Raw genomic sequence first — 55,462 nt, forward strand, 5'->3', positions numbered from 1 at the left:
AAAAAAAAAAAAAAAAAAAAAGTAAGTACTGTTATTTACTACAACGTGGATGAACCTAAAGGACATTATGCTACGGAAATAAGCCAGACACAGAAAGACAAACACTGTGTGATCTTACTTTTCCGTGGAATCTAAAAACGTCTAGTTCATAGGAGCAGAGAGTAGAATAGTGGTTGCCAGAGGCCGAGGGTGGGAGAAATGGGGAGATGCTGGTCAAAGGGTACAACTCTGTCTCCTTGCATGGCCCTGGAGTAAACCTTTCTCTGCTCCAAACTCTGACATTTTGGTTTGTTAGGCCTCGCTGTGCATCCGTCACTAATAGTGAGTCACGGGGAGGTGTGTGTAGAGAAGCAAAGAAGGGCTGGGAAGCTAAGGGGATGAGGGCAGATTCAGCGTGGCAATTACAATGCTGCAGGATGACAGCTCAGCAGGCCTCGAGCAACTGGTGGACCGTGGGCAGGACACCTCGTGGACCGTGGGCACCTTGTGGACCGTGGGCACCTCGTGGACCGTGGGCATCTGGTGGACCATGGACAGGGCACCTCGTGGACCATGGGCATCTCGTGGACCGTGGGCAGGGCACCTTGTGGACTGTGGGCATCTGGTGGACCGTGGGCCGAACCCCTCGTGGACCGCGAGCCTCTGGTGGACCGCGGGCACCTGGCGAACCATGGGGAATTGGCAGGACTCTGGCAACTGGCACACCGTAGTTCAACAGCAGGCTGTGCTCTTTTTGCCCAAAGGGGTAGCTAATGATTTTTGGGTGAATCTGCAGGTGCCAGACCCCCCCCTCCCGCGACAGAGACCCCACACTCAATTCCTTAGAGCCCCAGGACTCAAAGAGGAGAAGGACACAGCCAGTCTCACAGGCAGCCCTGCCTCGGGCTGGAGAGCCCTGTGCAAAACAGTAAGAGGCATTTGAGCCTCGTTTGGAATTCAGCTGGCTTTTGAGTTTTTTCTTCTTAAAGAAACAGGGTGTCCCCAACAGGCTTTAAGGAGCTGCCCTAGGGATGAAGTTTACCAAGGCCATCTTGGAGAGGCTTTGCAGTTGTTACTACTCTTGCCCCTTTGCTCCAGGTGGGAAATGAAGAGCGTACCCAGACCTTTAGGTCCCTGAGACCCGGAGAGTAGTCACACGCCATTTCAAGCATCAGAGATCTGAGCAAATGCTGGGAAACCTGGGAAATCATGGTGAAATGTGGTCACAAATCATGGTCTGGCAGGGGCGGGGCAGGGAGGCCAGAGGAACCTCAGAGAACCTCAGCATCTGAGCAGGATTGCGGTTCTGGGTGCTGCCGGACCGCGGGCTACTGGCGAACCACCGCCCAAAGGAAGTTGCCTCTCAGAGTCTAGCAAATTCTGCAATCCCTATTTAGATCCAGCAGCATACAATTCCTCTTCACTTCCTAGCCACTGGCAGCCCAATTCTGTACTTGGGCTCAGGGCTCTTGGCGATCTTGGGGGAACCCTAAAGGGGCCATACTTTATCAGGAATCCCAAAGCTTAATTCTCTAGCCTCCAGGGCTGAAAAAAGGCGACTTGTGCTCTCTTTGACCAAGGAGTGAGTCCATTCTCATTCTTTGGGGGGCTATGTCCATCCTACTGCTCTGGGCTCTAGTGCTCTGGCCTAGACAGAGCCATCACGAAGCAGCAGGAGGGCAGTACGGTGAAAAAGGAATATGGTAATTCTTTTGGCTCTTTGGTCTTTTCCTACCCCGTGGGTCTTCTCTTAAAGGGGCAGAAGATCTCCAGCCAGGCTTAAAGGGCAGTTTAAGTTTGAAACACCGAGTTCAGCCTGGGAGCAGTGGAGGGCAGCGGGGGGGGGGGGGGGGGCCGTGGGGCGGCACGTATGTGAGTGTGTGTGAGTGCGTGCGCACACGCACGCACGCAGGTATTCAGTGTACTATCTCTCTGATGGGGACCCACCCAGTGGGAGCCACAGACTTTTGGAGTGACACTAAGGCATTCTGAAACTGAGCAGGACCCGTGGGGCCCTCCAGGGTACAAAAGCCTTTCCATGTCCCCCGTTCCCTGTTTGTAGAAAAAGGCTGTAGTCTCCTAGACTTTCCCTGATTTTCAAAGTGCAGATTCAAGAAGTTACTAATTAGGGAAGTGAAGGAATGCAAAAACAAAGGAAAAGCAGTCAAGAAACAAGTGTAGCAATAAAACAGAGTCCTAATTCCTCCTCGAGGGATAGACATAGCAATCTGACACTTATCTTTGAGTTGTTCTGCAGGAACTAAGCCCCCCACCCAGGTGGAGGATGGTTATTATATGCTGAGACCCCAGACTGGTTGGAACCAGAAGGCTGATGATTGACATTCCTGGAACACCACTGTTACCTCACCACCAACCAGTCAGTCATACACCCTGCAGCCATCACCCCAAATTTTGCCCTTAAAAGCTCTTCCCTGAAAACCATTGGAGAGTTCAGGTCTTTTTTTTTTTTTTTTTTTTTTTTTTCGGTACACGGGCCTCTCACTGCTGTGGCCTCTCCCGTTGCGGAGCACAGGCTCCGGATGCGCAGGCCCAGCGGCCATGGCTCACGGGCCCAGCCGCTCCGCGGCATGCGGGATCCCCCCAGACTGGGGCATGAACCCACGTCCCCTGCATCGGCAGGCGGACTCCCAACCACTGCGCCACCAGGGAAGCCCAAGAGTTTGGGTCTTTTGATCACGAGCTGCCTGTCTCTTTGCTTCACCCTGCAATAAACCATTGTCTGCTCAAAAAAAAAAAAAAGAAAAAAAAAAGATGAGTATGTTCTGAAGGTCTAAAGTACAACATGGTGACTATAGTTAATACTGTATTTTGTTCTTTTTTTAATTTATTTATTTAATTTAGTTATTTTTGGCTGCATTGGGTCTTCGTTGCTGCATGCAGGCTTTCTCTAGTTGCGGCGAATGGGGGCTGCTCTTCGTTGTGGTGCACAGGCTTCTCATTGCGGTGGCTTCTCTTTTTGCGGAGCACAGACTAGGCACACGGGCTTCAGTAGTTGTGGCACGCGGGCTCAGTAGTTGTGGCACATGGGCTCTAGAGCGCAGGCTCAGTAGTTGGTGGCGCACGGGTTTTTTGGCTCCGTGGCACGTGGGATCTTCCCAGACCAGGGATTGAACCGTGTCCCCTGCATTGGCAGGTGGATTCTTAACCTCTGTGCCACCAGGGAAGTCCCTGTATTTTGTTCTTGAAATTTACTAAAAGAGTAGATTGTAAGTGTTGTCAGCACACATAAACAAACACAAGTAACTATGCGAGGGGATGATCGTGTTAATTAGCTTGGTTGGGTAATTATTTCACAATGTATGTGTATATCAAATTATAGAGCTGTACACTTCAAGTATATTCAATTTCTATTTGTCAGTGATACCTGTACAAAGCTGGGGTCAGGGGTAAGTGTCTGGGACTCATTGCCCCGGGGAACTCTACATATGTGTCCTGGTTGGCAAGCACCCAGGGTCCAGGATAGAGCACCTGGGGGTATATAGGGAATTGAACTCATCAGTTTCTGGAAAAGGTCGTCTGAGGGGATGAGGAGTGACTACCGTCCTAGTGAGAGTTGAGTCTGATAGGCAATGGGGCCATCTGAGTCATTTAGATGAAAGTGCCTGTGTCCAGAACGTTCTGTGCTTCTGGGACACCCAGTAAACCATGTCCCATTTTTCTCTGCACTTCGCTGTGTCCACATCCGGCCTGTTTCACGGAGTATGGGGAGAGTGCACCACCGGACACCATCTCAAGGGTCTCAGACCATTCCTGGGGTCCAGGTGTGGGTCTCCTTCTCAGGAAATCATGGCCCACTGAACCTGGCTGTTCAGGTCTAAAACATCACCACTGTGGGAATTCCCTGGCGGTCCAGTGGTTAGGTTTTCACGCTTCCACTGCAGGGGGCACGGGTTCGATCCCTGGTCAGGGAACTAAGATCCCACGTGCTGCAAGCCTCGGCCAAAAGAAGAATAGAATAGAATAGAATAGATCGCCACTGTTGTCTGCCTTGCTACTATCGTGATTTGTCCCCCAAACCAGTGGGATTTAGGGGGTCACATCATTGGAGACCAACAGCTCAATGGTTAATGAAAAGGGGGGAAGGAGCAACTAGTTCCAGTTATCCCCAAAAGTCCCCAAGAGGTGGACCAATTCATAAAAGATTATATGAAAGAAGGACTATAATCTGTAAAAATACTAAATCACTATTCGATACACCTGAAACTGACATACAATAATATTGTAAATCCACCTATACTTCAATTTTTAAAAATACTGTTAAACAGTAACCATCTGTATTCAGTTGAACCAAATGGTAAATACTGAGGTGATGTATGGTATTCAAGAGAAATAGGACACCATTTTTTGGCAAAAAGAAAAATATGTGCATAAAATTGAATATTACATTCTATCAGTTCACGTTCTTTGCAGTCATCAATTGACCTTTTGTCAAAACTAATCAATTATGAACCAAAAAAAAATAATAAGAGAGAGATTACACAGCACCTAATCAATGTATGTGGGCTATCAAGTGCTGACACATTTTTTTTTTCTTTATTTGTCTGTGCTGCGAGGCTTGCAGGATCTTTGTTCCCCGACCAGAGATCGAACCCGGCCCACAGCAGTGAAAGCGCTGAGACCTAGCCACTGCACCACCAGGGAATTCCCAGTGCTGCCATTTATTAGCATGCAAAAGAATTGGAAAGATAAAACTGATGCTACTAGAGGAGTTCCCTGGTGACTTAGTGGTTGGGATTCTGGGATCTCACTACCATGGCCCAGGTTCAGTCCCTGCAAGGCTGCTGCTCAAAGCAGGCAGGGGGACTCACTGACTGTGTGTGTGGTGAACACCCGATGGAGGGAAACGGTGGGGGAGAGGAGGAGATAGAGACTGAGGAACTTCACTAGATTAGAGAGAATTCAAACTATCCTTAAGGATTTTATATCAAAGACAGAAAATAAGGGGCTGACAAATGCCATTTGCAGCAACATGGATGGACCTAGAGACTGTCATACTGAGTGAAGTAAGTCACACAGAGAAGGATAAGAATAAGGATAAGGATATTGCTTATATGTGGAATCTAAAAAAATGGTACAAATGAACTTATTTACAAAAAAGAAATAGACGCAGAAAACAATCTTATGGTTACTGGGGGGAAAAGAAGGGAGGGATAAATTGGGAGATTGGGACTGACATATACACACTACTATATATAAAATAGATAACTAATAATAAGGACCTACTGTATAGCACAGGGAACTCTACTCAATACTGTGTAATGACCTATATGGGAAAAGAATCTAAAAAATAGTGGATATACGTATATGTATAACATTCACTTTGCTGTACAGCAGAAGCTAACACAACATTATAAATCAGTTATAGTCCAATAAAATTTTTTTTAATTAATTTATTTATTTGGCTGTGTCAGGTCTCAGTTGCGGCACGCGGGATCTCTGTCACACGGGATCTTCGTTGGGGCACGCAGGATCTTTGTCACGTGGGATCTTTCCTTGCCTCACGCGGGATCTTCCTTGCGGCACGCTGGCTTCTCTCTAGTTGTGGCGCACGGGCTTAGTTGCCCCGTGGCATGTGGGATCTTAGTTCCCCGACCAGGGATCGAACCCGATCCCCAGCATTGGAAGGCGGATTCTTTACCACTGGACCACCAGGGAGGTCCCCAATAAAAATTTTTTTTAAGTAAAAGAAAAGAAAAGAGTGACTAATGTCAAGGGGTCTCTAACATGGTCTCCGAGCTACGGCTCACTGCCTGGGAGAAGCCGGCATGGCCCGCATCCTAAGGTTCAGGAGGTACTACGATCCTCAGACTCTCCACGATCAGGTTTCACACAGCTGGGAAACAACCCTAAAGCTGAAGAGCTATTCAAACTCTCCAGTGATAGGTTGTTTGTTGTTGTCGTTTTTATGAGAGCTGTCATCCTCCAATCATTCACTTTAGTTTGACTAATATCGTCTCCATTTGTTTTTACATTTTCCAGTGTATCTTTTCTTTACTTTTGAAATTGGTGTTTTCAATGCTCAGTTTGATGTTGCCATCCTCTGACACCAAGGATTACAGTAGAATATATAAAAATATATATATACACTTTATTCAGTGAATCTTTCCAGGTCCTAAAGACCGAAGGCACAGCCAGCAGGCACGACGCACGGGGCCGTGTGGAAAATCGCTGACCTCGTCAGAAGACAGAAGACAGGAGCGCAGGGGGAGTTTAGGTCCCAGCTTTTATTGGGGTTTTTGTTTTTGTTTTTTTTTTTGCAGCATGTTACCCTTGCTTACATTGTGTATGATCAGGCCTCATAAGATGGCTGCTCTCTTGCTCTCTGTACATCCCCTGCTGGACCTGGCCCTGCCTCACCCTTACCTAGGTGTATGATTGCCTCCCCACCCTAAGGTGAAAGGTTTTTTTTCCCCTGTTTTAAGGTGATTTTATTAAATTGATTTGGACATACTGAAGATCAAATAATATTTTCCGAAGATAAAAACTGTAGACTTTAGGGGCTTCCCTGGTGGCGCAGTGGTTAAGAATCTGCCTGCCAGTGCAGCGGGCCACGGATTCAAGCTCTGGCCCGGGAAGATCCCACATGCCGCGGAGCAGCTAAGACCGTGCGCCCAAACTGCTGAGCCTGCGCTCTAGAGCCCGCGAGCCACAACTACTGAAACCTGGGCGCCTAGAGCCCACGCTCTGCAACAAGAGAAGCCACGACAATGAGAAGCCCGCGCACCGCAGCGAAGAGTAGCCCCCGCTCGCCGCAACTGGAGAAAGCCTCCGCACAGCAGTGAAGACCCAACATAGCCAAAAATAAATAAATTTATTTATTTTTTTTTTAAAGAAACTATAGACTTTAAAGCTTGACGTAAAATTAGTAGCTTCTAAAGTGTTAGTCACAGCATGATAGTTAAGCAACAGCATGATAAAATAATTCAACTATGTAGAAACAGAACTCTGGGACTAGCTGGAAACTCGGAAATCATTTAGCCTATTAGCGTCATTTTGTAAGTGAGAAAACTAGGCTCAAAGATTAAATGATTTGCTCAAGCTCACCTAATAATATTAAAGCTAAAGTAATCAAGCTAGAAATCAAACCAATTTTTCCTAAAACTAAAATCCTATCATTGATATTCCAACTGGCTCTCTATCAACTAAAAGTCTAGATTTTCCTCTAATGTTCCACACTACTGTGGCATGAAAAAGCGTTAAGACACTACAGTAAATCTTAGTCAACGAATTCAGGCCCGAAAGGGGCTTTATCAAATAACTGAGCCAGCCCCCTCTTTGTGAAAAGGAGGAAATGTGTGGGAAATGACTTCCCAATGGCTTGTTAACAGAGATGTCTGGATTAAAATTCAGATAGTAGCAAATTTACCCCCAAATCCCACCTCTAGTTTCATGGCTCACCCACTAAGTTATGTGCTCCTTTTACTTCTCCTTTATACGTTGAGGTTTTAGTTATAACCTCACTCAGTATTATTCCTATTCTTAGTATTCTTATTATTCTTATTACTATTATTTTTGGCCGCACTGTGCGGCTTTCGGAATATTAGTTCCTGACCAGGGATCGAACCCATGTCCCCTGCAGTGGAAGTGGGGAATCCTAACCACTGGACCGCTAATATTATTATTGATTATAAACTGACATTTCCTTCCACGTGAACTGTGTAACTCATTAACACAGAACTTTCTTTTAGATCCTGAGCTGTCAACGTTTCAAGGGGCTCCCAAGGTGCAAACCTTTGCGTTTTTAAGCCTCTGGAATCTTCCTCTTGCAGAGTAATGTCGTACTTCTCACTTGTAAAAAGACGACTACACGGTGTAGCAGAGGGTGAGATACTGCATGATGGTCTCGGTCCCCTGGAGCCCCCCCTTGCTGAGTCACTATGACATTCTGTCTGCTGCACATAAGACAGGAGCCCCCCACAGGAAGCAAGCTCCTTGGGTCCAGTTATGGCAGTCCTTCCTTGTGAGGATTCCCTACACAGGTATTCCTCCAGTCTCTTTTTTTTATCTTGAGGATGGAGCTCTTATCTTCCAAAGAGATGTGTCTCTTGATTTGCAGATCTGGGTGAGAATCCAGCCCTTGTTATGGTCAAACAATGGAGGCGACCAGCAGCTCTGCGCTGGGTGTGTGAAGGGGTCCTCATGCTTGAGTAGGATGCTTGTCTGGCTCTGCTGGGACATTAGGTGCCTCCAGGTAAGGAGCTAAAGTGCCCCAGGCTGTGGACTCGCACACCCACCCTCCCTCCTCAAGGGACACCCTGTAGGTGCGCTTCCCAGCCTCGTGCCTCCAGGCACCTCTCTAAGCTAAAAGGTTGTTTGTTAGTTTTTTTTACCTTAATCAGCAGAACTTTATCCCCTCACAGTTCTGGAGGCTGGAAGTCCCAAATGAAGGTATTGAGAGTGTTCGTTTCTTCTGAGTCCTCCTTCCTTGGTTCGGAGACAGAAGCCTTCTCACCGTGTCCTCACATAGTCTTCCCTCTGTTTATGTTGACTGTTTCCCTGTTTCCTCTTTTTATAAGGACACCAGTCATATTGGGTTAAGGCCCATCCATATGCCTTCGTTTTAACCTAATTACCCCTTTAAAGGTCCTGTCTCCAAATGCAGTCACATTCTGATGAATTTGGGGGATTCAATTCAGTCCATAACAAGGACTAACTGAATTTGTTCCTTTACATTATCTTTGGGGAGTTTCTTTGTTTTACTGTGTTAATTTTTTTTATTGAAGTGTAATTGATTTACAATGTTGTGTTAGCTAAGCAGAAAATTTCATCAATAACTGCCCACGTGATTGGCCCAATCCCCAGCTAACGATTGTTCTAGCCCTCGGACCAGAATGGCTCCAATCTGTTCGGTCATCAGCAGGGCCCTCTCAACAGTTGCTAACCCAAAATGCTGTGGGGGAATGCGTTCCATCAGTCCCCTCGCAACCAAGGAGCCCCTCTGATGTCATGCCCCCCATAAGTGATCACCTCCTCCTCCCGTGTGTAGCAAAGCCTGCTGCGCTTTCCTACCTGCCGAACTCGGTGGAGCGTCCCTCCAGGACCTTTGCCTCTGACTTGTAAGATTCCCTGTCGGATAAATCATTGATGTCTCTGACTCTGACCCTGAGTTCTTTCTTCAATCTCAAGACTGGGAAGTTGCAAGTATTGCGGGACTGCGGGTCGAAGCTTCACACCTTGCTTTGCCCATTCTTTCCCAAGCAAAGCTCCATAAAGGCTCCGACCCACTCAATGTCCCCCTGCCTCTGCACCCGGTCCCTGCCTGCTGACCTTGCCTGCTACCTCCCCAGGTGGTCCTGCATGACCAGCTGTGGGAGACTATGGTGTCATAAATATATTCTTCCTTCATGGAAATCATTTTCATATCTGTGTGGCTTTCTACCTTGGTTCAAAATAAGTCCAGGGTAGGTTTTTGAACTATTGGTATTTCGTCTTACCACCAGGGCGCTGGACTCTAGCCTCCTTCAGAGTGATAAGAACGTCTCCAAGAAGGTGTCTTTCCCTCTGTTGTCCTGTGCACTGTAATGTACAAAATAACTTGTGGTGCTGATCAGGGGTCTTGGCCCCTTGACATATACACTGTAAAATGCGGTTGTATGTACACGTGTCTCACGTGAACCTATCAGCGAGTATAGCTGCCACTTTTGAATTCTAAGATTGTCCTGAATTTTGCCACTTTGAAATAATGTGCTGAATAATCTCAGCAACCAAAAATCATTATCTGGGAGTATCTCTTGTGACTGAGCTGATTTATTCTGATTCATTGTATCATTTTTAGTAGATCTTATACCCAGCTAGAAAATGAAATAGAAAGAGAAATAGCATTTCCTTTAAAACTGCTGGAGTGGGGCCATTCCTTGTAGAAGAGGCAGGATGATCAGACCTTGAGTATTTGAGGAAGTGTTGTACTATGCTTCATCTCTGATACATTTTGGTTTCCAGTTTTACATTGAGCTCCAGGTTTTCTACGTTTGGAAAGCAGAGCTTTGGACCCTCTGAGTGACAACTTTTTTCAAAAAAAAAATACTTATATTTATTTATTTTGGGGTCTTCATTGCTGCGCACAGGCTTTCTCTAGTTGTGGCAAGCGAGGGCTACTCTTTATTTTATTTTATTTTTTTTGCGGTACGCGGGCTTCTCACTGTTGTGGCCTCTCCTGCTGAGGAGAACAGGCTCCGGACGCACAAGCTCAGCGGCCGTGGCTCACGGGCCCAGCTGCTCCGTGGCATGTGGGATCTTCCCGGACCGGGGCACGAACCCACATCCCCTGCATCGGCAGGCAGACTCTCAACCACTGCGCCACCAGGGAAGCCCAGCGAGGGCTACTCTTCGTTGCGGTGCGTGGACTTCTCGTTGCGGTGGCTTCTCTTGTTGCAGAGCACGGGCTCTAGGCTTGCGGGCTTCAGTAGTTGTGGCACGCAGGCTTCAGTAGTTGTGGCACGCAGCTCAGTAGTTGTGGCTCACGGACTGTAGAGCACAGGCTCAGTAGTTGTGGCGCACGGGCTTAGGTGCTCCGCAGCATGTGGGATCTTGCCAGACCAGGGCTCAAACCCATGTCCCCTGCATTGGCAGGTGTATTCTTAACCAATGCGCCACCAGGGAAGCCCCTCTGAGTGACTCCTTTGTAAGTGAAGAGAAAGGCTGGTTTTGCTGTTCTTGTTAATTGTTCCTGGTTTTGCTGTTCTTTTTATTTATTCCTAGTTATGTTCTTGTTATTCCGAAAGCCCTGGTTTGGAGACTGTGTTCACATGCCGTGTTTATATGCAATACTCCGCCTGTTCAGACGCAGTGTTCTTGAGAGGTGGGGACCTAATTATTACCAAAGTAGCAGCCAAGAGAGGAAAAGGTGTCAATAAAACGGGAAACATGGTTTGTACCTAAAAAAAAAATTTAGGGAGCTCGAAAAGAAAGTTGAGCTCCCTCCTCTCGCTCTTCCTGAGAGTGCCGTGCAAAGTGCCGCGAAAGGAGCGGCTTGCAGTACCTATGGACTGGGCCAAGTCGTAGACACGTGCGATGCCATAGATGCCTGTTGCCAGCAATGCAGTTTACAGTGTGGTATGCGGTGTCACTCTAAAAAAAAAGTTCAATGACAATTGTTAAGGCGGTAAAACAGGCTTCATTCAGGACCATAGCCCTAGGGATAGGGACCTCTACGATTGGGAGTACACTGCAGTCAGCTCCGGATACAGCATGGGCAAGTGGGAACTTCCAGCCAAGAGCAGGGTCGGGGGCAGTGGATGTAAAATTATGAGGAGGAAACATCATGAAAAGGCGTGTTCTGACTAAACCAATCCAACCGAATTCTTCTAAACACTCAACAGGCTGGTCAGACTCATCCTGGGGGCTGGAGAATGACAAACCTGATCAGATATCTAATGTGATCGGTTATGGAGGGTGGAAAGTTCTAGTGAAACTGATTAGCAGGGTTCTTGCCAGAACAGGATTCTAGAGGAATTGCACAGATGAGTCGAAAAGCTTCAGGGATCTGACTAAAATTAGGCAAAGCAAAGACTCACCAAAGAGTGCCTGGGGAAGGCCCCTTGTACCGAGCAGAGGTACAGGGCGATCCAGTAGGGAGGAAGCATTCAGCAGGGAGAAGCGATAGGAAGTATCCCTTAGGGAGCCAAGGTGCAGAGTTCCATGAGGCTCCGAGATCTGCACTCGCTCCAGGTGCTGAGGTCCGTGCGACACTGCAGTTTGGCCACAAGGTGTCGCGGTGTCCCTTACGGTGCTGCCGTGAAGAAGAATATTCAGTGATGCTTTGTGAAATAAAATTCATATTTTATGGCAAGACAAGAAAAATTTAAACAAAAGAATTCTTGGGAGTTCCCTGATGGTCCAGGGGTTAGGACTCAGTGCTTTCACTGCCATGAGCCCGGGTTCAATCCCTCAGGTCAGGGAACTGAGATCCCGCATGTTGCGGGGAGTGGCAAAAAAAAAAAAAAAATTCTTCTTTGCCCTTTGGTCTCCTCTCTCCGCACTGTCCACCGTATAGACATCATACATCGACCAGACCTGCTCAACCAAAAAGAGCAACCTTTTCCTAGCATCGAGACAACTCCTCCAAAGATAACATTCCTCCTTGATCTTGTAAGGGGTCACATGACCCACCATTGATGACGCTTAGATCAGGATCATATAAACTGTCGATAAACGTCATTTGATGTACAGCCCTCTGTCTCAAAAGCTTATATAACTGTGCCTTGACTTCTAATGGACGGAATGGTTCTCAGAGATTTCTGAGCTGCTCTTCCCAGGTTATAATCCTCAAATTTGGCTTGAATACAATTTTCCACTTCTTTCTTAGATCGACTGATTAATTTGTCATTGACAGCTTGTTAAAATGGGAAGACAAGCATTATTCAGGGCCTTGGCAAAGGTATGGGGACTCTCCAGCTGGGACTTCACAGTGAAGGAGAGACTGCACTTAACTCTCAATACAGCGTGGATGAGGGGAAATTTACAGCTATGGAGCAGGAGAGGGGACAGTGAAGGGAAAATTACTAAGAGGAAACATCAGGAATAAGGAAGGTTATGGCAAAACCCACCTAACACGATTTGCTGAAGACAGGCCAGGGTGATGAATCACCTGAGGGTGAATTCAGAATGACGGTTCTGATCAGATATCCAGGGTGGTCAAATACGGAGGGCGGGAGGTTTTGGTGAAATTACTTAGCAGAATTCTTGCTAAAACTGGACTGTACAAAGAAGTGCACAGACGAGCCTAGGAGAATATTCAACAGCCTAATGAAAGTTATCAGGATCCTTTAATGAAGGTCAGTACCATGGCCCTCTAATGAGGGTCAGTACTAGGAGTGTCTCTGAGGATGATTAATCCTTTCAGTTCCTTTCTCTCTCACCAGTGGGTTCTCCCCCCAAACCAGGACCCCCTGATGAGGGTCAAAACCAGGAAGAGAAAACAGGATTCAGACTCATGTACAGAGATACTCACACACACACCCAAGGTAAAAGCCAAACCAATTCCAAAAGGCTCACTTTGATATTATAGCACAAAAAGCCTATGCATAAGGAATTTCATCCCATTTTCTTTCCCTTTTACAAGACAGTTCTAGTTGAAAGATGCTGTTATAATTTAGAGAGCCATTAGGGGCTGTTGTTCTCCACATCCCAAGGAGTACTGAAGCTAAGCAGTGTTATGATAAAATACCATTTTTTTTTATTTCATGGGAACCTAGCTGAAGATCTCCCAGCTTTGCAAAATACATGCTAGGGGACTACAAGATGGAATAGAACAATTGTTTCTATTCATGGCCGATATTACTAGAGGCAGAAAAACTGGCAGATCCGTATCCAGCAGCTTCTCAGGGTGGCAAGTTCCCTAGCACTAGAATGGAAATTTTCCTACCTGCCATTCCAGACAGAAGTGCAAACAAGCCTTGGTCTAACAGGGAGTTTCCCAGTTACCACTCAAGTGGTGCCCAATGGCCAACGGACTCCTCAACCTGGAAGGGAAAATCCAGTTAAATTGGTGAAACCATGCAACTCAGACTGGGAGTTGAACCCACAGTCTTTTAATTGAGATTACATACCTGGCCTGAGGACTTAATGAAGCTCAGGTTCTTGATGTCTCCTCACAGAAAGAATTCAGTGAGAAACGAAGTGATAGGTAAGAAGTGGATTTATTTAGAGAGAAACACACTCCACAGACAGAGTGTGGGCCATCTCAGAAGGTGAGAGTGGCCCCAGGTTATGGGGGTGTCAGTTTTTAATAGGGGTGGGTAATTTCATAGGCTAATGAGTGGGAGGAGTATTCCAACTACTTTGGGGAAGGGGTGGAGATTTCCAGGAATTGGGCCCCTGCCCACTTTTTGACCCTTATGGTCGGCCTTGGAACTGTCATGGCACCTGTGGGTGTGTCATTTAGCTTGCTGATGTGTTACAATGAGCGTATACTGAGGCTCAAGGTCTAGTGGAAGTCAACTGGTCCGCCATCTTGGACCTATATGGTTCTAATCAGTTTATGTCATGTTCTTGGGCTATGTCATTCTTTTAAAGATTGTGCCCTGCCCACTTCCCTCCTGTTTCAGAAGTAGTTACAGAAGAAGAGACCTCCTCCCCAATTCCCAACAAGTACCTTGAGAATGAAGTCTCTCAGGGGGGAATTGTTAGGGGAACCGCTGACTGTAACTGCTCGCCTGGCCAGGCACAATAGTAACCACTTGCATGAGTTATCTTAAAACAGGAGGTCTTGGTAAGGAACGAGGAACTAACAAGCTACCACCAACCGGAAGAATTCGGGAAAGGTCAAAAGGAGAGAGGAGATGCCAGTCCATATGTCCTACCAAACTCTCAGAATCCTTCTCACTGGAATCTATCTTGGCTGAGAGATGTGCATGCCACCAGGAAGGACCCTGAGTCAGAGTGATTAGCCAGAGACAACCTGGAAACTAACCCCATTACCATACAACTCAAGACTGCAAGCCACGTGGCAGAGCAGTTCTCCTGAGTTCCCTTACCTTCCTGCTTTCTGCCCGGGTGCCCCTTCTTAATAGAGTCTCTTGCTCTGTCACCATGTGTGTCTCCGCAGACAATTTATTTCCAAGTGTTAGACAAGAGCCCACTCTTGGTCCCCCTTCCTGCAACAGCGGCACTCCACTCAAAATCAGATGACCAAGTCTTTTGCCTGTCTTCCCCCCCCCACCCCCCAAAAAAGGAAAATCCAATCAAGGTCACCCAGTAGGGAATAATATGTTGGTGTCATCCCACATGAGCTTCCACCATGCATTAGAAATGTTTCCTTCATCATGGAATCAAAAGTGCCATGGGCCAGTGATGGTCTGCTGCAAGCACAATGGTGGTGTGCAGCAAGTGCTCAGGACTATCTGTGAGGCAAAGTTGTTGCGGCGGTGCTGGAGAGGATCTGAGTGACACCACCAGCCAGGAGCCTATGTGCCACGGGTAAGATACTCAGGATAGCTGTCCCTTAGTAATCACCAAAATTTTTTTGGAACTGAACTTGGGTCCTCTTGCGTGCTGCTCAGCAAAGCCAACCTACCTACACCAGACTGTGGCAAAGGAAAATACAGGTTTATTGCAAGGCCAAACAAGGAGAAAGGGCAGCTCTTTCTCAAAAGACCCAAATTCCTCAATAGCTTTCAGGGCATCATTTGGGGTGAGGGTTGCAGCTCGTGGAATTTCTTCTGATTGGTTGGTGGTGAGGTAACAAGGTGATGTTTAGGGAACTTTAAACATCAGGTTCCAACCAGTCTGGGTTCTACATGCTGTGGTCAGCATGCAGTCACCATCCTGCACCTGGTAGGGGTCTTAGTTCCCGCAGAACGACTCAAAGATATACATCAGATTGTTATGTAAATCCCTTGAGGTGGAGCTAGCACTCTGTTTTATCGCTGAACATTGTTTCAACTATCATTACTTTTCTTGTTTAACTGCTTTTCCTTTGTTTCTGCATTCCCTCATTTCTCAAATTAGTAACTGCTTGAGTCTGCTTTTTGGAACTGGGGAAAGGCCTAAGAGACTAACGCCTTTTTTCTATAAACAAGACGTGGGAGATGTGGAGGGGTTTTTGTACCTGAGAAGGCCCCGCACGGTTCTGCTTGGTTTCACAACCGCCCCCCACACACCCCGCCATTCCTTTGATACTTCTCAGTCCTGAGGGGAATACATGGGTGGGACAAGAAAGGGAACAAAGTTTTGGATAAAGTGATTAGTCATAGACTCAGCAGGGGGAATCAGTCTCACCCTCATAGCAGCTGCCTAATACCGCCTCACTGAAATAAACTTCTGCATCAGCAGTTCCACGGACACTCTCAGGGACAGAGCCTGCAGGGAGCTATAAAACAGGAAGAGCTGTTTTTCTATCCACTGGAAAATATTTCTAAGACAAAGCCTGGTCCTCTGAAGCATTAGCTAGGATTTTATGCCATGGGCAAATTAATAGCATTCCTGAACAGTGGGGCTCCGCAGAGGGAAAACTGGGAGAGCCAGTACTTTACCACCGCAGTTCCTGAATTATGACATCAAGATTAAGTCAGAGGGCTTCCCTGGTGGCACAGTGGTTGAGAATCTGCCTGCCAATGCAGGGGACACGGGTTCGAGCCCTGGTCTGGGAAGATCCCACATGCCGCAGAGCAACTAGGCCCGTGAGCCACAATTACTGAGCCTGCGCGTCTGGAGCCTGTGCTCCACAACAAGAGAGGCCGCGATAGTGAGAGGCCCGCGCACCGTGATGAAGAGTGGCCCCCACTTGCTGCAACTAGAGAAAGCCCTCGCACAGAAACAAAGACCCAACACAGCCATAAATAAATAAATAATTTTTTTTTTTTAAATGGTTAAGTCAGATAACAAATTCCAGATCCTGTATGAAGATGGGGAAGGAATTCCTAATATTCCATTATGATTGGTTCAGAGTTCCCAGGCCTGGACTGCGTCAAATTTCCCAACCATTTTATTTGCCTTAAACATGTTCTTTGGGACTTCCCTGGTGGTCCAGTGGTTAAGAATCCACCTTCCAATGCAGGGGATGCAGGTTCAATCCCTGGTCAGGGAACTAAGATCCCACCTGCCTTGGGGCAACTAAGCCTGCAGACCGCAACTGCTGAGCCCACTTACGGCAATGAAGATCTTGCATACCACAACTAAAGACCAGGTGCAGCCAAAAAAATAAATAATATATTTTAAAATGTTCTTTGTTTCTTGTTTTTGTTTTTTTAATTAATTTATTTATTTTTTGGCCACACCACATGGCATGCAGGATGCAGGATCTTAGTTCCCCAACCAGGGATCAAACCCATGCCCCCTGCAGTGGAAGTGCAGAGTCCTAACCACTGGACCTCCAGGGAATTCCCTTAAACATGTTCTTTGAATGCTTACCAAGTCCTCTATACACTTCCTAAAGTTTGGAGTGTCTCATCCTGCTTCCTGTGACAAGATATGTAAAAACCTTCTCTGTAAACACAGAAAAAATGTGTTTGTCTAATACATCCCACAATTTGTCCTTTCCATGTTGAGTCATGTGTATGTAAACCATATACAGTGAGTCAAGAGATAGACTTAGGAGCAACCAAACAACCATCTTGGTGTTTCCAAAGTCCATCTAAGTGGATCAAACATCCAGCTATCTCCCATCCAATTCTTTATGAGTCTGAAGTTGCTATTTGAGCCATGTAGATCTCTTTTATGATTTCCTTAGGAGTCACCCTAAAGAAGTACTCTTCCTCATGTGGTACATATATACAGTGGAATACTACTCAGCCATAAAAAGGATGAAATAATGCCATTTGCAGCAACATGGATGCAACTAGAGATTATCACACTAAGTGAAGTAAGTCAGAAAGAGACAGATACCATATGATATCACTTATATGTGGAATCTAAAATATGACACAAATGAACCTATCTATGAAACAAAAATAGACTCATGGACATAGAGAACAAAGTTGTGGTTGCCATGGGGGAGGGGGTTGGGGGAGGGATGGAGTGGGAGGTTGGGGTTAGCAGATGTAAGCTATTATATGTGGAATTGATAAACAAAAATCTCCTATTGTATAGCACAAAGCACTATATCAGTATGCTATGATAAACCATAATGGAAAAAAGTATTTTAAAAAATATGTATATCTATGTATAACTGGATCACTTTGCTGTAGAGCAGAGATTAACACAACATTGTTAGTCAACTATACTTCAATTAAAAAAAAAAATGTGAAAGAAGTTTTCTTCCTCAGGGAAGGGCGAAAATCCCACCAAAGGTCTAGAGCCTCAAAATGAAACCTAGGGGCATATTCCAGAAGCTTGGAAACTACTTAAATTTTGGGGGTGGTTGAGAAAGAGGCTGGTAATTTAGCATATGTATCAGGCATGCTGTGGGGAGTTCTCCTAAACTGACTTAGGATTCTTGCTAAAACTAGATTTTGCAAGAAAGAATCCTTGTTGAAGAGAGCGTTCAGGGGAGATGGAATAAAGTTTGGTCAAGCAAAGAATCTTTGTCAATGTATACATATAGATACACACATACACACATGTAGATACATACATACACATACACCCTATCTTACTGTATGGTCAGACCACTCAGTTTGGCTGTTCTCTTGCTCTCTGTACATCCTCTGCCCTACCAGTGTCTGCTTCATCTATACCTTACTCACATGACTGACATTCCTGTGCACTTGCCCCAGGCCCCAGCTAGAGATTGTTGTTGTTGTTGTTTTAATTGGGGTATAGTTGTTTTACATAGAGATTGTTCTTATCAAAGGGACAGTGAGGGGCATGCCCCTCTGCTGGTTTCCCTGGTAACTAATGAACCAACCTAATGTCAATTCCCCCCATAACTGGCAATCTTCCCTTCCCCTGGGTGTGAAAACCGCCACCATGTGCTGCCCACAAGCTGCAGCACACAGTGGGATGTCACTCCAGGACCTTGCTTCGGACATGTAAGATCCCCCATATATTAAACCATTGATGTCTCTGTTGCTGACTCCAGGCTCTTTCTTTGGTCTTGAAGCTGAGCAAGTGCAGGCCTTGTAGGCCTGCAGAGTATAGCCCAATACTTACTCAAAAAGTAGCATACTGTAATATAGTTCTGGACCCATCTTTTTTTTTTTTTTTTTTTTTTTTTAAATTATCTTGCTGAACACTCTACATCAGTATGTAGAGATATTCCTTTTTTTAAAAAAAATACATTTATTTATTTATTTTTGTCTGCACTGGGTCTTCGTTGCTGTGCGCGGGCTTTCTCTAGTTACGGCAAGCGGGGGCTACTCTTTGTTGCGGTGCATGGGCTTCTCATCGCGGTGGCTTCTCTTGTTGAGGAGCACGGGCTCTAGGTGCGCGGGCTTCAGTAGTTGTGGCTTGTGGGCTCTAGAGCACAGGCTCAGTAGTTGTGGCACACAGGCTTAGTTGCTTCCACAGCATGTGGGATCTTCCCAGACCAGGGCTCGAATCTGTGTCCCCTGCATTGGCAGGCAGATTCTTAAACACTGTGCCACCAGCGAAGCCCTAGAGATATTCTTTATTCCTTTCTCACCTGCAGAAGACTCCATTGTATGGAGGTGCCATAATCTCTTTGATTTAGGTGTGTCTCCTATATATACCATAGAATTGAGTTAGCTTGTTTTTTAATGTCATAAAACAATTTATAACATTAGAATGTGATTATCAATTCTGCACTATCTATGTATGAACTATCTATGAATGGCTGCCATAGAAAATGTTTCCTTCCACTTAAATTAGGCCATTGTTTGGATAAGCAGGACAAAATGCTAGGAAAGCAGTAGTCTTATGTGCTTTGCACATCATCTTGGACACTGTGGCTTCACAAAAGACGTCTCATGACATGGCCAACAATTTTCAGAGAGGCCCATCTCCTAAGTCCGGTGAGAATAAACTTAAGATGAGATAAATATACATTGACTGGGAGCTGTCTCTGACACTTTATTTCTCTTTTATAGCTTAAATGAAAACAGTATGATGCTAAAACAGACTGAGCCAATTTAAAAAATTCTCCTCAGCATGTGAATTGTGACTTCGCTGAGGGTTTTTGGCAATGACCATCTGTCTGAAAGTTTCAAAGTCACCCATTAATCACATTGACCACCACAGGTTAGGGAGACAATCTTTGTAGGTGTTTCCACTGTTCAGAAACACACAGAGCCACTGAGTTCATTCCTGTTCTGTGTTGTGATATGCTGGTTGTATGACCAGCAAATAGGAGTAAAGAGTCAGGCGATGATGAGCCAAGCTCTCTGGACCAGGCACAGCTCTGCTTTTCTGAATACACATCCTACCTAGACATTAAATGATGACATAATCAGTTCAGAGCTTAGATACAGGGTACAAGGATACGTTTTCTCTCATAGCCCAGAAACACATCAGGAGATTACAAATTGTTGCCTGGCATCATCTTTGACTAGAAAGTCACTCCTTTTGTGCTTCCAGACTCAGGAAGTCTATTGACCCTCCTTTATGACTTATCTTCTCAATCACTCTTGAACTGAAATCCTCTTGAATAATGAATTTATCAGACAAAAAAAAATAATGATACATACTGTCAACTGATGAGCTATTAAAATAATTGTCCCTGCTTTCTACTCCAAGGACAAGGCAAAGTTTTCTCAAGCTTGATTCCCTTTGGGATAGCCCTATAATGTTAGCCACTACAAACCAAATAATCACTACATGCCAGGGACTGTATTAGGCAAGTCAATTCATGTGCTTTCTTTCTTTTTATTCCATCTTTACAACAACACTGTGAGGTATATTCCCAAAAAGTTTTTTGTTCGTTTCAAGACAAACTTACCCGGGTTACCTCACACAATGAGACTTTAATATAATTATAATGATTCCTTTTTTTTTTTTTTTTTGGCTGCACCACATGGCTTGTGGGATTTTAGTACCTCCACCAGAGATCGAACCCAGGCCCTTGGCAGTGAGAGCGTGGAGTCCTAACCACCGGACTGCCAAGGAATTCCCTATAATGATATCTCAAATGATGAAGTTATCATTATTTTTTAAGGATTTTAGCATGGTGTTGTGTATGTGAGTTACAATTTGGTTTGGCAAAATATAATAAAATATAATAACAACAAACTCAAAGTAGTAGTGACCCAAACACATAAAGGCTTATATTTCTAATGAACAATAAGTTTGGAGGTGGGAGATTGTAACACAGCCTCAAGAATTTCCAGGCTGAGGTCTCGAGGAGTCTAGGCTTTTTGTAACATCTCTCCTGCACTTTTCCTTCCCTTGTAGTTCCTAAAGAGCTGCTGAATCTTCAGTCATCCAAGCTTCCAAAGCATACCTCCAAAGCAGAGCCAGCTTTCCTTCAAGCCCCAGCCCATGTTTTCTACATAAATCCTAGTGGTCATTCTCAGCATCCGTGGAAGATGGGAAATGTAGCATTTTATCTGGATACAACAACAATATTTATTTCCTAAATAAAATTGTGGTTCTGAAGGTAAGAAAGAAGAAAGGAATGGATTTTGAGGAGGCAGTTATGGTCCCTGCCACAAAGTGGATAGGTAATAATAGCCCTTCACCAACAGATTGTATAAGTGAAAAGCACTTTGGGCAATTCATAGCAAGTAATAATAATAATATAAACGTTTATTGAGCCCTTACTCTTTATGTGCTTTACTATACTGTCTTATAGAAATCTCACAACATTCTGATGTAGATAATATCATGATCCCCATTCTCCAGATAAGCCCGTGGCACACAGGCTTAGTTGCTTCCACAGCATGTGGGGTCCTCCTGGACCAGAGCTTGAACCTGTGTCCCCTGCACTGGCAGGTGGATTCTTAACCACTGCACCACCAGGGAAGTCCCAAAAAATAAAATTTACTTAATTATGTACATGTAATTAAAAGTCAGAATAATCGTTGCAGGAAGGGGGACCAATTCCAGGGCCTGAGATTGGCCTCTTGTCTAACACTTGGAAATAAATTGTACAAGGAGACACACTTGGTGACAAAGCAAGAGACTTCATTAGGAAGGGGCACCTGGGCAGAGAGCAGGAGGGTAAGGGAACGCAGGAAAACTGCTCTGCCATGTGGCCTGCAGTCTCAAGTTGTATGGTAATGGGGTCAGTTTCCAGGTTGTCTCTGGCCAGTCATTCTGACTCAGGGTCCATCCTGATGGTACATGCATTGCTCAGCTAAGATGGATTCCAGCGAGAAGGATTCTAGGAGGTTGGTAGGACATATGGACTGGCATTTCCTCTGTCCTTTTGACCTTTCCCGAATTCTTCTGGTGGGTGGTAGCTTGTTAGTTCCTCGTTCCTTACCAGGAACTCCTGTTGTAGGATAACTCATTCAAGTGGTTACTATCATGCCTGGCCATGCAGGCAGTTTCAGTCAGTGGTTCCCCTAACATAATCACAGCAATATTTTTTAGAACTTAAAGATTTTAAAGAACTTAAAGTTTTTTTTCACTTGTTTAGAATTGCTGGCACGCAGTGATCACAAAAAGCAGAAGGGCTTTAGTTGGTTTTATTACTGGTTTAAAATTCACTAAAGACAGAGCTCTCTATTATTGTCTGCACGGGGCAGATCTCTTCCATTGCTCTTCCTTTTCACCCACCACTGTTCCATAGTTAAGCTAGTTAAAGACAGTTTTGTTGATTTAATCAGTTAATTTAATGTTAATTTAATGAGTCAGGTTTTAGAAGGGAAGCACTGGGAATTCATATTTTTTAAATGACCAAACCTAAAATTCCTTATGCAATAAAAATGATTGCCCAATGACTTACCTTTCTGTGTATGCAATTGTCCTAAACTGAAGAAACTCAAGAGGAAAAGAATTGGAAAGGGACATGAGGGTTGCAAGTGCAAACTCCCAGAAGATCCAGATGAATGTGGTCCATGAGTGAGTGAGTGAGGCAGGGGAGAAAAGTGTCGACATGGAAAGAAATGCCTTGCCGGAAGTGGCCAGGTGGCATGAGGCGCAGCCCCTACTCAGCCTCATCCAAAGGTATCCTTGTGGGATGCAGGCCCATGGTTACCCTGATCTGGCAATTTTTTCATGAGGAGCCAACAATCTGATGTCTGTGTAAGATCCCTTGATTTTTTTTTTTTTTTTTGCGGTACGCGGACCTCTCACTGTTGTGGCCTCTTCCGTTGCGGAGCACAGGCTCCGGACGCGCAGGCTCAGTGGCCATGGCTCACGGGCCCAGGCGCTCCGCGGCATGTGGGATCCTCTCGGACCGGGGCACGAACCCGTGTTCCCTGCATTGGCAGGCGGACTCCCAACCACTGCGCCACCAGGGAAGCCCAGATCCCTTGATTTTTAAATGATGGAAATTAATTCAAACTCTAGAAAACACTGTGTACTGCAAACAAAACACATCTGCAGCTGCAGTACGCCCGCAGGCTACCAATTTCCTAATGAAAAATGCAAGCAGTGATTGAACCAGTTACAGAAGCCAAGAAAATATGCTTTATTCTTCGATCCTTTCCCTTTCCCCAAATGTGACATTTTAGAAAAATTCGGATACACTTACATCATATCCATAATCTGCAGCTTAACAAGAAAAGCAGCATAATTAGAGTAAATAGTTGGAGTGGCCTGAACGCCCAGAGCCCTCCTTTCTCTTGAGTCAGAGCCAAGGATGGTGTCACACAGATGCCTGTTAACTAAGTGACATACACCAGATTTATTTAACCACTGGCAAACCGCATTTTTTCCCCCCTAGGGCAATAAGTTAAAAGATTATTTACCTCCCTTGGTTACAAAAAGAGGAAATACTTCTTCCAAGACTCAGGGTAGCTGCGGCCAGTTCTCCCGGAGAAATTATTTTACCACAAAGATTCAGAGCCGGGAAGCCTTTGCCCACCAGCCTCCCTGCCACTGCACTGCATGGGCACCTTCTGAGAGGTGAGTGTTTTATTAGCCTCCAAAAGTTTCAGGCCCTGAGCATCTGAGATTGATAGTTAAGAACATCATTCTAAATCCCTCTATGTAGATTTCATTTGATTTGGCATTTGGCATATTAAAAGAGAAGGTTTTTTTCAAATAAAAGACAACAATAGAAGCTGTCCCCCCCCCACCCCCAGTTTCCACAGGGAATTAAAGCTTTGTGTATCTTAATTAAAAAGCTATTTGCTCAATCCTTTAACAGAATTTCTAAGTATCCTCAAGGTTGGGTTCCTGCAGGGGCCAAACAGAATTTAAAGCAAGAATTTGAAGAAGCCTTTGTCCTCTGTGCCCATTAAGAATTCTCTGGTTTAAGTTGCGTGGAAGCTGCCCCGTATGGCCAGGTGGGCATGGCTCCTCTATGTGACCTCCCAGAGACACGGAGTCTGCAGCTGTGAGTCCCGAGGAAAAGCTTTGCATGGTCCCAAGCCTTACTGTTAACCCAGTAAAGACCCCAAAGTCTAATCTCTGACTCTGTCTACCACAAAGAAACAGGCCTAAGAAGGGCATTTACACATGAAGACAGTCATCTCCCTGTATAAGAGGAAAATAACTCAAAAGAAGTGAAGTCTTTCCCTTTTTCACAAATTAGTTTCTTTTAAAAGAAAATGTCCATCTGTATCATATTATCTCTTTTCTAGTGGTTATGTTCTGGGTCAATTTTTTTTTTCTTTTTTTCCTTTTTTTGCAAACAACAACAAAAAGGTTAGAAATGACCATTAACAAAAACCAATATGACCTGATTATATTCTCCCAAATGTCTATTCCTGAAATTTCTATCATCAGAGTATTCAGGTGTTTGGGGCAAGTGTGCTATTTTAATATCAAACAAGAAAAGAAAAGAATAAAGATATTCTTGATCATATCATAAGATGGGAGGCCAAGTTGCTGACCCCAATTTTTTCTGGAGGGGTTGGGGTAGGGAGAGGGGATGATCATCTTAAAATTACCCAGTCCATTCTAACTACTAGAGCTTCACCTGATTAATAGAAAGCCTGTCTTTTAAAATGGAACCTCAGGACTTCCCTGGTGGTGCAGTGGTTAAGAATCCACCTGCCAATGCAGGGGACATGGGTTTGATCCCTGGTCCAGGAAGATCCCACATGTAGCGAAGCAACTAAGCCCATGTGCCACAACTACTGAGCCTGCGCTCTAGAGCCCGTGAGCCACAACTACTGAATCCTGCATGCCTGGAGCCTGTGCTCTGCAACAAGAGAAACCACCGCCATGAGAATCCCATGCACCGCAGCGAAGAGTAGTCCCCACTTGCCACAACTAGAGAAAACCTACATGCAGCAACGAAGACCCAACGCAGCCAAAATTAAATAAATAATAAAATAAAATAAAATGGAATTTCGTCAAAAGAACAATTTTCTAACAGTGAAATTTCTAGCATCAGTGGAGAAAAGCTATTTTTAGAGAAAGATCCCATTCCCCAAAACAATATGATAGAGGCACTGTGTATCTTCCCCTCTGAGCCCAGCTGGCCCTATAGACCTGCTTATACACATGTGCCCCTCTGGAAAGACCCCTTGAAACCCTGACCACACGAGGCTTCAGAGAACTTGCAGTGATTTAGAACGTGCTGGAACCGTCCTGAAAGCCTTTCATTTGGCAGAAGTCATTCCTGCCCCTTCCTCCTAGTCTCTCAATTCTGGAAACATCTCCTCTCATGGAGAGCTGCATAGTCTAATAGTTAAGTGTCTTAAGAGCATGGTGTTTGGAGTCAGAATGCTTAGGACTGAACTCCAACTCTGCAATTTACAGGAGAGGTTCTCTTAACAGACCTCCAATGAACGGACTCACCAGCTTAACCAATGCAAGTAAGTTATGTCCAGCACACCTGAGCACTTCAGCGTTAACTGCTTTTGAATAAAGGATCAACTATAAGGCAAGCCTTAGGATGTCAGAGGGAGCTCCTCAGACACATAGCAGACTATAGACTATAGGGCTGATTAGGAGACAGATATTATTTAATGTCCTTGATTTGGGGGGACCAATTTCAAAGCTAAGTAAACTTCTGTTACAACTCGGTTGTTTTAGGTGGTAGGTAAAACGTAAAAATAAAAAGGCTGGGTTTCAGTGTGGGCTGTGTTTAAACTATGCTTGGCACACAGTAAATGCTTGTGAAATGTCATTTCTTTTGTCTTCTTTCTCTGTCCTTTGCTGCTCAATGCTTCTCACTCCACTACCAGAAAATAAACCCAAAACCATATAAAGTAACCAAAACTTCCTGAAATTCTCCTCAAAAATGTCTTTTATGGATGAATTGTGCTTTTGTGTGATTACAGAAGACAGCATATAACTCAGTAAATACTAATATAGCTGATGCCAAGGGGTGGGAACTGGTGACTGGATATCACCTCCAGCAGATGGTTTACTATGACCTCCTTCACCAACTCAGATAACACTGACAAAAGATATGCCCTGTTTATTAATAGTGATTATTTCTGTGGAATCAAGGGACTAGGGGAAAACGTGGGAGAGTGTACATCCTTATGGTGCTGAGGGATATTTGTAATTTGAGTACCCACTCCCCCCCCCCCAGGGTTATTCCGATCTGTTCCCACCCCACCCTCAGTGGGGATTTTCGATTTTCTAGACTTTGTCTTTTAGAGGAGGAAAAATCATTTTCCTTCTACCTTTCATTGTTCCTGGCTAAGTACCCCACTCCCACCCCGTAAAACAGACAGAATAATAGAGGAAAAAAAATTTTTTTTAATTAATTAATTTATTCCTGGCTGTGTTGGGTCTTCGTTGCTGTGCGGGGGCTTTCTTTAGTTGTGGCAAGCAAGGGCTACTCTTCGTTTTGTTGCATGGGCTTCTCATTGCAGTGGCTTCTCTTGTTGCAGAGCACATGCTCTAGGCATGCGGGCTTCAGTAGCTGTGGCACGCAGCCCAGTAGTTGTGGCTTGCGGGCTCTAGAGCACAGGCTCAGTAGTTGTGGTGCCCGGGCTTAGTTGCTCCGCGGCATGTGGGATCTTCCCGGACTGGGGCTCGAACCCATGTCCCCTGCATTGGCAGGCGGATTCTTAACCACTGCACCACCAGGGAAGCTCTAGAGGAAAATTTTTTTTTTAATTATATACATACAGGAGCCCCACTTAAAAGGTGGCCAGAAGATTGAGGATTATATTCCATCCTGAGCTAAGGAAAGGGATGGGGTCTGGGGCTTAAAGGTCCAGGAAGGCAATTCACCAGAAGGTGAAAAGAGGAAATGTTTGGTAAACAAAGGCGGCTGGGTCAAGCAGATAAGTCTCTCAGATGTAGAAGTATAATAGCTGTCTTCCTGACACAGACCCCTTTTCTCATGTAAATTTTCTTTACAAATGTAAGATTTCCCTTACAAATGGGTAACTTCTATTCTGTTTTCAGAGCTTCATCTATGCCTGCAGTTCTTTAAAATAAACAGCTCAAAGTAAGTCTTACTCTCCGAAGAGACATATTTCGCAGTGGCACATTCTGCTAAGCCCTCAGCATTTGTGAATGACTGCTGTGGCAGCCAAATACAAATTGTGTATTCTTCTGGCTGCTCAGCTAACAGTGTTCAATTAGCTTGCCTAACAACCTTTTATGACCTAATAATGTTCCGTTTCTCAAGCTGATGTTAGACATTATGAAAATCACATTAGCTTTGCAGACGGACAAGTCAGCCGCATCAAGGCTGGCTTCCTGTCAGCCTCCACACATCTCACTCCGTGAGTTTCTGAATTCTGAGTTCTGCTTCAGGTACACAGACATGCCCTCATCTGCCAGGGCCACAGATAAGATAAGAGATAAGAATCAGACCTTTAATTTCCTCAAAGCCTGGAAAATTCTCAACCCACCTAAGTAAAGAAATTAAAATACATATTTAGGGCTTCCCTGGTGGCGCAGTGGTTGAGAGTCTGCCTGCCAATGCAGGGGACACGGGTTCGAGCCCTGGTCTGGGAAGATCCCACATGCCGCGGAGCAACTGGGCCCGTGAGCCACAACTACTGAGCCTGCGCGTCTGGAGCCTGTGCTCTGCAACAAGAGAGGCCGCAACAGTGAGAGTCCCGCGCACCGCGATGAAGAGTGGCCCCCACTTGCCACAACTAGAGAAAGCCCTCGCACAGAAACGAAGACCCAACACAGCCAAAAATAAATAAATAAATAAATTTATAAAAAAAAAAAAAAAAAACATATTTAACTGGGATGAATTGGGTGATTGGGATTAACATATATACACTAATATGTATAAAATAGATAACTAATAAGAACCTGCTGTCTAAAAAAATAAAATTAAAAAAAAAAAACATACCTAAGGTGTGATTCTGATTCCTCCCTATCAGAAATACACTGAAACCCAGGAAATAAAATCTCTCTCCTAATGAGCCCTGGCACATTTGAAGAGCTCTCCTTTGACATTCTAAGGTTCTTTTCATTCTAAGGTTCTTTTTAATAAATTTATTTTATTTATTTATTTTTGGCTGCATTGGGTCTTCGTTGCTGCGCACGGGCTTTCTCTAGTTGCAGCGAGCGGAGGCTACCCTTCTTTGCGGTGCGCGGGCTTCTCATTGCGGTGGTTTCTCTTGTTGTGGAGCACGGGCTCTAGGCACACGGGCTTCAGTAGTTGTGGCACGTGGGCTCAGTAGTTGTGGCTCGTGGGCTCTAGAGTGCAGGCTCAGTAGTTGTGGTGCACGGGCTTAGTTGCTCCACAGCATGTGGGATCTTCCCAGACCAGGGCTCGAACCTGTGTCCTCTGCATTGGCAGGCGGATTCTTAACCACTCTGCCACCAGGGAAGTCTGGAATGAAATTTAAATTGCCTTTTCATAAGCAAAAGTCCACCCAAACAAAGGAGGGATTGGTGCCTCCCCCATCACTGGTTTTCAGCCTGCGGCACTGTAGCCAACAGTAATGATTTCTATTCAAAAAACAAACCTCAGTTACACACGTGTACACTCTGAGTAAAAGAATTTGTGCAGTGTGTTCATCGCTTACTTTTCTCCTGGAATACATGGTGAATTTTTCTGGAGGGTAGGATAGGAAGGGAGGAACCACATTCAAGTGAAACCGAACATCATTCTCCTCTACAGTGTCATTTCAAAAGCCAGATAAAAGCCAAACGAGGAGGCTGCGAGAATAGTGTCCCAAGTAGCCGTTCTGCAAACCACCCTCCATTTCATTCTGGAGCAGGGCGGTCACACCACAAGTCACAAAAGCTTCTCTCCTTGCAGGAAATTAACTGGTAAGTGCTTTCTTGTTTTCTTTTAACTGCCGCCATTGGAACTGACCTGATGAGGATGCCTGCAGATGGTTTATTTATAAAGCGGTATTTGGACTAACTACCAGCTGGCAAAAAAAGGAAAAGGACTCCTGATAGTTTATGAAAAGCTCTCTGTGCAGATTCATATTTTTGGTCCTGTCAAAAGTGTTTAGGAAGAGTGTAACAGGGTTTACAACAGCTGTGATTAAATCTAAAACACTGAGAGAACAGGAGGAGGTTGCTAGGGTAGGGCTTGGGAGGGCACAATGAACTTTCAGTCATTTCCTCAGCTTTTACCTAGCAAATTACAGCTCATAAATGTAGTCTTGACTCAGAAATGTCAAACATCATTAGTGGAAAGCCCACTGTAGTGAAATCTAGTAGGAGGAAATGGTACTCAAGATGAAAATTGACTTTGCCCTCCTTCAATTACAAGGCAGGAAAAAAGTTCTAAATTGAGTTGTAATGTGGCTTGGTTTTCTGCTGTCTTTTTAAAATGAATAGCTTGTGGCTCTTCAAAACAAACATTTCTTTGTTATTGCTGCAGTTTTTGAAATCTCGTAATCAGTTGCCTGTTAGAATAATTGGTATCTGGGCTCATCTAATGAAGGACAAATGGCTAATTGAAGGCAAGTACTTGGAAGAAAAGGTTCAGCTAACTTGACTGTTCTTTTGGTAGTCAGGTAACTGTGAGTACCAATTGTTTTTTGTCTGGTAGTTTATCCTTCCCTCCAAATGAAAGCTAGTGAAAACCAAATGAAAATTTGATAACGGAATTTTCACCAGCAATTATTCTCTTAAATTGGCCCTTCTCACTTAAAAAAAACTCGTTCACCCAAGCTTCCACAGACTTGTTGCTAAATTAATCCACTAGTATGTTTTGTTTTGTTTCGTGAAAAATTCAAGGGACTGCTCTTGAATCTCAAATTACCTAGTTCAAATAATTCCTCTTTCTAAAAATTCTCATCATGTTTGCACTTCTTCCAAACACTAAATGATTTTTAAGTTTTTTCACGGCCTTTATTTATGATTTTACCCAAGACTTAAGTCCTTTAGTTTATAAAAGAATGCCATATATTTTCTGTGTTACTTTACCACTGTCATCTCCCCAAGAGATAGCTATTTAACCCAACATTCCCCTTTCAAAGGCTACAGCAGTTGAAGCTAACTCATGGAAGTAATTTTAAAAGAAGAAAAAGTTTTATGCTAAAAGACTTTTTTCCAGATTGCTTATAATTTTAAAAAGTCAGAATCTATCTAAATATCCAACAAGTACACAACAAATAGCTTTCTAGTGCAACCCAAATCTATGGTTGCACTAGAAATCTAGTTAAGAAACATCCTGTATATTATCTCAATGGAAATATTTAGTCATTAAGTTATAATTTGGAGGGATATGTAGCATCATGGATGAGTACTCATAATACTAACAATAATTATAATTATGTAAAAAAGTAAATGGAGTTGAAAAAATTGAAGAAAAATATGCAAAATTGAAAATGGTTGTGTTAAGCTGATAGTGAACTGATGGTATATCAGGGAGGAAAAACTTTTACTCTGTCCTCTTAAGTTCTGTTTCTGAAGGCCTGTGAATTAAACTAATGAATGACAGACTAGCAAGAGATAACACAAAATTTAGTCATGTATTTTTATTAACATACATAGGGGAGTTCACAGAAAAATGTGACTCAAAAGGAAGGCTAGAATTTGGAGCTTATATACCATCTTAAGGGGAAGGGAAGAGAGAGAAGGATACTTACAGGAAAACAAGTGACTTCTTAATAAGGGAAGGGGAGGGGGAGAAAGGGGACTTATGGGAAAACAAATGACTTTTTAGAAATATAAATGGGCTTTAGGAGAATAGATAGACGATATGATAGTTTTTGTGACATTGTCTGTTTAGATCTGATGTGGAGACTTCTCGTCTACGGCGATGAGTCACCCTTTCCTTTTTGCTCCTGGGGAGGGGATTTATGACAATTGAGTTCTTTTGGGACCTCAAATGCCTTCTGCTCAAAATAATTTTTATGCCACAGTAGCATATGCTGGACCCCTTCAGATGATATAGCTCTTCTTTTTTCCCCAAATTTTCTCTAATAGTCCATTACTTGTATAATTTTAAAACTTTAAAATTTTGAAAAGTCCCATCTATTTTTTTCTTCAGGTCTCAATTTTCATATAAACCACAAAAAGTTAAACCCTCAATCTGGTGGGGGGTCTTCAGTTCTAATTCACCTGGTTTCTTCGGTGGCATTAACTTTAGTAAAGGTTCCTGCCTCATAAAACTTCTTTTTTAAAAAGAAAATTTATTGAAGTATAGCTGTCTTACAATGTTGTGTTTAATTTCTTTTTTTTTTTTTCAGTTCATTTATTTATTTATTTTTGGCTGCGTTGCTGCACGCGGGCCTTCTCTAGTTGTGGCGAGCAGGGGCTACTCTTTGTTGCGGTGCGTGGGCTTCTTATTGCAGTGGCTTCTCTTGTTGTGGAGCACGTGCTCTAGGTGCGCAGGCTTCAGTAGTTGCGTCATGAGGGCTCAGTAGTTGTGCCTTGCGGGCTCTAGAGCACAGGCTCAGTAGTCGGTGGTTCACAGGCTTAGCTGCTCCGTGGCATGTGGGATCTTCCCAGACCAGGGATCGAACCCATGTCCCCTGCATTGGCAGGCGGATTCTCAACCACTGTACCACCAGGGAAGTCCCCTTGTGTTTAATTTCTACTGTACAGCAAAGTGACTCAGTTATACATGTATATATTCTTTTTCATATTCTTTTCCATTACAGTTTGTCACAAGCTATTGAATATATTTCTCTGTGCTCTACAGTAGGACCTTGTTGTTTATCCATCCTACATGTAATAGTTTGCATCTGCTAATCCCAAACTCCCAATCCATCCCTCCCCCACCCCCACTGCCTCATTAAACTTCTAATGAAAGTAGTAAAAGCCAAGACCACAATAAAAACTGATAGTATAAAAATTTTAAAGATAGAAAAAACATAACTAGCTAAATGAAGGTTAGCAACACAGCATTATCTTAAATTGGACAATTTCCAAACATGCCCCAAATCTGTGGTTCCACAATATCTTTATATTTGCTATTTTGCTTTTGTCTGTCACCCCAGAGTTTAATCCCAACTATGCCTCTAACTTGTTTCATGGCTTGAGGCAGAGCAAACTTCATGGGCCTCAGTTTCCTTTCCTCTTAAATAAACCTGACGGGCAAGGTTCCTTCCAGTACTCCAATCTCACCCCCTTCCCCTTTTCTCAACCTCTGCTTACTAAGTCATTGCTCAGTGTGATATATATAATGGGTTCCTAGCACATACAGTGGGTACCTAATAAATATTTGGTGAGACAAATCTTTTATTCAGATTCTATGTTTTCATATTCTTCAGTTATCATATTATTCCATGATACTCAAATAAGATGAAAAATACTCTTCATTGTTAAAGAAACTGGTGTCAGTAGGAACAAAGTAAATATAAGTCAGGCACAAACTTTTTGCTAGAAATTATTTGCAAGTCTTTCCTTCAGCCTAATGAATATAATTGGCAAGATGATTAATTAGAAGGTAGAAGGGCAAGGGTTAAATAGACCCTGGCTTTGCCTCTGGAAGAGTTTCTCTCTGTGTGAAGCATACTGACCCAGGCAAGAGCCAACCATCCAACCTTAGTCTCGTTGGCCCCTTGTTCAGCAAACACAACCAGCCCATGTGAACTCAAGTGTGTGAAACACTGCATACAGCAAGTCTTTGCAGGATGAGTACAAATAAAGAATTTGCTTGTGATAAAGGAATTTATCACATCAAATAAAGAAGGTATGTTAGGGCTTTCTGAATGACTTAAATTTTGTTTTGTTTTGTTTTGGAAATTTGTTTTGTTTTGTTTTGGAAGTTTGCTATTTTCCATTTTGTTTGTTTTGTTTTGGAAGTTTGTTTTGTTTTGTTTTGTTTTGGAAGTTTGCTATTTTCCATTTTGTTTGTTTTGTTTTGGAAGTTTGTTTTGTTTTGTTTTGTTTTGGAAGTTTGCTATTTTCCATTTTGTTTGTTTTGTTTTGGAAGTTTGTTTTGTTTTGTTTTGTTTTGGAAGTTTGCTATTTTCCATTTTGGGGGTGGTGAAGGAGGTTGTTTGTTTATCATTAACTAAGAGAAGCCATCTTACATATCACATTCAGTCAAGCAAATATTGAACCATCAGCTGATTTGCTAGGAGAGGACACAAGGATTTTAATGGAAAGTTCTTGCCCTCAGTAAGCTTAGAGTCGTGCTGCCTGGTAGGCATAATTAAGTTATTAAACTAAAAAGTTTTAAAACTGGGCTTCCCTGGTGGTGCAGTGGTTGAGAGTCCGCCTGCCGATGCAAGGGACGCGGGTTCGTGCCCCGGTCCGGGAGGATCCCACGTGCCGAGGAGCGGCTAGTCCCGTGAGCCATGGCCGCTGAGCCTGCGCGTCCGGAGCCTGTGCTCCGCGGCGGGAGAGGCCACAGCAGTGAGAGGCCCGCGTACTGCAAAAAAAAAAAAACAAAGTTGTTTCCACTAAAACATCAGGGCACAAGCAGGCCTATTTTGGGTCTCCTCTAACAAAAAAAAAGATCTATATAATGGAAGTGAATTGAGGCCACTGCCCTCACTTCATCCCCAGTCTCCAGCCAGCTTTGACAAGGCTAGTAGCCAGCACTCTGGCAGCACACCTGATGGAGTCGTGGTACCCAAGAGGAGCAAACGTGTCTACAGACACATGTAATGCATCTTCTGGAGGCCCTGGAAATACTTTTCAGTGAACTCTTCTCAAGTATGATCTCTTTATTGGGCAAACATAGTGGATATTACATCAGCCAATAGGGACACCTTAATGAATCCTGAATTAAGATTCTAAATACTACCCCATTTGTGCCCACTGTCAACTGGGGAAATTTTCAGGTTACAATAAAAATATACTTACATAGCACTTTACAGTTTTCACTGTGCTATTTCTGTTCTCTAGGAAATCCATGCCTAATTAAATTCTGCATTGAAGGTTCTCATTATGTCCTGAAAACCTGTAATACCAGTGTTGCTGATATACATACAGTATTTCAGAATTTAACCAAGCCAGACAATATAGGTGTACTCAAAGCCAGGCTAACCCAACTAGGACCAAGAAATTCTCAAGTGGACTTTGCTTGGGGTGTAGTTTTTATTTTTTTAATTGTATTTTTTAATTTAAAAAATTATTTATTTATTTGGCTGTGCCGGGTCTTTAGTTGCGGCACACGGGATCTTTGTTGAGGCATGCAGGATCTAGTTCCCTGACCAGGGATTGAACCTGGGCCCCCCTCACTGGGGGCCCCTGCATTGGGAACTCGGAGTCTTTATTTATTTATTTATTTATTTTTGGCTGCATTGGGTCTTCTTTGCTGCGCGCAGGCTTTCTCTAGTTGCGGTGAGCAGGGGCTACTCTTCACTGTGGTGTGCAGGCTTCTCATTTTGGTGGCTTCTCTTGTTGTGGAGCACGGGCTCTAGGTGCGCAGGCTTCAGTAGTTGTGGCATACGGGCTCAGTAGTTGTGGCTCGCGGGCTCTAGAGCGCAGGTTCCGTAGTTGTGGTGCATGGGCTTAGTTGCTCCGCGGAATGTGGGATCTTCCCAGACCAGGGCTCGAACCAGTGTCCCCTGCATTGGCAGGTGGATTCTTAACGACTGTGCCGCCAGGGAAGTCCCAGGGTGTAGCTTTTAAATTGAAGACTGAAGTATAGTAGAAAAAGAATTCAGGCCCACCAGGGGGTTAGATGGACTAAGTTAGAACACCAGCAACATGAGACCTTGTTGGTACTGCTGACAAAAATGCAATCACTAGATGGCAAAGTTCAAAGCATGGTGAAACCAAGAAAATTTATTTCGTAACATTTAGCGTATAAAGAATTCAATAAGGAGAGGTCATAGTCTTCACTCAGGAATCATGCAGAAGCAAAGCTTATTCTGTGTGCTTTGAAAGCCCTCAAGGGTTACTCTCTGAAGTTCTAATTTTGTGTTTCTTTTTATGCAAGAAACAAAAGAGTTATTTAAGAACAGTCCATGGTCAACCAGCCAGTCACTTAGTATAATAACCAAATCAATTGGGTATTGTAGGGGTAGAAAACTTTTCCCTTCTTCCCTTCTAAGTTCTTTGGCTGGTGTAATAATTAAATTAGCATAAAACTGACTAACAGGAGAAAAATTTAATGTCATGTGTATGGGAGTCCATATAATAAGAGATTCAAAGAAGTAACCAAGGCAGGCAGGCTTTATACCTTTTAGACAAAGAAACAATACATTTGTGAAGAATTGACAGTACAGAGAAGTTTGGGTTTGGGGTAGTAAATTAGTAAAGAAGTAACAAGTTTTGTTTATACAGCCTTCTTGGCCCTAAATTCCCTATTTCTGGTGATAAGGATATCTTCTACCCTCCTGATACAGGGAGGGTACCTTTCACATAGGAGATTTATTTTCTGCTTTCAGGGGGACAAAGGAGGGTCAGAGTGTCCTTCTTGTACCAACTGTTTCTCAAGTAATTTTAATTCAAAATATTAATATGCCAAAGTGGCATATTTGGGGGTAGCATATTCTGCTCCCTTTCAGTATAGTTCCTCCATTAAAATGCTTTACACAGTCACGTATAACAGACCCCAGCATTCAACAAAAAGTGATCGTTATAAACAGATATAATAATCATAGAAGTGTTTGAGGAACACTAGGGGGTGCATCAGGGCTTGGGATAAAGTCAGAGTTAATACTAAAAAGGGAGAACTTCATAAGAAGGACTTTTGCAAGGAGGTATGTAACCTGGCAGCTTAGAAAAGAGAGAATCAAAGCCAAGTGTAATAATATGTGCTGGGTTAATTTTCATTAGGACCTAAGGGCATGAAAAATAATTTGTATATGAAATTAGATCATTAGACCTAGAAGAAAGTGCTTATAGATATGACACCCTTAATTTTTCATAAAACTTTCTCTTTGGCAGTTTATAATGATAAACCTCTGTTTCAGTGGAAAACATCTGGTAATGGAGCATTCTGCTTAATTATGTAGCTAAGAGTTGACATAGATTTTTTTTTTTAAATGAAGTTATACCATATAAAAGTGCTGTTATTTGACCTTGACAATGTCGTATGCTTTAACATAAAATATGGATTACTAATTTAATAAAAACAGTAAGATATATTCATATATTGTTTTATTACATAAGTATTTGTTTGATTTGTGTATTTTATTTATGCACATTATATAGTTAACTATGTTTAACACTAAAACTATACTAAACATACTATAGTTTTGAGGATGAGAAAGTACTTCCTGGGGCTTCCCTGGTGGCGCAGTGGTTGGGAGTCCGCCTGCCGATGCAGGAGACACGGGTTCGTGCCCCGGTCCGGGAAGATCCCACATGCCGCGAGTGGCTGGGCCCGTGAGCCATGGCCGCTGAGCCTGCGCGTCTGGAGCCTGTGCTCCGCAAAGGGAGAGGCCACAACAGTGAGAGGCCCGCGTACCACAAAAAAAAAAAACAAAAAAAGGAAGTACTTCCTCTTTCATTCACTAAACTTTTATTGAGCACCTATTATGTTTCCTGCACTCTGTTCTGTACTTGAAATACAAGGATGAGTAAAACTTAGACCTTGCCCTTGAGGCTCTCACGTTAAGCAAGGGAGATGAACACATTAACAGATGATTACTACAGAGATGTTGTGTACAAGGATTAAGAAGGAAGTCCCTGAAGTCAGACAGACCCAGAAGTCTTGCCTGGGCTTCACCACTTTTGCTAATTGCCCAACCTCTCTTAGCCTTATAGAAATAAAAATAGTATCTCACAGGGTTGTTGTGAAAATGAAATGTGAAAATGCATGTAAAGTTGCTTAGCATTGTAGCGTACTTAACAAGTACTCAGGAGATATTACCGTATTACTGTAATGTGATAAAAGGTATTATATACTTAGGTGTGCTTGGTATTTGCTTCCTCATTTTGCATGTATTAGGTAAACTGGTCTTAATTATAAGTAATACATTATTAGACAACTGGTTTATAGTGAAGTAATTTGCTCCTGATAATAGTTTAGAGAAAAACCTCATCATCTTTCCCTGTTGTCATTTAAAAGTCCTGGTCTAATTAAGTGGCCAGACAGATTTAATACATCTCTAAGGAGTGAGATTCAACATTCTCTTAACACCTTTAATAAGACAAGGAACTGAGAACAAGACCTAATGGATTTGATGGTAATTAGGAGCTTAAATTTCCTTCTCAAACTCACCTTTGCCTTCTCAGACAAATATAAATAAATGTTAGTTGCTGCGATGCCCGTGAGCATGAAAGCCTTTTATCAAAACCCACTGAATAGCTGTTCTTCTAGTCAATAAATATTATTGAGCTCTATTCTCTGCCTGGCACTGTGCTAGGTTCTGAGAGTATAAGGTAAGCAAAACTACATTCTGGTGGAGAAGAGACATTCATCAAATAAGCATTCAAATATATAACTAAAAATTCTGTGTGAAGAGTGTAGAGCAGGGACCCTGAAATAAGTTGGGGGGTAGGCTTGTAGAGATCAGGCAAGAATTCATTTAGGAAAGTAATATCTAAAAACACAGCTTACCCTTTAGAAGAAATGGTGACTTTCTCCTTAATACCAAACCATCAGCAAGTTCAGGAAATAAGAGCTTAGTCAAATCAATTGTTTGGTTACTTTATGGGAAATACTAAGTGTATACAAATTGTTTATTCTATTACCCAACTGTATAGATAATACTAAACATGACTCTTCTGTTTGATTGTCATTCTGCCCCATATGGGCTTTCATTTCATTAACTCTATTCAAAATAAAACCGTTCACCTCTGGGGTGATTTTATCATTATCAACACACTCACACACACAATGTACTTAGTTCAGTTCTTTACATGCACCAACCAAGAAGATGGAAAAACTTAGAAGATAGTAAAATGACTAAATTCTTCCTTCCTTGTCTGGGAGAGATGCCTTGCTCTGGAATGATATTTCATGTATAAGCATAGCGTTTCTCCTTGGTTTGCCTTTTGGTTTTTGAGAGATTAAATAAGGAAGGGGGAACTTCAGCACACACCTACAACTGTTTATCTCTTAAGAGGAATTATAATATAGCAAACACAATATAAAAGTGGTATTCTCAGATTTCCTCAGAAATGTATTCTATCCCCCAGAACACGGGCAGGCGTGGGAGAGTGTCTCTTCATTTTAACTTTTTATTAGATTATTTACAAGAATATTCACTCTTTTTATTTCAGTCTTAATTAAACAAAAGCTTGATTTGTTAAAAACTACATCTATTTTCAAGCCACGTCAAATGCAATCTGCTCAAATTCACTGAGTGCACTTCAATAATTTTCTTGAAAATGACCATTTCGGGACTTCCCTGGTGGCGCAGTGGTTAAGAATCCACCTGCCAATGCAGGGGACATAGGTTCGAGCCCTAGTCCAGGAAGATCCCACATGCCGCAGAGCAGCTAAGCCCATGCGCCACAACTACTGAGCCTGCGCTCTAGAGCCTGTGAGCCACAACTACTGAAGCCCACGTGCCACAACTACTGAAGCCCGCGTGCCTATAGCCCGTGCTCCACAACAAGAGAAGCCAGTGCACTGAGAAGCCTGTGCACCACAACAAAGAGTAGCCCCTGCTCACTGCAACTAGAAAAAGCCCGCGCGCAGCAATGAAGACCCAAAGCAGCCAAAAATGAATAAGTAAATAAATTTTTTTTAAATGGCCATTTCTTCCTTTTATACTTTTCTCAAGCTCAGTAAACAACTCATTCATCAAACTTAAGAGAATGCCCAAACAGAATTTCTTTGGGAAAGCTCGTTTTTTTTTGTGTGGTTTTTTTTTTTTTTCTGAGCCAGACAATTGTATTTTCTAGCCAGTTGGATTACAGCAAGTCAGTGAGATTTTACAGCAAGAAGCTCAGCTACTTCGTTTCCATCTTCATCACAAGAAATGAACTCATATACATGAATCATTTGATGTAAAATAAAATAAACTCCTTTAAGTAAAACATTATCACAGGGTCAAAATGTCCTCCTTGGAAAGGAAGGAATGAGCATAATGTAGCTTTACTGTAACAGTAGGAAACCATTATTTTGTTGCTCACAGTGGTATCTTTCAGCTAATGTTTTCTTTTAGGATGAAACATAAGTCCAAAATGATATCTAAACTAATTACAAATAATATCATCAAACGAGCTCTCTGATTAGAGCCAGTGATCATTAAACTAGCTGCAAGCCCAAGAATTCCCTACTTTTCAACAAAGCGTTATGTTAGTTATGTGAATTATTTCATAATACACCCTAGTGAAAGGATTAATAACGTAAGATGTAACAGAATTCCTGAGCTCTTACTAGGAGCCAGGCACTGTGCTAGGCACTTATATACATTATCTTGTTTAATTCTTACAACAGCCTTACAATGGTTTACTGACAGTATTTCTCCCCAGATCTCAGATGAAGAAACTGAAATTGCTTGTAATCAAAAAATATGGTACATGTGACCACTGTCATTGATTTGCTAATGTAGGGGAGGAAAAAAATATCATTTCCTCCTCTTCTAAAGTCTCAGCTGGGGCACTTATAACAAAAGACAGGTTAACAGGGGGAAGGCATACACATTTTTAAATAAAAGTTTTACATGACATGGGAGCTTTCATAAGAAAATGAAGACCCGAGGAAATAGTTAAACCTGAGGTTTTTGTTGTTGTTTTTTTTTTGTGCGGTACACGGGCCTCTCACTGCCGTGGACTCTCCCGTCGCGGAGCACAGGATCCGGACGCGCAGGCCCAGCCACTCCGCGGCATGTGGGATCTTCCCAGACCGGGGCACAACCCAGTGTCCCCTGCATCGGCAGGCGGACTCTCAACCACTGCGCCACCAGGGAAGCCCAAACCTGAGTATTTTTATGTGTACTAGGTTGCATGAAAAGTGGAGAGTCATCGAGAAATGTGATAGGACAAAAGGGGTATGTGCTAAGGGTGGTAAATTGGGGGAAACATAGCAAGGCCTGTTCATTCAGCATCCCTTCTTCTTTGGGGATAAAGATGCTCCTTTCCTAAGGGTATGGAGAGGGCACCTCTCACATGAGGATCTCATGTCCTGACTCAGGAGAAGGTCAGAAATCCTTCCTGTATCTGTTGTTTCTCATATTTCTTCAGTTTAAACTATTCCAGGGCTTCCCTGGTGGCGCAGTGGTTAAGAATCCGCCTGCCAATACAGGGGACACGGGTTTGAGCCCTGGTCCTGGAAGATCCCGCATGCGTCGGTGCAACTAAGCCCATGCGCCACAACTACTGAGCCCATGAGCCACAACTACTGAAGCCCACACACCTAGAGCCCATGCTCTGCAACAAGAGAAGTCACCACAATGAGAGGCCCACGCGCGCAAAGAATAGTAGCCCCCGCTCGCCGCAACTAGAGAAAAACCCGCGCACAGCAACGAAAACCCAGTGCAGCCAAAAATAAATAAAATAAAATAAATAATTAAAAAAAAAACTATTCCATGTGCCAAGGTGTCATATTTGGGGCTAGCATGTCTTGAACCTCATCAGTATCTATGTTGGACTGAGGGGAAAAATGTGAAGTAGTGCCTACAAATAAGAAAATAGGAAATTGGGCTTCCCTGGTGGCGCAGTGGTTGGGAATCCGCCTGCCAATGCAGGGGACGCGGGTTCGTGTCCTGGTCCGGGAAGATCCCACATGCCGCGGAGCGGCTGGGCCCATGAGCCATGGCCACTGAGCCTGCGCGTCCGGAGCCGTGGCCCGCGTACCGCAAAAAAAAAAAAAAAGAAAGAAAGAAAATAGGAAATAGAAGTACACTAGAAACAGAGGGAAAATAGGAAATAGGAGACTGGAAACTGAGAAGAAGATTACAGTCATAACAGATGACTGTGTCCGACACTGAGCTTCACTCCATTGCCTCATTTCCTCCTCACAGCTGCCCGATAAAGTAGATATTATTGTCCCTGTATCATTTTTACAGATGGAAAAACTGATGGTTAGAGCTTTTGACTGACCCTCCCAAGGCCACACAGGTAGGTGATTAGTGGCACTGCAGTTAGAAACCAAGGCCTGTCTGACCCCAGGGCTCTCATTCTTAACCACCATAAAATACTGCCCAGAAAGGATGGTAATTGTTTCTGGATTACATTGAAGCACGTGGTGAGGAGGGACTGGTAGGGAAGAGGGAAGTTTAACCAAGGGGACAGAAGAGAAAGAAGTCAGACCGGGAGGACTGGAGAAGGGAATGCAGAAATAAAAGTCCACTCTGCATAAACACCCTGATGGGTTTAGTTATCCCAAGGGAGAGCTGAGGCAAGGGCAGGAGCCGATCAGATAGTGCTGGGACTTCTCTTCATCCCTCTTTGGTGAGGCAGACAGTGTATCCATCCTCAGGCCGAGGAAGGCATTCTGTGTTCTCCAGCTGCAGCGCTGATCGGGCAAAGTGCCATATCTAACCAATTATTTTGGAGTTTGGTGTTGCTAGAACACTGGCTTGACTCCCTTCCTCTGAGTAGCAGCTGAAGGGATTAAGAGGCCTCAGTCTGACTGCAAAAAAATAAAAGAGAGAGAGAGATAAAAGGAAAGCTGCACATATTTGAATGCTGTGCTAATATCCTGGCTGTGTCAAACAATTGTATTAATCTTCCAGCAGTCATATCAAGGGCCTGCCTTTAGCATATGGCCTTAAAGAGAGCAGATAGGAATGAAGGATGCAGGGAAATGAGGCTGGGATCCCTAAAGAAAGAATTTGCCTCAGCCATACAAATGTGGGGCGGTATCAGAATTCTCTCTCCTTCAGCCCTTCCCTGCTTGCCTGGTATTGCACTTAAACCAAGCCCCCAGCCCTACCTCACCCCTTTCCCCTAAATGAGTGCTTCCCCCTGTCCCGATGCTCAGTTCCATCATCATCCTAGGAGTGGAAGGTAAATTTAGGTTTTGGAAATTGAGTGGGCCAGAAAAAAACTTCATGTACACTTTTTAAAAAACCTTACCACATCCCTACCTGCCTCTCCCTACTCTCATTTGTCCTCCCAAGGTCAGACCAATACTTTTAGACTAAAGGCCTTTTAAAATACCATTTTTTAAAAAACAGGTAAATCATGACTCACATACAAATATAAAGTTAACCTGTTTCAAAGGTTTTATTTAACTCTATTAATGATAGAATCAGTTAAGATGTTACAATGGGGGGCTTCCCTGGTGGCACAGTGGTTGAGAGTCCGCCTGCCGATGCAGGGGATGCGGGTTCGTGCCCCGGACCGGGAAGATACCACATGCCGGAGAGGCTGGGCCCGTGAGCCATGGCCGCTGAGCCTGTGCGTCCGGAGCCTGTGTGTCCGGAGCCTGTGCTCCGCAACGGGAGAGGCCACAACAGTGAGAGGCCCCGCGTACCGCAAAAAAAAAAAAAAAATGTTACAATGGGTAAAAAGGAGAATTCACAGTCTCACAAATGTGTAGACCATCAGGAATGTTGAAATGGATTTATAAACAGTTACAAAACTGACAAAACTGGTCAATATTTACAGGGCAATAACTGATTGCATTCTGTTAGACACAATTCATTTGTATTTCTCTAGATGAGATTATTGCACGATTGTAAAATAGACGAAGACAATGACAAGCAGAGAGAACCTGAAATAAAACCCAACCATAAATCATATTTTTCAGGATACCTAAATATCATAAGTCATGTCTGACAGTGTACCTCTGTATTAAGACCACTGTACTGATTTTACTTCCAATATTCCACCTCAATGTGTCAAGAAATGGAGGAGTGTGGTCCTTTTTAAGAGGTATGATAAGACGTCACTTTAAAAACATTTCAGATAATTTGCTGATCTGTTAGTTTAAAAGATAATTTTAAATTATTCAATGCAAAATAATTATAAATTTAAACAAATTATTTTGAATAAAAGTTGCCTAGGGAGAAAACAGCTTTCTAGATTTGCAAATGAGAATGTGGGCTCTGGATGGGAGGATAAAGATGAAAAATTGCAGGCTCTTGGTGATACTTTGCTCTACTTTCTCTGATTCTGAGCTGGAAGTAGAAACGGTAAGGATAGTAAAGCAGAATATAAAGGGTGCCCTGAAACAACAGCAGTGTGTGCCTCAGAGGGACACTTTAGCCCCAGTTAGCCACAAGCACCATCAGCCCCAGTGGTTTGTCAGGAGGTCATGATCATGGGAAGGCTCTTGTTTCATGGTTAACACTTCTGCCCAGGCCTATGTGGGGAAACATCCAAACAGGACAAAACTGATGCCTCCAGCTGCTGTGCCGTATTTCCACATCTGTTTAGTTTCCTCTTGGTTCCTGCTCCAGTCCTAATTTCTGCATTCTGATTCCTGGCTACTCTGTCTCCTGCAGCTTTATTCATTTCCAGTCTCACTGAGTGAGTATTGACAATTTGCTAATAAATGGGCTATATTCTCTGACGTGTGGCTTCATAGAGCCTCCTGACTTCATTCCTCCACATGTAGTGGATCATTGGTTCTCCTGTTTCAAGTCAGCTCAATCCTGTGTGGCGGGTCCTCCCCTCCTAAGCCCTTAGCTACCATTGCAGCTCTTTCCTCGTGGTCACCCTGCACTGGAGCACCCTAATGGCTTTGCATTCAAAAGGCTCTCAAACTACTTCCGGCTCAGCTTCACCCTGATTAACTACTTGTTTGCTGAAATAAGTACAAAATTCTGATTCTCCCAACTTGTAGTAAGAAAGAGAAAGTAAGCAAAAACAGTAAAACTAAAATTAATTTTGGCCATAATGATAGGAGTTGATTTGGTTGGTAAAAGAGTTGATTTGATAGGAGTTTGGTAGGTAAAATTATTCATCTATACCAAAATCATAGTTATTTTAGATCTTCCTCACTTGTTCCTTTAACAGGTATTTACAGAGCATATTCCGTGTTCTAGGAATTTATCTAGCAACTAAGGACATAGTGGAGAATAAAAAAAGACAAAGTTTTGGTACTCAGAGTTTATACTGTATATCTAACAGGGTTTCTTAGAGTGAGGAGGTAAATAGTTAATGATTTACAGAGTTCTACTTTAAAGAGGGGGAAATTTTAAGAGTCTAATTGGTATGCTAATCTGTGTTCTCTAAGTTAATCACAAATAGAGTGACCAAAAGCTCGTGGCAGCAACCTGAAATAAAGGCATCATCTTTTTTTTTTTTAATTTTTATTTATTTTCTTTATTTTATTTTTGGCTGTGTTGGTTCTTCGTTGTTGCTCACGGGCTTTCTCTAGTTGCGGCGAGCGGGGGCTACTCTTCGTTGAGGTGCACAGGCTTCTTATTGTGGTGCCTTCTCTTGTTGCAGAGCATGGGCTCTAGGCGCTTGGGCTTCAGTAGTTGCAGACCGCAGGCTCAGTAGTTGTGGTGCACAGGCTTAGTTGCTCCGCAGCATGTGGGATCTTCCGGGACAAGGGCTTGAACCCGTGTCCCCTGCATTGGCAGGCAGGTTCTTAACCACGCCACCAGGGAAGCCCTAAAGGCATAATCTTGCAAGCCTTAAAGAGGTAAGCCACAGCAAACATCCTGGCCTATATTTTCTTTCCAAATTTTCATTATGAAAAATTTTTAACATTCAGAGAAGTTCAAAGAATAGGACAGAGAACAATTATATACTTAACATAAATCAATTGTTAACATTTTGCTACAGCTGGTTGATCTGTAATTATTTATATTTATATATACATATATACGTACATATATTTAATTTTTTATTTGAAAATAATTTCAGGCCTACAGAAAAGTTGCAAGAAAAATAAGAAGAATCCTCTCACACCCCCTTTACCTAGATTCACCAATTTTTTTTTTGCGGTATGTGGGCCTCTTACTGTTGTGGCCTCTCCCGTTGCAGAGCACAGGCTCCAGACGCGCAGGCTCAGCGGCCCTGGCTCACGGGCCCAGCCGCTCCGCAGCATGTGGGATCCTCCCAGACTGGGGCACGAACCCATGTCCCCTGCATCGGCAGACGGACTCTCAACCACTGTGCCACCAGGGAAGCCCAGATTCACCAATTTTTAAACTCTTGCCCCATTTGCTTTTTTTTTTTTTGGCCAACCTGTGATTGAACCTGTGCTCTGGGCAGTGAGAGTGCAGAGTCCTAACCACTGGACCACCAGGGAATTCCCTGCCCCATTTTCTTTTACTATATTCTATGTATGTGTGAATGTACGTTTTCTGAACCGTTCAAGAGGAAGTTGCATACAATGTGCCCCCTTTCCCTTATATTTTTCAGTGTCTGTTTCCTAAGAACAAGGACATTTTCCTACATAACCACTGTATATTTGCCAATTACAGGAAATTTAAAATTGATGCTGTACTTTTTCTTAATTGAAGTATAGTTGATTTACAAGGTTGTATTAATTTCTGCTGTAGAGCAAAGTGATTCAGTTATACATATATACACGTTTTTTTAATATTTATTTATTTATTTGGTTGTGCTGGGTCTTAGTTGAGGCAGGCAGGCTCCTTAGTTGTGGCATGTGAACTCTTAGTTGCGGCATATATGTGGGATCTAGTTCCCTGGCCAGGGTTCGAACCCAGGCCCCCTGCATTGGGAGCATGGAGTCTTAACCACTGTGCCACCAGGGAAGTCCCTATACATTCTTTTTTTAAATATTCTTTTCCATTATAGTTTATCACAGGATATTGAATATAGTTCCCTGTGCTATACAGTAGGAACTTGCTCTTTATTCATTCTATATGTAATAGTTTTGATGCAATACTTTTTAAAATCTCATCTGTAATCCACATTCTAGTTTGTCAATTGATCCAGCAGTGTTCTTTTTGGTCTTTTATTTTCCTCTAGTACAGGATGCAGTCCAACATCACATATCTCATTTAGTTGTCATGCGTTTTCTCTAGTCTCTTTTATTTTATTTTATAAATTTATTTATTTTACTTATTTAGTTTTGGCTGCATTGGGTCTTCATTGCTGCGCGTGGGCTTTCTCTAGTTGGCGCGAGTGGGGGCTGCTTCTTCGATGCGGTGCGCGGGCTTCTCATTGCGTTGGCTTCTTGTCGCAGAGCACGGGCTCTAGGCTCATGGGCTTCAGTAGTTGTGGTTCGAGGGCTCTAGAGCACAGGCTCAGTAGTTGTTGGTGCACGGACTTAGTTGCTCTGCAGCATGTGGGATGCTCCCGGACTAGGGATCACACCCCTGTCCCCCCGACCAGGGACAGGAGGAGTCCTAACCACTGCACCACCAGGGAAGCCCTCTAGCCTCTTTTAATTCAGGACATTTCCACAGCTTTTCTTTGTTTTTGATGACACTGGTATTTTTTAAGAAAACAGAACTTTAAAAACAAATGTTCTTCATCTAGAGGTTGTCTGCTATCCATCTTGTGTCGCAGATTCAGTTCTCCTAGAAGAAGACTTTGAGACAGAATTTAATGGTCAGATATTTACTAGGTTGTGCCCTTAGGATCGATACCTGCATGTGGAATGGGGCAGGGCGTTGGGGGAACAACACAATCGGGCAGAGGGAGAAGTTGAGCTGTAAGGTAGGACTGACAGACAGAGCCGACTCCAAATGGACCTCTGAAGATAAAATGGACCCATCAGGATTATCCCCCATTGGTCCAAAGTGACCAGGCCTTTCTACTTCCACCTCAATCATCGCTGACAGTTGGCTATCCTAGAAGGGCATGACCTTGGGCAAAGGGGCTCTGTGTAATAGCAGCAGTCTCTGAAAGGCTATTAGTTGGATGTGGCCTCTTGACAGCTCTCCCGGGAGTTAGTTTGTCCTAGTAGGGGGATCTGGACAATGCATTTCCATTTACCACATTTCATGATTGAAACCAGATTTTACATTCCCAGCTGGACAACTACTATGTGTGTGTACATATATATATATATATATATATATATATATATATATATTTCTTGTCTTTTGATTTACAATGTTGATTTACAATGCTGTGTTAATTTCTGCTGTACAGCAAAGTGACTCAATTATACATATATATACATTCTTTTTTTTACATTATTTTCCATTATGGTTTATCCCAGGACTATATATATATCTTTCTGAGTCTTTTGAAAGTTAAGTTGTAGACTTCAGCCCTAAAAACTTAAGCATGCACCTATAATAAAGAAGATTCTCCTACAAAACAATATCATTAACATACCTATATCTTAATGATATTCAATTCACATTCAAATTCTCCCTATTATCCTCAAAATATCTTTTATAGTTTTAAAATCAGTATCTAATCAATGGTTATGTTAAATTCCTTTTTTTTTTTTTTTTTTTGGTCTTTTCTCTTTTAAACTGGAACAATCCCTCTGTTTTTCCATATCAAAGACTTTCTAAGGAGACTGGGTGTGATGTCTTGAAGAACCTTCCTATTTTTCAGTGTTTTTTGTTTGTTTGTTTTTCAAATTTGAAAGGCATAAGACATAATGTCACAAGAACTGAGGAAAATACATTTGCTTTTTCTTAGATGATTTTAAGTATTAATACAGATGAAATAATTTTTAAAGATGTGGACTATCTTTGTTAGAATAATAAAGGTCTGCTTTTATATCCATTATTAATTAAGGAGAGTCAAAGAGAAGTAAAGAGATAAAACATTTTTTTTTTTATAAAACGGTTTTTATACCATTTTCATTACATTTTTATAAAATTGAGTTGTCATTATTTGTGCACGTATGTGTTTGTGAGTGAAAACATAGCCAGATTCTACTTAACGTTCACATCTTCTCTAACAAAATAAAGCAAAATAAAAAGCCACTTAGTTTTTTTTGTAATATGTTAGTGAGAACAGGAAATGAAAGAATCATATTATCTTATCCCATCATATTATGTTGTATCATAATCACATTATATTATATTGTTAGTCCTTTAAATGTAGCACTCTCATTATATGCAGCTCTAATCCTCTTAATATATTATGACTCATTCATTATAACAAGTTAAGAAAGACGTGAGACACAAGAATCTTTTCAGATTATTTCCAAACAGGCTTCTTTACCTAATATCCTTCAATTGCGTTAGTTATGAGTTTTCTGATGGAAAATAAGCCTATTTCTGCTAGATGTTTGTCAAAATACTTGCAAAATTTGTCAGTGGCCACCACCTTGACAACCGACAAGAATATCTTCCTGTCTCCTCCCTCCTTTCTCCTTCCTTCTTTTTTTAATGGAAAGAATTTACTGTTACAGCTATATTATAGGCTCTTGGTCGCGTTGACTGGCTGTGTGTAACCGCGGGTCACGGGCGCTCTCCTTCCGCCGCAGCTCAGCCCAGCGCCGCCGAGGCCCTCGGCCCCGAGCCTCCGCCATGGACTTCGAGGACGATTGCACACACTCTGCTTGCAGAAATACTTATCAGAGCTTTAATGGAATGGATCGTGATTATGGCCCCGGATCTTATGGAGGGATGGATCGTGGCTATGGCCTTGGATCCTGTGGGGGTCAAAGATCCATGGACTCCTACCTAAACCAGTCATGTGGCATGGACAGTCACAGTGGTGGTGGTGGGGGTAGCAGGTAAATTGCTTCATCACTTGGCCAAATAATTAGATGACTGTAAGATTCTGGATATTCTAATTTCCTGTTCCTTAGGCATGTGACGCTACTTGGACTTTGCTATTTAGAATCACCTTAAATGTTGAAAGGTGTTAATGGTTCTAAAAATTATCTCAGCATCACTGCAGACATTAGGAAAATCTCAGGAAAACCTTTATCATTTCATTATAATAGAGTAAGATTTTCTGTCTTTATCAGTGAGCATTTTTTTCTCTTCTTTTACTTTATCTGCTTATCAATCAGAATGTCCTGAACAAATGATATAAAAATGTTATTGGAAATATTATTTGTGAAGCTTTTTGTTATGAATTTCCAAAAATCTTTACTACTGTGGGGTACTCTATAAAGCAGCAAAGCAGTCTTTGACTAGAATGGGTTTAACTGAACCAGTCTAGCAACATTCAATTTCTAAGAAACATTTAAAATAGTTATTCTTTTAATTTTAATTTTAAAGTAAGTTACAAGAGCATATTGTAATAATAAAAGTGTTCTTTAAATCATGTCTAGATTATTTATTGGCAGGTACTGCCTATACCAGAAACACTTGTGCTCTAGACCAGGAATATTATACCAAAGCCATGAGTATGATACCTTTGCTTATTTTAATGCAGTAGAATTTAGATTGTACTTATGTTTCACTGTCAGTGCTGTGTAAAGCTTAAACCTAGTTGAACTCCTACAGGCTTTAGGGTTGACCACATTTCAGGTCAAGGGGCGTCTACTTTTTGAGGCACAGAGATTCCTACTAGATGTAAGTAAAACTAGTTAGGAAACATTTGAAAGTATTGTCCTTCATAAATTGAAGGATCTGGATTCCTTAAGGATGGACCGAATGATGCTTACTTTTCTTTTTTCTGCTTCAAGTGTGCCATTATGGTTTATAGTAGAGAAAAATCAAGAAAATAGATACAACAATTTTGCTTACGTGATAGATGTTTTGAAAAATGTAGTTGAAAAGAGGAATAATTTTTATATGGTTACTAGGATTCAGAAGTAAATAGTACCTTCTCTTTAGTGATCTGTAAATAATTGAAGTAATGTAACACATTTAAATGTTTTACCATATCTCTTCCTGCCCTATTACATTGTAAATGTAATGTGCATTGCTTTTTCTTAGATGATTTTAAGTATTAATACAGATGAAATAATTTTTAAAGATGTGGACTATCTTTGTTAGAATAATAAAGGTCTGCTTTTATATCCATTATTAATTAAGGAGAGTCAAAGAGAAGTAAAGAGATAAAACATTTTTTTTTTTATAAAACGGTTTTTATACCATTTTCATTACATTTTTATAAAATTGAGTTGTCATTATTTGTGCACGTATGTGTTTGTGAGTGAAAACATAGCCAGATTCTACTTAACGTTCACATCTTCTCTAACAAAATAAAGCAAAATAAAAAGCCACTTAGTTTTTTTTGTAATATGTTAGTGAGAACAGGAAATGAAAGAATCATATTATCTTATCCCATCATATTATGTTGTATCATAATCACATTATATTATATTGTTAGTCCTTTAAATGTAGCACTCTCATTATATGCAGCTCTAATCCTCTTAATATATTATGACTCATTCATTATAACAAGTTAAGAAAGACGTGAGACACAAGAATCTTTTCAGATTATTTCCAAACAGGCTTCTTTACCTAATATCCTTCAATTGCGTTAGTTATGAGTTTTCTGATGGAAAATAAGCCTATTTCTGCTAGATGTTTGTCAAAATACTTGCAAAATTTGTCAGTGGCCACCACCTTGACAACCGACAAGAATATCTTCCTGTCTCCTCCCTCCTTTCTCCTTCCTTCTTTTTTTAATGGAAAGAATTTACTGTTACAGCTATATTATAGGCTCTTGGTCGCGTTGACTGGCTGTGTGTAACCGCGGGTCACGGGCGCTCTCCTTCCGCCGCAGCTCAGCCCAGCGCCGCCGAGGCCCTCGGCCCCGAGCCTCCGCCATGGACTTCGAGGACGATTGCACACACTCTGCTTGCAGAAATACTTATCAGAGCTTTAATGGAATGGATCGTGATTATGGCCCCGGATCTTATGGAGGGATGGATCGTGGCTATGGCCTTGGATCCTGTGGGGGTCAAAGATCCATGGACTCCTACCTAAACCAGTCATGTGGCATGGACAGTCACAGTGGTGGTGGTGGGGGTAGCAGGTAAATTGCTTCATCACTTGGCCAAATAATTAGATGACTGTAAGATTCTGGATATTCTAATTTCCTATTCCTTAGGCATGTGACGCTACTTGAACTTTGCTATTTAGAATCACCTTAAATGTTGAAAGGTGTTAATGGTTCTAAAAATTATCTCAGCATCACTGGCAGACATTAGGAAAATCTCAGGAAAACCTTTATCATTTCATTATAATAGAGTAAGATTTTCTGTCTTTAGCAGTGAGCATTTTTTTCTTCTTCTTTTACTTTTAACCGCTTATCAATCAGAATGTCCTGAACAAATGATATAAAAATGTTATTGGAAATATTATTTGTGAAGCTTTTTGTTATGAATTTCCAAAAATCTTTACTACTGTGGGGTACTCTATAAAGCAGCAAAGCAGTCTTTGACTAGAATGGGTTTAACTGAACCAGTCTAGCAACATTCAATTTCTAAGAAACATTTAAAATAGTTATTCTTTTAATTTTAATTTTAAAGTAAGTTACAAGAGCATATTGTAATAATAAAAGTGTTCTTTAAATCATGTCTAGATTATTTATTGGCAGGTACTGCCTATACCAGAAACACTTGTGCTCTAGACCAGGAATATTATACCAAAGCCATGAGTATGATACCTTTGCTTATTTTAATGCAGTAGAATTTAGATTGTACTTATGTTTCACTGTCAGTGCTGTGTAAAGCTTAAACCTAGTTGAACTCCTACAGGCTTTAGGGTTGACCACATTTCAGGTCAAGGGGCGTCTACTTTTTGAGGCACAGAGATTCCTACTAGATGTAAGTAAAACTAGTTAGGAAACATTTGAAAGTATTGTCCTTCATAAATTGAAGGATCTGGATTCCTTAAGGATGGACCGAATGATGCTTACTTTTCTTTTTTCTGCTTCAAGTGTGCCATTATGGTTTATAGTAGAGAAAAATCAAGAAAATAGATACAACAATTTTGCTTACGTGATAGATGTTTTGAAAAATGTAGTTGAAAAGAGGAATAATTTTTATATGGTTACTAGGATTCAGAAGTAAATAGTACCTTCTATTTAGTGATCTGTAAATAATTGAAGTAATGCAACACATTTAAATGTTTTACCATATCTCTTCCTGCCCTATTACATTGTAAATGTAATGTGCGTAAACTATGTAGATGTTATCATTTATCTCGTGTAATTGTGGGCCTTTATAAAACTATGTTGTAAGATTAAAAAAAACAAAACAAAACTATATTATAGGACTTATTTTTTACCCGAACTAAGATATGTCCCATAAAAACTAAAGGAAGTGGGAAATCTTCAATATAAAAAGTATACAATTTTATGTGGGATAAATATAAATCCAAATATTTAATGTCATGAATAGGATAAGATATACTAGAGAACAGGTCAATTTTGCCTATTTTGAGCCAATCCATTTTGGCTCAGCACTGTTCCTTGAGTGTCCGTTATGTTTAAGTCCCTGTACTGGACCCTTTGACGAGTCACGAATTTAACTGATGAATTCATTTATTTATTCATTCACTTTTATATTCTCTAGGGCTAAATCAAGCTTAGGAAGGAGAAGGAATGGTGGGGAAATATACATTTTTCCATAGGAATTTAACTATTAAGTAGTCTACATTCCTCCTAGCTTTCATAAGCCTAATTTTTAAAAGAACACCATGCTATTTGGGCCAAGTGGTTTCCAGGCACACAGAGTATGCCAATTCAAACTCCCTATCCAGATGACATCAGCAAAAATAGTGGAGTAAGGACCTCAGAAAATTCCCTCTTCCACAGAAGCAACAAGAAACTGGCAAATGGTCAGAATCAAATGTTGCAGAAACTCTGGAAATTTCCCAAACGCTTGCAACAATCTGGGGAGTGTTTAAAAAGAAGGAGGAGGAGGAGAAGGAGGGGAAAAAACTGTTCAATCTCAGTAAAAGAAGTGAGCTTTGTGGCATTTTTAACTTGCCCTAGTCCCATCTCGGACTCTCCTGCTTTGCGATATTCTTGAAAACCAACAGCCTGTATTCATGGTGAAGACCAGCAGCCCGACAGTCACTGGAAGGAACAGAAAGGGGCTGGAGCTCCTTCAAAGCTTCATCCCCAGAGACTTATTATATGACCTGTTTGTTCCCTGGAAAATCCCACTTGCAAGACCGTCTATTTGACTTAACTCAGAGCTCATTAAGTGTGAAAAATGTTTTCCCCATAAACATTTGTCGAAAATAATTACAGGCAATTACTTAACTTTGCAGCTGCCTGAGGTGATGGATACCAGTTGGGTGAAAACATTAGACTAACAAAAAATTAAAAACAGAATGAGACATACAGAGGGGCTTTGGGAAGCTTCTGAATCAAGAAGGCCACATGCATGTATAGGGTTGTGCACATGCCCAGGGCTCTGTGCATTGACAAGAAAGACCTGCAAAGGCCCTAAGCTCTCACCTCTGGATGACCTTGAGATTCCATGCAAGGAAAGTGGAAGCTAAGGCAGAGTTGAAAATGCACCCCCAATATGCACACAGAGCCTCTCCCCAAAAACTGGGTTACTTATTGGTTCTAGGCACTTAAGGATTTCCAGGTCCTACCTTATACCTTCTGAGCTTTGCATGGAGGTAAGAACAAAGGAAAGATCACATGGGCTATAAGACAGCCAAAAATTTTGATGTCTCTCTAGATTCCTGTTCCCATGTCAGTTCAGGCCACTAAGGATTTTCCTTACTTTCTTGCTAGCTCAGCCATACATTTAAAAAGATGATTTTTACATTTAGTACAGTGGCTTTTAGAGATTTTGTAGTGAAAAGATTTAAAAGAATATCTATAATACCATATTGCCAGAAACACAACTCCACCTAGCTTTTGAGATATTATTGTTGTCCTTAGGAAAGTTCTACCTACACTGTCATTTCTTATCTGACTATAGTAAGGAGGAAAAAGTTATTATGTTGACCGCAGTGATGCATTGTTGGGGAATCCTGCTTGTCTTTTTCTACTGTTCATCCTCAGAGCCAGGCTTGAACCAGCTGCCAGTTTTCTCTTCTTATCCTTGAGGGGCCCCAGAAACTCAGCGCTTCCCTCTCTCTCTCAGTAGCTGACTCTACCTACTTCTCTTGTCACAAATCTCTCCAACTTCCATATTCTTTGCTCCACAAAAATTTATATTTGTCTTAAGGACTTTACTATTACTCACTAGAGGAGAATAATTAGCAAAAACATGATCAATATGAGAAATTTACAGGCATTTCATAATTTTACAAATCATGGTTCTCATTTCCTTTTAGGATGATTTTTGTCTTCCAATTTTATTCTCTTAAAGAGTTGTTCTATAGTTAGATGAAGACCACAGGAACCCTTCCTCCTAAACCACAGATGTAAGGGTTTGTGGATGCTCTCAGGACAATGGGGGACCCTCTCCTCTCCAGAGAATATCTGGCACCTCTGAGAACCACCAGATTGAGTGGTACCCAAATCAGTCATCCTCTGTCCTGATTAGGACTATTATGGACATTATTTTATAATCCTTTATTATTAAATGATCAAAACATCTGAATATAAACTAGATTCTGATTGTGGATACACTTTTTCTTTTGTCTTTATTTTTTAAATTTTTTTAAAGGATCCTTGGCTTTTACTTTCTTTCTTTTTTATTTATTTATTTAGGTTGCGCCATGCCTTAGTTGCAGCACGTGAGATCTTCCTTGCGGATGCGGACTCTTAGTGGCGGCATGCATGTGGGATCTAGTTCCCTGACCAGGGATTGAACCCAGGGCCCCTCCGTGGGGAGCACGGAGTCTTACCCACTGGCCCACCAGGGAAGTCCCTGTGCATCCACTTTTAACCACCTGGTTAACACAAGGCTTTATCCCCTTCTGAAACTCTGAGTTGATATATGTTAGATCTTCTTACTCTTTGCTCCTCATTTTTTAGCCTTCCTTTCATACCTTTCATATCATTGTCTCTCTGTGTTAACATTTCGGATAACTTCTTCAGATATGTCTTCTAGTTTACATTCTCCCTTCAACTGGGTCTAAGCTACATCTTATGCATCCATTAAATTAAATTTCAAGATTAACTTTCTAATTTCTAGAAGTTCTATTTGATTCTCTTTTGGCCGTGCCGTGCGGTATGTGGGATCTTAGTTCACCAGCCAGGGATTGAACCCATGTCCCCTCCACTGGGAGGGCAGAGTCTTAACCACTGGACCACCAGGGAAGTCCCTCTGTTTGATTCTTCATAAAACTTTCTTTGCCCAAAGCCGATATTCTGCGTAAAATTCTAGTGGTTATTGGTGCTTGTGTCTTTCTATTCAGGTCTTTTAAAGTGTTCTGCTAAGTTTCTGTTTTCTTGTGTATAAAATGAAAGGACTAGAATAGATTATCTCTACTATCTCATCTTACTTTAAGGACTATGATTCTGTGGTTTTTAGCCACCTGACTCCATCCTCCTTCAAAGAGATTAAAGAACTGAAACTGGTCTGTAAAGGAAGAGCTCCCATTCCCCAAGCAATAATGGCAAGTTGAAAAAAGAATAAAAGTAATAGAAATGACAACCAGATCTTTGGGGGTGAATATGGGACATAAGAAAATTGTTTCCCTTCACTGTACATCACATATGAAAGAACTTTTATAGTGTTTTCTCTCCATGCCACCCCATCCCTCTTAGCACAAAATAAAATAAAATAAAATAAAATGAAACTACACTTAGCAGAGGCAGCACTGCATATATGCATTGACTGATAGGAGACCATGGCGAAGCCACAGAATCAGAACCGTACATCCTGACCCATGGCCAGGAGAGTCATCAAACTGCATCAAGTGTAACATTAGAGTAAACAAAACATAGAGTTTCAGGGTTGGCAGAACTTTAGACATTAAGTCCAGTCACATTCGATGCCAGAAAAACCTTCAATTTATGGTTGTCTCATTAAACATCTCTAAGTATGAGAAATGTGCCATCATCTGACAAAGGTTTGTGCTAGGCTGAAAGCTCCATGGCTTCAGTTCATTGCTATTCACTTCTGTTTCACTGGGGCCTAGAACACATAGGAGATGCTCAGGAAATATGTATTAAATGAATAAATGCCAATTTTTAACAACTATAATCTCTAGAAAGTTTTGCTTTATACTGAGCTAAAATTTCTCTTTCCCTTATATTC

General features: G+C 42.2%; 2 pseudogenes; both read left to right on the plus strand.

The window, feature by feature from the left end:
- Positions 1–47,903: 47,903 nt before the first annotated feature.
- On the plus strand, positions 47,904–48,116 carry LOC103072464 (DBIRD complex subunit ZNF326 pseudogene; annotated as a pseudogene).
- Positions 48,117–50,107: 1,991 nt separating this feature from the next.
- Positions 50,108–50,320, plus strand: LOC103072729 (DBIRD complex subunit ZNF326 pseudogene; annotated as a pseudogene).
- Positions 50,321–55,462: the final 5,142 nt, after the last annotated feature.

Source organism: Lipotes vexillifer, unplaced genomic scaffold (genome assembly GCF_000442215.2).
Source record: "Lipotes vexillifer unplaced genomic scaffold, Lipotes_vexillifer_v1.1 scaffold341, whole genome shotgun sequence".
In the NCBI taxonomy this organism is placed as follows: domain Eukaryota; kingdom Metazoa; phylum Chordata; class Mammalia; order Artiodactyla; family Lipotidae; genus Lipotes; species Lipotes vexillifer.